We start from the raw sequence: 72,089 nt of genomic DNA, 5'->3' as shown, positions 1-72,089 counted from the left end.
TACGTGATTAGATTCCCTAAGTTTAATTTAGCAAGATTACACCTGTATCAAGGCATAAGCGCCAGGATAAACCCCAAGTGCGGTCTTGCAAAACAGTCAAGGATGATACATTTGTAAGTCAAAATGTTGAATAGGACAAGCATAAATTCTTACAACACTATAGACAAACAAAGTATACCCACAAGTAGAAATCAAGAAAATATGTCCCATGCCCCCAGTCTTCTAGTCAATGACATCCTCAAAAGACTATTAGGGAGGGAACACATGGCAAATAAATCATCATAGATAGCACACACATTAGATAAAGGTCAACATAGCTTAGTCATTTAAGTGTTAAAGTGCGTGTGTGTAATTCACTTGGTCATTTCTTCAAGACTTGATTTTGATAGTGAGAAATATCACGACATTGGAAACCATAGGTAAACTATCTGAAAAGTGTTGAGAAACACTTGATGTCAAAGTGGGTGGGGGTAGTGTTGAGAAACACTGTTTTGTGAGTTTTCAAAGAAACCCTAATGCACAAGAATACCTCAATGGGCTAAGAAATTTTTCCCCCAAGACAAGGACAAGAAACAATTCCAAGCTAAGAAATGTGTAGTGAAATGAGTGATTGAGACTGATAGACATAGGTGTGAGAGTTTCAAGTAGCACATGTTTCCAAGTTTTCACCACTTGATAGATTTTTTCAGGGCTTTTTTCAATTTTTTTGTATTTTTGAATTTTTCAAATTTTTTTTTTTGGTGATACATCAAAGTGCCTATTACTAGGTTTTCACTAAGATGATCATTTTTTCAAGGCATTTTCTAATTTTTAGGATTTTTTCAACATCATAGATATATACAAGATAGCCGAGTAGCAAGCCTCCAAGCATAGAACTTCTTCAAGTGTAGGATGTTGATAGGTTCTGCAAGCTCTTCCCCTTTAGGAGTAGACAACTGATAAGCACCAGACCCAAATGCTGCTGTGATAATCTAAGGACCCAACTAGTTAGGTTCAAATTTCCCTTTCTACTCTTGATGTTGCTGATTTTTTGGATTCTCTCTAAGCACGAGTTCACCTACTTGAAACTCACAAGGGTGAACTTTCTTGTTATACTGAGTAGACATGCGCTTCTGATAAGCCCTCATGTGATCAAAAGCAGCCTTATGATGTTCATCAAGAGTCTCTAATTCCTATACTCACATAGCTCTATGGTCTTCATCAGTTATTAACCCATGTAAGGAGATGCACAAGGAAGGTATCTTGACTTCTAATGGGAGAACAACCTTAGAGCCATAGACTAGAGAAAAGGGTGTAGCCCTTGTAGGAGTATGAATGGTGGCTCTATAGGCCCAAAGTGCCAAATTTATCTGTAAGTGTCAATCTTTCCCAGACTTGTGAAGTGTGCGGTGGAGGATTTTCAGCAATGTTTTATTAGAGGCCTTAGCTTGGCCATTCCCTTGGGGATAGTAAATAGAGGACTAGTGTTGCTTAATTCAAAACTTTTTGCACAACTACTTTCAGTCCTTATTCTTGAACTGCCCTCCATTATTCGTAACAATAGAGGATGGGATACCATATTGAAAAATGATGTGATTCAGTATAAACAAGGCAACATGTTTGCCTGTAGTAGTAGATAATGGTACAACTTCAACCCATTTAGTGAAATACTCTATTGCTGTGATGATGAATTTATGACCGCTGGATGAGCCTAGATGAATCTTTCCTACCAAGTCAAAGGCCCATTGCTGAAATGGCCAATATGTCACAAAAGGGATTAACTCTCACCCAGGAGCATGTATCAAGTTGCCATGGAGTTGACATTTCTGATAGGACTTCGCATAGCGCACATCATCAGCTTGCATGGTGGGCCAATAATAACCCATCCTAAGTAGTTTTTGACCAAGTGTAAGGCCATTAGAGTGTGCCCCACAAATGCCATCGTGGACTTTGGCAAGTGCCTTCTCGAACTCTTCTAGCTCTAAACACCTAAGCAACGTTTTGTCTAGACCCTTCCTATGCAAGTCACCAGAGACCAAAGTATAGTGTGAGGCATTATGAAGGAGTTGGAATTTTTGGTTGCATGTGAGGGTTTCGAGAATAACTTGATCATGTAGGTAGGAGAAAATAGCCGCATAGCGAGAGGAATCATGACCCACAATAGTGCCGATCACCTGGTTATCTGAGGAATCATAGGTTGGATGACGTAGTTCTTCCACCAAGAACTCAAATTGTGATTCATGTTCTTGCAATTGGAGAATAGATGTAAGGTGGCCATAGCATCATCAGCCTTGTTTTCTGCTCTAGGAATCTGTTGGAATGTTACAAAGGTAAAATAATTCCTTAGAGCGTCGATCAACTTTTAATAAGGGATCAACTTGTCATCCTTTGTTTGATATTCATTATTCACTTGGTTCACAACCAGTTGAGAATCTCCATAGATGTGTAGCTCATTTATTCACCATTCAAGGGCCATTTTGATCCGATTTGTTAATGCTTCATACTCTGCAATATTGTTTTTACATGGGAACAATAGTTTGTAGGACTTTGGGATAGTATAACCATGAAGGGAAACAAACAAAACCCCTGCTCTAGCCCCATTCTGTGTATGGGATCCATCAAAAAACACCTTCCATGTTCTCTCGGTAATGTACATGATCAGGGCATCTGGAAACTCAATTTGCATAGGTGCTACATCTTCAAGTGGGAAGTCAGCCAACTGGTCAGCTATGGCATGTCCTTTGATAACCTTATGTTCGACATACTGAATGTCAAATTCAGAAAGAACCATCATCCATTTAGTAAGATAACCAGTAAGTGGAGCTTTACTTAACACATATTTGAAAGGGTCTATCTTAGCAATCAAGTGAACTGTATGTGTCAACATATAATGTCAAAGTTTTTGGGAGGCAAAAACTATAGCAAGGCATGCCTTCTCTATACTTGTATAGTTTAGTTCATAAGCCACCAAAGTTTGACTGATATAGTATATGGCTCTTTCTTTACTTGTCTCATCACTTTGGGCTAAGAGTGCTCCTAGAGAAGAATCCATAGCTGAAATGTATAGGATCAAAGTTTTTTCCAGAATGGGTGGCATCAAAACTGGAGGTTTCACCAAGTAGCCTTTGATTTGATCTAAACTTTGTTGACAGTCATTGTTCCAAATATGGGTAGATCCTTTATGTAGATTTGTATTGAAAGGTTGAGCCTTATCAGCTAATTGAGAGATAAATCTTCTTATGGATTGTAAACGTCCTTGCAGACTTCTAAGCTAACTGATATTCTTTGGTGGAGGCATATCCATGATAGCTTAGAACTTTTGAGGGTAAACCTCAATGCCTTTTGCTGAAATGATATAACCTATCAATTTTCTAGAAGTGACACCAAAGGCACATTTTTTTGGATTCAGCCTAAGTTGGAATTGTTCCATATGGTCCAATATCAAACTAAGGTCTTTGAGATGTGTGTCTCATTTTCTTGATTTTTCCAATGTGTCATCAACATGGTCTTCCATGTTTTTATGCATCATATAATGAAAGATGGTTTTCATTGCTCTTTAATATGTAGCACCAGCATTTTTAAGCCCAAAATGCATGACATTCTAGCAAAAGGTACCCCATGCACATGTAAAAGCTATATTTTCTTGGTTTGCTAGAGCTATCTTGATTTGGTTATACCCAGAAAATCCATCCATGAGCGAGTCCATCTGATAACCCTAGTCATGTCCACTATCATATCGATGTTTGGTAGTGGAAAGTCATCCTTGGGGCATGCTTTATTGAGATCTCTGAAATTAGTACAAACTCATATGGATTTGTCATGCTTAGAGACAGGTACAATGTTGGAAATCCACTCCACATAATCAATGGCCCTAATGAAGTTTGCATTCAATAGTTTTTCCAACTCTGTCTTGACTAGTAAGGCCACATGTGGATGCATTTTTCTCAGCTTTTGTTTGACAAGCTTGACATTTGGTGAGATTGATAAGTGATGCATGATGAGATTTGTATCAAGCCCTGGCATATCAGAGTATGTCCATGCAAAATTGACCTTCTTGTCTTGAAAGAATTGAAAAAAATTGTGTCTTTTCTTCGTCTGACAAGGATTGAGCTACATGGATAATTTGAGGACATTCTTTTGTACCCAAGTTGATAGGCTATGTAGGTTCAATGAGAATTGAAGATCTATCCTAGAAATATCTTGGCAGACTACCAAGTACCTCATCCATAGGTGCCTTAGAGAGGTTTTCACCATTAGATACGCCTTTATTTTTACTTTTTGGAGGATCAGACACCATCACAATGTGGTTTTCACCATCTGAACACTTATTTTTCCCTTTAATTTTTTGACTGAGGTACTTGATATCTGATTCTGTCATGTTAACCATGGGTTCACTAGTGGAAGAAGTGATAGGTTCAATGGTGTTCAGATAACAAGTGATCTCATAGTCATTTTGGAAAGACCGTATTTTAGGTCTTTGATTTTGGAGAGACCAATCTATGAGATCTAGGTGAATTAGTGAGAGTGAGGGGGGAGTTTCAATATGATTGACATGGAAGGAGTCATCTCTGGTGACTTGTGAAGTTGAGCCTATAGAAAATGTTGCAAAGGAGTCCAACTCAAGAATAGTCCTGGAGGAACTAGCGTGATCCATTGAGACATGTTGTGAGTCAAACTCATCCCATGGTGGGTGCCAAAAATGTACACTTGAAAGTGTCCCACTCTAAACCATTCTATCCAAATGATTCCATGAGTTCAAAATGCTTGGATGCCAACTTAGAGCTCCCTATCCACGGAGTGCAAGAGAGTGTATTTCAAGTTCAAGGGCTCTCAAGTGAGCTTTAGGAATACTCTTCTTGCTAGTAAACCATGCAATGGGAGGTTCCAAAGACAAGATGCAAAAATGCAAATGTCTCAAGGAGTTCCTCAAGAATGCAATGGAATTATGGAAACTAAGCTAAGATGAGAATGTCAAATGTAGCTATGCTAAAACATGTATGAGAGTGTTACCATTTTTAGGTGATTACACTAGTAAGAAAGAAGAATGGAGAGTTACGACGATGTGTGGATTTCAGGGACTTGAATCGAGTCTTGCTGAAGGATAGACACTTGCTTCCATCCATGGAATATATTTTGCAAACTGTATCAGGGGCTAAACGATTTTCTTTATTGGATGGTTATTCAAATTATAACCAAATCTTGTTAAAGGAAGAGGACCAATTTAAAACAACATTTACAACAATGTGGGGAATAATGGCATACAAAAGAATGCCATTTGGATTGTCCAACACTGGAGCTACCTTTCAGAAAGCCATGGAAATGGCTTTCAATAATTTGATGTATAGGTTCATCGTGGTTTATTTGGATGATGTCACTATCTATTCACAAAACATAGTAGATCATATTGATCACTTATGATAGATTTTTGAGTGCTATAGAGAGTTTGGCATCTCATTAAACCCAAAAAAGAGTATATTTTCTGTGCATGAGGGGAAATTACTTGGATACATTGTATCTAAGTTGGGCATCATGGTAGACCCTAAAAGAGTTGCAACAATTCAAGAGCTTCCTTTACCACAACACAAAAAAGGCCTTCAAAGTTTCATTGGCCACATAAATTTTGTGAGAAGATTTATACCTGATATTGCAGCTCTTCTCAAGCCATTAATAGCCATACGTAAAAAGAATGTAGTTTTTGCATGGACAAAAGAGGTCAAAGAAACTTTTCAGACCATCAAAAATGCATTAGTGGTAGCACCCATCCTAATCAATCCTAATTTTGGTAAAGATTTCATTCTTTATGCATATGGTGGTTATTACATAATTTTAGCTATGCTGGTACAAAAAAATGCAGAGGGATTGGAACAACCAATCACATTCTTCAGTAAAGGACTCAAAGAGTATGAATAATGGTATAGTTTTGTTGAAAAATATGTCCTTGCTATTGTAAAAAGCCTTAGGAAATTCAAACACTTGTTGACACATAACAAGGTCATTTTTCATGTCATGCATCCAAGTGTCAAGGAGTTCCTCCTAATTAAGGATCTGAATGAGAAAAGAGTTGGCTACATAACACACGTCATGGAGTATGATGTGGATATTCAGATAACCAAGTTGGTTAGAGGGAAGGGTTTGTGCGAGAAAATAGAAAATAAGGACATTTTAGAGCTTGAAGAACAAGAAAATACAGTTTTTCTGATTGGAGCTGCTAGAAACAATGATGGAACAATAAGCTGGTTACAAGATATGATACATTTTTTGAAAACTAGTCAATGTCCAGCCACCTTGGATCGAACAAAGCGAAGATATTATCAATTGGAATTAGTCCCTTTTGTGCTAATTAATGACATTTTATACTGAAAAGACTACAATGGAGTCTTTTTAAGATGCATTGATTCAAATACAGTTGCTCAAATATTGCACAAATTTCATGATGGACATTCAGGAGGACATTTTTCTCCTAGGACAATAGCTTATAAGATTCTACAAGCTAGCTATTATTGGCCTAATTTGTTTAAGGATTGTCATGCACATGTCAGAAAATGTGCTAAATGCACTATGTTTGTAAGAAAAGAGAGGTTGCCAACTTTTCCCTTGCAACCAATTAAGACAAAATAGCCCTTTCAAAAATGGGGCGTTGATTTTATAGGGCCCATTAACCCTCCATCAAGTGCATGTCACAAGTGGATCATTATAGCTACTGATTATTTTACATGCTAGACTGAGGAAACAACGTTAAAGGATGCAAATGAAACAATAATCCTAAGTTCTTATGACAACATTGTAAACAGGTTTGGAGTGCCTGATTCCATTTTTTCAGATAATGCGCTTGCTTTCATTCGAATGAAAGTCACTAACTAGACCTTTACTCATGGGATATATCTTAGCACTAGCTCTAATTATTACCCATAGGTTAATGGATTAGCAGAGTCTTCCAACAAGAACCTCATAAGGATCATCAAGCGCAAAATATCAATATTGTGTTAGAAAGTTACAAAAGTGAAGCGAAGAGAAAAATACATGTGGGAGTATGATAGTAAACTAAAAATTGTGAATTTATCCTTACATTATTCATTGTATTTAAGATAGCCTTGGGGGTGGTTTATGATAAAATCCAAGCATACCCAAAATGAGCTCTTTTACCAGCACCAGCAGAGATAAAATGTGTTTCATGGTAGCAAAATGTAACTGGAAATCTTATACATCAATATATGGGCTAGAATATCAGAAAGGAAGCTGAAAGTAAAAGAAAAGTAACCCTCACACATATATATGCAGTAGACCCACACGTATCATGGCAATTGATATTAAAAAAGAATAAGCTCCAGCAAATCCAGAATGGAAATAAATAAATTCCAGCTTTTAAAGCTAACACACACATATGCTGGCTATTCAGACATCAAGCTATATGGGTTTGAAACAAGAAGCTTCTTACCATGAAGCTTTCAGCAAACAAAATTAAGCTCTTCGAAGAAACCCATCTGGGTATTTATAAAAGCAGTGTCTTCAACACTATAGATTCATCTTATTGTGCAAATGGAAAATACATCACATGAAAAGATTAAAATGGTTCCAACAAATAGAGAAAAAGGACTAAAATAATCTTATAATAGCACAGTGACAGAAGTAAAAAATGAGTGCATACCCATCTTAAAAGGCAAGCTCATTGCTCAAAGTTTTTGCTAGAAAAAGGAGGTGTGAACATCATTTTTGGTTCTGACAAATGCCAATAATGAACTCCAGCAAAATGAAAAGGTTATTAAATGCCCATAGCAGCGGCTTCACCATTTTCCTCATGGTGGCCAAAAGCTCCAAGAACCCTAGCCACAGCTCCAGAAGCCTCTAGAATGAAAATATACAAAATGAAAGCCTTAGGGTATTCAAACCTCCTCCATACCCTATGTTATTTTTAATACAATTTGAAGTCCCTAGCCTTAGAGAATAGGGTTTTATTTTTCCCTCATTTCTTTATAATAAGTCTGAGTTTGTATAAAGTATTTATTTATTTTGCATGTGATTTCATTTAAGATGAATATTAAAATGATTGCTCATTTTAATATTTATGTTTATTTCAAATGCAAAATAAAAGGGATGTTGTTTATTTTTTTGCATAAGCTTTTTGTAAAAAATACTATTAAAATGATAATATCAATCATTTAATATTATTTCTCATCTTAAAATGCAAAAAATAAAAAGGGGGAGTTTCATTTTCTTTATTTTCTTTTGCATTAAATTTCAAATTGTAAAAGAAAAATAATTTAATGATATGTTATAAATCATTAAATATTTTTCTATTACTAATGCAAAAGGAAGAAAATGAGTCATTTTTTTTTCCTTGTCATGGTATTAATTCAAATAATCAGTTGGGAACCTTTAGAGCAAAAATAGGCTTTATGGGTCAAATTTGGCCTTATCATGACAGTTGAGTGACATTTGTTAGCTATTAAAGCCTTTTTAGAGATATTTTAAGTGAGTCATAGGGTGCTTTATGACTGGATGGAGCTTTTTTGGCAAAAGATCATTATTTCTGAAGGTTCTAAGCCCTGATTTTGAGGCTATCATTTTGCATACGACCCAAGGAGTTGGGCATTGTATTTATTGAGTTTTGTAACTCATTTTCAAGGAGTTCTGATTTTATGATAGAATTTTTGAGACTTCTTCTCTGAGTCCTAAGCTTTGCTATAGAGTCTGTAATTCATCCATTTTGGAGACATAATACAAGTGATAGTAGTGTGATGATGCTTTGTGATGTTCATTGTTAAGCCCTTTTCCTTTCTACAAGTTCTATGTGCATCTTTTGAATGACTTGATGGGTTAACTTTAGAATGTTTCACTATTCCTTGTCTTTCTATCTCATTCCAACACCTATTTGTAGAAAAGTAAGTTTATTTGTAGGTTATGGTATGTGTTGTTAGTTTGTCCTCCTTTTGTTGTTTCAGTACTAGAACCTTATCATAAACTATTTATGCAAGTCTTTACAAGAAGTTGTGCTTTATTTTCACCTCATATAGCTATATAATCCTCTCTGTCAAGTGTTTTTACATCTTCATAATCACTTTTGGTGTATCACCTCCTCTTCTTAGTTTAATCTTTAGGTTTTAGATTTACTTTCAACAATTTCTTACCTTTTCCCCTACAAGTTTTGATTAAGTTTTAGAGATTTTCACTAAAAGATCCAATAGGAGCCGGCCTAGAACTTGGAGGTTTCATTTCATTAGTAATTCTCACATAGTGAAATGACTCCCATGTTAAGTAAGGATTACTGAATTCTTCTAGTTCAGAAAAGGGTGCAAATCCCAAAACTTAACAATACTCAAAAAACATAATTACACATCTAAAATCTATCAAAATATGCTTGACAATTTGGACCTTTTCATCAACCTTGCCTCTACATAGCAATATATAACAAAAATCTACAATCGCAATATTTTACAAATACCAACACACCAAAGGTTGAGATAATGATGCTGACATCAATGACAACCATCAACCTCACATTCTACCAAAGCTAAAACACCTCACTAATTAAACAATACACTCCAATAATTTCTTTTCTAATTCTCAGGTTGAAATGGGTAGATGAGGTACTGCATTGGATGATTTATGAACAAGCTATTAGGAAAATATCCATTAATTCTGCATTAGCTTGTATATTTTTCCTCTAGGCTATTTAGATGTTGTTCATTATTGCTCAACCACTTGTCTAGTTGTTGGGGTTATTTCACCTCGTCCAATGACCCTTGTTAAATTGGTCTCAGTGATTCTTGTCTTATCATTTTTGGTAATTAATCTTTCTTCACTGCTGCAAGTCTTTGAGGAGTTCCATATTTGCACGAAACATTTTCCAATCACGACCTTGGTTGCATTTATATGGGCCCCTATATTGCCAAGGACTTGATTTTTGAAGAAGGTAGTTGTAAGGGCCCATTGTTCTTCCTCAAAACCATGCTCTAGTTGGTTGTGTCCAAATCTTGTTGCTGATGCTTGGCATTGCAAATGTCCTTTGGACTTGTATTTCAACTTGATGGATAGATTTAAAAATAACATGGTTAAACTTTTAGGAGAACACATATGACTTTGCCTTGCATTTTATTCGAAGCAAACAAACCAAGTATTCTACTAGATTTGGCAATTATGATCAATGGGTAATATTATTTTCTCCATTTGTATCAAATTTGTGGACATCTTCTAGATAGGCATATATGGTTTATCTCACACAAACATTCATAATGTTGTGAGCTACTGAAGCAAGTTGAGTCCAAGATTAATAGAGTCTCGGACAAGTTCAACTAGAAGAGGCAAGCATTTAGAAGCCTTTGTAGGTTTCTGAATTAAGATAGCAAAACTTTGGCTACTATATCAGATCAGGTTTTTTCAAGTCTACCATAGATTTTAAAAGTGTTTCTCTAAGTTTTGGAGATAGGCAGATTGGTTTCAGACATCAGAATATTTTTTAGATTTGTAGATGGATGTAAGAATAAAATATGAAGATTAATCATTGATTTTTTAAAAAATTCATTACAAAAACTAGTGAAAGAGCCACAATCTATCATTTATTTGTATCCAAACTTTGAATAAAAAAATCTTAAGTTTATATGTTGTACTGGTGTATAGGATTTTGGATCATAGACATAATCTTAATGCTTTAATCATCTTAATATGGAATTTTACCATTAAGCCAATTTTTTCTATGTTGCCACACCCTAGAGGTCAAATTCTGATGAATGACCCACAAACCATAGGGATGTGTGCTTATTGTACACATGTTTAATCATGCTACAATTTTCATAGCTAATGCATCTATGACAATACTTATCACCCAATGTACTACCTCTTTGTAATATCCAATGGTAGGATTCTACCAACTCTTTCATGGTTTTACACAAGTATGTAGTGCAGGCTTCTATTCATCTACCAGTAAAAGCCATTTGCATTCTCCATTATCATATAGTCACAAATTTGTAAATATGATTAGCTAATAGGCTTTCCTCTATAATCTATCTTACATAAATAAGTAGTAAGCCTGACATCAATTGTCTCATGCCTACTCCCATGGCTTTTGGAATAAAGCTAGTAAATTGATAGCAAAAGGGTGCACTCAATAGGAGGCATTGATTATAATGAAACATTTTCTCTAGTATCATAGATAGATACAATTAGACTACTTTTTTCTTCAAGTGTTCATCATGGTCAAACTATTTATCAAATAGATGTTTTAAAGTATTTTTTTGTGGTTTTATAAGTTTAGTAATGAAGAGGTTTATGCCACTCAACTTCAAGGATTTGAGATACCTTCCAAAGAACATTTTGTTTATAGGTTGAAGCAAGCCTTATATGGTTTTAAGTAGGCATCAAAAGCATGGTAATCTATAATTAATTCCTTCCTACCTACAACAAACAAATTTTTTCAATATTTAATAATAGTACTCTATATATCAAGTTGATGCAGTCAAGATCGATAGATCTTATTAAACTACTCAACCTTGTAACCTTAATATCCCATCCAAAATACTATATAGAAACATAACATGAAACTTATCTTTATTTCAACCTTCATCTATACATTCGAACAATAGAATTTATCTAGAATAATAACATGTATGAAGGATTTTGACATAAAACAAATTAGAAAATTTTCAATGTTTCTCGAGCCTTCACACCTTTGTGGCTTCACTCCTCAATCGAATTCTAATTTTTTTCTTCATCCTGTAGCTCTTGTGGCTGCCTTGAATGCCACAAACACACTTGTAGATCCTTATTTCTCTTCATATATCCTTCTCCCATTGGCAAGCTAATTATCTACGCTCTTCCTTGTGCAATTCCCTAGAGAAAAGCATGCAAGTTTCTCCAACCTTGTTGTTGTTGATTGTAGCTTCTAATGCCATTGAAGGCTACATTTTGTATGATTAGAACCCTTGTGGTGCCAATCCTTCCAAATTTGGCACCCAAGTTTGCTAAAGTACATCCAATAACTTTTTATTGTTAATGGCTTTGGAAAAATGAAGATAAAAATAAACCAAGTTGTGCTCATTTACAAAATAAAATCTCTATCTATTTTCTTAAAAATCACTAGTCTTTACCTCCATTTTACACAGCTGAGATGAAAGATACATGATTGGAGTTCCAAAGGTGAGTCACCTTGTGACCACTTCCCTCGACATCCAAATTTAGCAAATTAATTCATTATGAGTTTATAATATGCGAAAGAATCCCTTCAACCCTTGAAACCTTGAAATTGTGCAATGTAATATTTTCAAAATGATAGCCTCTGATTTTTTTAAGTTAGGCATTGATAAAAAAATATTTTATCCTTCAACACTTCAAAAAGTGCTCTTGAAGCTCCAACCTACACCAAAAATAGAAAGATCAAACATAGAAACAAAATAATTTTTTTGGTGATACAAGATTGCTTGTGAACCCAGATGCTCTAACATCACAAGTTCTCAATTGAGGATAGTCTTATCCAAGTTCTATATCTGGATAATCTTATCTATATTGTAAAAAACTCATCTTTACTTGATAAATCTAGAACATCTCTTATTTCAGTTTTAAAAAAGACTAATTTAGGTGGATGCATCATTTTTTGGTCTAGAAGCCTCCATGTGCAAATGGTATATTTATGTGTCAACAAAAATATGCTTAAGATATTCCCCAAGGAATTTGTATAAAATATAGCAACCCTGTTGAGGTTATACTTAATGTGTCCACTTCAAATGAGTCTACTTTAAAGAAACCCACTCTATAGACAACCAATCAATTGATTGATTTATTTGGCTACTGCACTGACCAACTGTAAGTTATTACATATGTAACAAGTTTTATTTTTTGGTTATAGTATAAAAACTAAGAAAAAATATTGGAGTGCTACTAAAAGGATTCCAAGGTACCTTTAAAAACATAGATTATGGTCTTTATAGACTAGATAGGTTGGATATGCTGAATCAATTTAGGCAGGTTCTATTGATGATCAAAAGTCTACTTCTAGTTATACTTTTAGCCATTATTTTGCAATACTTTCTTTGAAATACAAGAAATAGTCTACCACATCCCTTTTTATTGCAAAGGCTACATAGAAAACTGCCACTTTCACCACTTCCCAAGTAGGTTGGTTGAAAAGAATCAAATAATGTATGTAGCAAATACAACATGGTCCCAACATATTGCATTTTCATAATCAGAGTTCTATTAAAATGAGTAAGAATCTAATGTTCCACAACAATACTAAGAATGTTAAAATCTAGAACCACTACATCAGAGAGTTGGTTCAACAAGGTTTCACTGAACTTTCAATATTGTCCTACTGAAGCAAGCATGCTAATATATTTATAAAATTCCTTGCCAGTAATCAATTTCAAACACTAAAATTTTCTCAATGTCTTCTAAATGTTCATTATGCAGAATCACTAACATATCAATGGACACTCTTCTTTTTGAGGCTCTTATTGTTCATGAATTCTATCAAAAAATTCACATGCCTTGTCTATGCTTCCATTTTTCAAACATGTCTACAATGGCAATTGTGACTACAACATCTGACAAAAATTATTTATGATTTAATGCATGTCCATAGCTTATTCCAAAGCTCTTGTTTTGACATAGGCATCAATAATGCTGGCAAAGGTTGTGTGATTTAGCTTTATACCTACCAACTGCATTTTCTTGAATATAAACAAATAGGTTATATATGTGTTTAAACATAAATAAACACATAGTTTTCTTAGCAAATTGAGCAGCTTTCTTTCTTAGTTTTAATGTTGTGAGCTCTTTCTTTGCCTCTTGTTCTATGGATTGTAGAACTTTGAGCTAAATGGGTAGCCCATGGCAATCCCAACCAAGCACATAGTGCACCTTATACCCTTCAAGAAACATATATCTATTGATAAAATCTTTCAGTATCTTGTTCAAGGCATGCCCAATATGAAAATCTCCCAGCATAGATCCTACTCATGATTATGAAGGCACATATCCTACACATGATGAAGGCCTTGATGTGCATCACAGTGATAGAGGTACATATTCAATTTTTATTAAAATTAATTATGTAATTATTAATAAAATTTGGCATCTTAAATTGTAATTGGTGTAACCTTTATGTGATAATTTTTGAGTATGGAGAATGTCGTGGTAATGGAGTCGAGCATGATGTTAGTGTTGAGCATGTTGAGGTTGGGGCTGAAAAAAATGTGGTAGATGATGTGGCACTATCAAGTAAAAAAAATTCCCTATTATGTTCTTTAGATTAATGAAATACTTATAACATTAAAAAAAATGTTTAGAATTAAACCCATTTATTTCTTATTACAAGGGCACATCAGCCTTATGCTCAAAAAAAGAAGAGGAAGCCTCATGTTATAAGATTAGAACCATAAGAGCCATAAGAGAATGCCGAAGATAGTCACGATGTGCTTATTAGACTTTATGCTGAAGATAGTCACGATGTGCCTATTAGCCTTCATAATCATGAGTAGGATCTATGCCAGGAGTAGAAGGATGCAGTGAAATGTCATGCACATTGTTATCATTGTTCGAAATTAACATCAAATAGATTATTTCTCATGAAGTTCTCAATTTTAGTTATTATTTGCTAGGCCTATTTACCTTTGTGTGAACCAATGCACCAAAATATTCTACATTTCTTTGGCCATTGGAATCTATGTCATGGCGGGCAATCACTACTTTATAGCCTTGCTTCAAGCCAATTTGTTTGTCCTCTTCTGTGCGTGCTAGATTAAATTTATATATTATAGAGACAACCAACAATTTATTATTCTCCTTAGCATAAATTTTTTTTTTCCTCTATATATATATATATATATAGAGAGAGAGAGAGAGAGAGAGAGAGATTTATATATGTATATATGTGTGTATATATATATATATATTTATTTATGTAGATATATATGTTTAAATGTGTATTTCCATATATGTATAAATGTATGTATGTCTATATATATGTTTATACACACAGACACAGACACACAAACTATCTCCCATAAGTATATATACCTGTATATGTATACATATGTAGATCTGAATCATTCATACGCTCTCCTCTGTATATGTATATTTCTATTTGTGACCAAAGCTAGAAGTGTAAGGTGCTAAATAGTTTTACAGATTCCTATTTTGAGAAAAAGTGACTTGTTGGATATTTGTTTTAGGGGGGTAAAACCTATTAACCCCTTGCCTCCCTTCTTTTCATTGCCATGGAATATTGTTTTTTTATTGCAAGTTATTCAAGGATTGCAACATTTACCTCCAGTGTCCACCATTTGTTTAACCAGACTAGATATCTCCTCAAAATTTTGTCACTCCAATTTTCTCCAACATTAATTTTTGTTTCCCTCTCAACTACTATTATTTGTAATCCCCAATATGTTGCGAAGGGAATTTGGCTGACACAGATTTTGATCCAACCTTGTATTTGTTTTTGGAGGTTCTTCTATCAGAAATCCTCTCCTTATATAAAATGAGGTATGCCTTCTTAAAGACCCTAATAAAGGGCATCTATAATGCATACAAGACTCTAGTCCCAGGTTATATAGGGATTTTCTTTGCCCTGTTCTTTTTCCCCCGGTACTTGCAGTTGAACAGGGAAAATTTTTTGTAAAATCTTTTGATAATATAATATAAAGTCTTGATTACTATTGCGTATTAATGAATTTTATATCATATTAATGAATGTTTTGTGATTGTATTGATTGAATGTTATAGTTCATAAATGGATGAATGAAGTGTGTAATTAGATGTTAATGGGGAATTTAGATAGATATTAGGGGGAGGGGGGTGAGGCCAGATAAGTTTCCACCTTCACATGGTTGGCCTTGTTAAGTAGAGAATATTATAGTATTCTTGAAACCAAGTGAAACTCAAACTAACATACCAAGGAATCGCAAAACCCAAATCCATCTACCTCTCATCTTCTCATCCCAAATAAGTCATCTTTTTGCCACTTTTATTTGGAAGGGTCTAAAGCCTAATCAATTCATCATCTGCATATCCTAAAATTATAATGCTCCAAAGAAAAGAATGATGTGCTTGAATAATGTACACTATTTCTTTCACCCACTTTATTTGGATGCCAATTGCTTGCATCACCAAGTTGAGGTAGTGTGACTTGTAATTTGCCCAAAATATGTGCTCATATCTTGCCTCAACTGATGTAGAGTCTACAACCTTAATCCACCAAAATCTTCTTAAGTGCCTAGTAGCACCCAACCCATTGCAAGATGCCAAGAAAGGTTACTAGCCTTTACCCAATACTGACCTCTTTCTCTCTCTCTCTCCAAGTGGACTCCACTTCTCTAAGGTCTTACCCCCATTCCAGGGCTCTTAGCAAACTTGGGTCAAATTAAGGCTTTAGGGACAATAGCCCTTAATTAGGCCAAATATGGAAAATTAGGCAAAATGCTTTCAAGGCTTCAAACAAAGACTAGTTTTGTCATTCCTAGTCCTATATACCTTAGTTTTTATTAAATACAAATACAAGAACTCCACCACTTAACCTTTGATTCAAATATGACCCCATTTTCCAACAAGATTATCTAATATGAATCCTAAAATCTCTTCCCATGATAGTGGTTGGCTTTGACATGATTTTTGCTAAGTTGATTTTTGTGTATATAGGTTGGAATGGAGTATTGGGCCCCCTAGGTTCACCAAAATTTTTGGCATGGTGCTCTCTAGAATATCCATGAGGTATGAAATTAATGCTATTGTAGTTTGAACTAAAGTGGATCCATATTTTTTTGTTATGTATGACACTGGTAAATAGAGTGGAAAGTGAATATATGAGTTTCAATTTTGAATTTTTTTAATGTAATCAGGGAAGCTAGGGTTCACAAAGAAATAGGCAAATCTATTTTTCCCACTAGATTTTGCTGATGATTTTCTAGTATCCATGTAGGTAAAATTATTTTTTAATGACCATGATGTAGGGACTATTTGAGATATTGGTCTCCTAATGCAATTCTTTGATATTAATAAATATCACACAAGTATAGTCTGATATATGTAATTACAAAGCTGGGAATTCTATTTGTTTACGATTTGGAAACAACAACAACAGTTTACAGGAATAGGATCAGTCTAGATCCAATCTTTCTAACATCTAGAAAAACCATAGTTGGTGGGTTCTTTGCTACAATCAGAGGGGGCAAGTTTTTCTTGCAACTGTCAATGAAGCTACAATTGTGCCTTTTTGTTAGCAGATATGTGGTTTTTTGATATATGGTATTTTGACTAAAGCTAGCCTTCCATTTAATGCTCTCCATATATTAACTGATGTATGTGTTGCATTTCTCTAGCTCAATAACCTTGAGCTTTCTGGGAATCTTGATAAAAGAGGAAACCTTCCAAGGGCCAAAAATCTAGTAAGTGTTGACAACAATGATGTTGCATATTTCAATTTCTTCAATTCAACTATTTTTGAATCTTTAGAGAGATAGATTATGCTCAGTTTATGTTTCAATTTTTGAAATTCCACCATTTTTGAATGTTTAGAGACCAAAGAATAAATATACTAAAGATTTTGGGTTATGATGTTTCCTATTTGTTTCTTATATGATGATATTTTTTCTTCTCTTTTGATATTTGGAACAGGTTAACACAAATGTTATTTCTCTTCAAATTGATGGAGCAGTGGTTGGAAAAAGAGAATAGTGCATGCATCATAGAATGGTGTCATAGAGGAGACATTGAAACCTATACACTTAGTTGGTGCTGATAGTAATTGTAATGGTGTACAAGGATATCTGCATGATGTTAGGATCTTGAGCCAACTAGCTATTACAAATCATTATGTCAAGGTGCATAATTGTAAATACAAAATGGAAGCCAGATGCTTGAAGAGATTATGTTCTTGTTTTGTAGATTGATATAAATATCAAGAACTTGGTATTGTAAGAAAATTCACTTATTTTCAAAATCTTTTGCTTATTTGATATTAACAAAATCCACCTCTAGAGTTGGCACTTGATGGTTCAAGTGGTGCTTCAGATGATTACAATCTTGAGGAAAGTGGTGATGGCATATGGAGTGTTGTTCTAGAGGCAAGGTCCATCTGTTTCTTTTCTCAAATTTATTTACTCCTATTCAATCTTGTTTTAAATGATTAAAAAATTTACTATCTAAAAGAAGAAGGAAATTCAGTGTGGTTGAAAATCTTTTTCTCATTTCTTGAGGGTTGCAACAAAACTTCCATGACCATAAATTTGCAAGATAGGTTAAGGGTCAAGACTCAATTTTTGGTCTACCATTCATATTAAACTCTCTTTGGAGGTTAAAAATTTAGTAAATTAATCTAAAGACATCATTAAAAAGTTTGATTTGGAGAACATCTTTTTGCTTTTAGTTTGTTTTACATCCCAAAAATTCAATTTTACAAAATAGGTATAGTTTCACCAAACAAAATTTGTGGTCTTGTATGGTGAACCCTGTCTGAAATGCTTGTTTTATGTTTCCAAGCATCATGTTGTGGGAAATTTTCACTTGATGTTGTCTTATTGGATGCACTTGGTCATTCCATTCACAAAGATATGGAGGTGTTGAATATTTTGAAGGATTTTTTTATTATGTGAATGGTTTCATTTCGTGTTTAATCTATCCTATGATTTTGACCTAGCCAATGTATGTGTACTTCAAACTATATTTTCCATCTTGTTGCATTACTTGTGTATGCAGATAGTGGAGCCCTTGTTGAGAAATCAAAAGACAATGTAGAAGTTCCTCTTCTTACCACCTTTGATGGTGTTGAGTTTCCTTCAACTGAGCATCCAATAAAACTTATTCATGGGCGTGCATCTTTTAAGATCAAAATATCCTAGGTAAATCTATTGATGCCTAGGATAAGTAATTTTTTGCTTATTTTCTTACTATAATTTTGTGTTATCTGATTCTTTAAAAGTTATAATAGGTTGACTCTAATATTAGTTAAACTTTAACTTATAATGGTCCTGGATTATGCAATTTCTTTTAATTTACAGTTGTCCTCTAAACGTGACAATAGGATGTTTCACTTGTATGTTTTGATTATTGAATATAATTGGAATATGTCTTCATGTTTGATAGTTGATATGATTGACCAAAATATTCTACAAGAATGGTGATTACTGACAAAAATTCAAGAAACATGGAAGAAGATGAAGTAGAGACTTCTACATCCATTTTTGTGAAATACAATTATTTGTTGCATGGCGAGAAAAAGACCAGGCATTTCAAAAATGAAATGCTAACTATAGAATTCTTGAAGAAATACATTCATTATGCTAATAGTAGGCATCAACCTGTGCTCATAGATGAGGTCATTTTTTTGAGGTTTCAAATTTTTTACGTTGCTTTTGTGTAAATTGTTTTATATTCTTATGTTTCTTTGTTTGCCAATCCCGCATGGAAGTAAAAAGTCATGTTCAGAGTTGTGTGCTAATGATGATAATTTATAGGCATCAGAACATATTGCAACTACATATGCTAAACTACATAATGCGGGTGTAAAAGCTAAGGTTTGCAATAAGTGTGCCTAGTCATTTTGAAATGTTTAGTTTTATTCTTGATGTTAGTGAGTACTTTTTAAAAAAATTATTCCTTTTTGTACAATCTTGATTTAATCTTTTTAATGTTTGGGTTGTAGTCTAGAGGAGGCACATTACTAGTTACTACCTGTACACTGGAGACTATAATTCATCTTTCAATTGCTCATGCAAAGATGAAGTTTAGAAATCGGGTGAGAAATCCTTTAATTATAAATCCTAGGTTTTACACTACAATAACCAAAAAAATATTTTAGCCTTTTGAGGCCTTTGAAAAGATCACTTGGATCCATGTTCATCTTCTTTATAACTTTAATCATGTGGCTATCTCTCTATATTTTTAGGATGTATCCATATAGCTTTAAGTAGTTACTCCACTTTTAAGCTACCTGTTTTTGTCATTATTTGAACCAAAGCATCTCTTGAAATAAAGTTACACTAGGATGACTTTTGTGTGCTTGCAGTCACAGAGGGTCTAAAATGTACTAGGGATATTTTTCTTTCTTTTGAGTAAAGCCTAAATAAATTTTTGCCAAATCCAATTTTAAGTGACTCTACTTATTTGGTGGAAAGTACTTTGAAGTAGAGCTACAGGGCATCTTGAAATTTGAAAAATGCTTAGAAATGACTGAATTTTTCCTTTTCGTTTATTAGGGTTCTTTATATTCTAGTTGGGAACTTGCAAGATTAAATTTGGATTGAGGCTTATGGGTCATAATATTAGTATTTCTTTTCATGTCTGCTAAAATTGACTATGTTGAGAATGCATATACTCGCATTATTTTGAAGCTTAACAAAATTTTGTGGGCATTTTAGAAGTCACATTAATGACATGGAACATTGGATAGGTTTTGATTTATTTGACAATTTGTTGCTGCTTTCCAACAATACTTTAGAAGTGATGTGCATGAGATTGAAACATGAGAAGGCTTTTCATCATTTGACAAATTTCACTATTTTCCAACATGCTTTGCTCAGGTATTAAAATTAGATGTAGAGTCCTGTTGGTGTAAATAAGTATTTGCTTATTACACTTACTTAAGTTTTACTTAGGTTAATAAATTATTTAATTATTTTGAATTATTTTATTATTATTTTAGGTGAGACACTTAGGAGTTTGTGTACTCTCATTGAATTACACAACTTTAATTATGCACATGGTGTCTACAACACAAGAGTATGCATCATTCACTGAATTTTCATGTTAACAACACAGTTATCTGCACTCCTCATTTAGCACATGTTGTCTACACCACTGATTTGCATGCTACACCATTGTAGGCTTATCCTCACATCGTCGCACTTAATCTTGTGTTCAATGGAGGATAACCCATATCTAGTGGACATGTGCCTGGTTGTATGATGTATCATGATGCTAACTTCTATGCATTCTAGAAGCTCTCATGAGGCCTTTATATTTAGACACTCCTATTGTACTCTCAACCAGTTATTGAATGAATATCATCATTCTAATCATACTCTATTTATTTTGGTCTATTGTGTGCTTGTGTTGAGTTCTTTAGTTCTTGGGTGAATTCTAGCCTAAGCCAAATTCTTACATGGTATAAGAGCTAAGGGAGATTCTCATCACGTAGCCATTTGAGAGCATTCATGCTTCAGCACTTTGACACAAATTTGGAGGATCCACAAAAATTTGGAGCATCTAGAGCCAAATCTAACCTCACCATTGCGTTTAGAGCATCGATTCGGTGAAGATCGACCATAAATTTGCCTATATTTGGTGAAAGTTGATCGTGAGGCTAATTTTTTTTGCAAATCAGAACCCAAAGGCCCTAATTTGCAATTCAGGGTTTTATATTAAATCTATGGGTTCAATATTCATATTGGTGCATTAAATTTTCTTGTACATAGCCAATTATTGACCACCATAATCTAATATATTCGATGACATCAAGCCAGAGGCTGTTCACAAATTTTCAGCCAAGACCACAAGCCCACAAGGCCCCAAAACTTGACAGACTCTTCATAATCAAGTCTGTAGGCTTTTGCATATAAAGTGCCAATTACTCCGCAATCCCACAAGTGTGGGACAAAAATTGAGAAACTTGGCATGATAGGAGGATTCTGGCATGCCAACAGTAGATTCCTGGGGACTAGTATACTCCGTCGGCTCTCATGCAGCAATCTTCGGCAGGCACTCTAAATTTTGGCATCAGCTTTCACATCATCGGTAGCAATTTAAATTCGTAGTTGCCATGCTTGTAGGTAACCCAGACACGCGACGAAACCTGACTTCACCTTGATTGGGATACATGTAAATTCCTTCCCAGCTTGCCCATTACACTCCTGACATGTGGCATATTTCCAGTCACTAGTGCAAGACATGTCTGCAAGACACACGTCAATTCCACATCCTCTTGCACTTCGTCCATGCAGATTGCCACACAGGCAGTACCACAGAACACGTTGATCCCAGTTATTGCCAGCTATCTCCACGTCAGTAGCACACTTAGTGCAGCCATACACATCGTCAACAATCCCAGTCAGCTGCCACATCCTCTACCATGTAGATATTTTTCATACAATCCATACAGTACGAAATCCACATTAGGTGCCACATCATTCGAGGGCAAATAATTTTGGCTGATGTCATCAATCCATACGCTTAAAATTGATGGCCATCTAGATGTCATTGCAAGGCAACTTTCAACTACTATGACAGCTGTATGACCATCAAATTTGACCCCATCATTTGTTGATGCAACCCCTCTCCAGATTCATTTTGGTTTTTGCAGTTCGACTCCAAGAGGTCATAACTTGCACATCCAGACTCCAAATCAAGTGCTATTTTTTTTGAAATTGGGTAAAATTTTCTAAATTTTTTAGTGGTGCAGCTATTTTTTGATTTTGGTGCATAGATTGTTCAAAATTGGCATTTTTTGGTGACTATACCTGGATAATCCTACATTTTGTAACTTCAAAAGCTCCGTACAGGCAGATCTAGAGTCAAAAATAGGTTACATTTTTTTTGAAAGTGCATTTTTTTTTGTCTACTTTCCAGATCAAGCATCAGATTGTAGTGTTCTGTGGACAAAAGTGTCAGTTTTAGCAATAGGACCTTTCTTTTCTTTGTAATGCTTCAGAATTGTAGCACATTGTAAATTTTTAGATTTGTACTCTATTAAGAGGTTGTAATAAGGAAAATCAAAAGTCCATGAAGGCCAAAATTGGCAAGTGGCCCATTGTAATGACACTACTAATAAAGTGCCCAAAGCATCTATTTTGGGGGGGGTTCTTGATTCAGTGAAAAGGGGGGGTGTTCTTGGTGTTGTGCTCTCTCTTTTCTCCACTTTTCTTTCATTTTTTGCATTATGGGAAACTTTAAGTTTCCTAAATTAACTCCTCATAACTATACTTCGTGGTCAATCAATATGTGGTATCACTTAATGCATAATGGATTTTCACAATATGTAGATGGTACTCTTTCTAAACCAACAAGTGATAATATATCAACAAGTGAAATTTTAGATTGGGTATCCATGGATAGAAAAGCCCTAGGTATAGATGTTTGGGGGTAGATGATAAGATCATGTATCAAATTAATAAATGTACTACATTCAAGGAAGCTTGGGATACCCTTGAAAGCCTTTATGGTAAAGTGTCTTAAGAGGATGTGTTCAAAATTGAAGATGAGCTTGTATCCTTAGATCCTAAGTCATATGACTCCATTCAGGATTTCATCATCAAGGTGAATGAGTTGAGGAAAAAGCTTACTAATTGTGGGAGTTCTATCAAAGATGACAGACTAATCTATCTTATTCATAACAAGCTGCCGTCGGAGTATTCCACATTTGTATCTTCTTTTAACACCTCAAAGACTACCTTAGGGTCTGCCTACAAGAAAGTCACTTTTGATGAATATGCTAAACTGGTGGATGATGAAGAAAAGAAGTTGAAATCAATGGGGATTCTCAAATCACCTCAGTCCAAAGCATTGGTGGCCAATGAGGGTTCTCAAAATTTAGTTGTACAATCTTCAAATAAAGGAAAGGGTAAGAAGAAGTGGAAGAAGGACAAATCTGAAGATGCATAAAAGACAACACCACAAACCAATCAACAAGGCAAGTCCTCAAATTCCAACAAGAAAGGGGACAATAATAAGGAGAAGAAGAAGTGTGCTTATTGCAAGAAATTGGGTTATGAAGAGCATGAGTGTTATCTTAAAAAGATTGATGAGTTGACTCACATCATGAAGAAACATAATGTTCCATTTCCTAATGCTTATAAGTACAAAGGGTCATCTTCAGATTCAAAGGGCAAAGGGCAAGCACTCATGGCTAATTCAAACTCTTCAAAGGAATGGATATTTGATTCAGGTGCCTCATATCACATGGGTTCTTCAAAGGAGGATTTTTCTTCAATGAAGCAGTCAAAGGTACTGCACATCTTCATGGGGAATGATAGCAAAATGGAATTTGAAGGGAAAAGAAACATGGAGATGGAAAATGGAGAGTTTCAAGAGGTTCTCTATGTTCAAACCTAAGTTCAAATCTCCTCTCAATCTACCAAATCACTCACCTTGGAGGTTGACATAGAGTTGGATTCCTTCCAAACTCAGTAAAAGTGCACAGTCTTAGACATGATTCCTTGGTTGCAGTGGGAAAGTGAATGATCACAAGAGGTTGTACTCTTTCTCTCATTTTGTACCCAAGTCTTGTTCAAAGGCCTTATTATCACAATCAAATTCAAACATGCAATTATGGCATGAGCGGTATGGTCATCTTGACTACCGCTACCTTTAGAAACTTTGCATTCTACCTCAAATCAACTTTTCTAAGGGTGAATGTTCAATAGATTCAATAAACATGCATCCAGAGGGGAATTTACAAAGAGGGAAGTCTTCTAGAGCAATAGGTGTTCTTCAAATGGTTCACATGGTATTAGCAAGTCCTTTTGCATTTAGCAAGGGTTGCTACATACTCACTTTTGTTGATGAATTTTCAAGGTTCACTTGGGTCTACTTTCTACATAGTAAGAATGAAGTGTTGGACACATTTCTAGACTTCAAGACTCATGTAGAATGAAAATCCAGAAAGGCCATCAAAGTACTTTGAATGGGCAATGGAAACATGGATGTGAACAGAAGACTTAAGGATTTTTTTAGACATGAGGGAATTGATCTTCAAACTCCATCAACATTCAATCTACATAAGACAGATGTTGCAGCTTTGAGGATTTGCACTCTTAAGTCTATGGCAAGTTGTATGATTCATGCAAAGTCTCTAGATCCATCATTAGAAGTCGAAGCAATCTCAAGTTCCACTCACATTCTTAATTGTTCTCCTCATCCAGCCTTAGATGGAAAAACTCCTTTTGAGGTGTGGTGCGGTAGAAAACCTATTGTGACACACTTTAAAGTCTTTGGTTGTCTTGCATGGGCAAAAAGATATTCTAGGGGATGCAAGGCACAGTCATTCAGCCTTGTGCTTTCATTGGTTATGAAGACAGTGTGAAGGCATATAGACTTCTAGATCCTAAGACACATCAAATATTTGTGGAGAAGGATATATACTTTGAGGAAAGTTCTCCAAGCTTGTCCTCTACTCCTCTTCACACATCATACAGTGTGGAAAATGATAGTGATTTCAGTGATAGCACTTCAAAAAATTCAAACATGTGGGGTTCTATTGATAGTTGCAGTGAGAGGTCACTTCATCAGTTTAGTCCACATGCATACATAGCCACGGTGATAGGTCCAGAATAGTAGGGTACTGTTAGATTGTGGTGACTGATCAGGAAAGTACTATACATACTTCATAAATAGTGGGGTTCGGGGCATCGCCCCGAAAAAAAAAAAATTTTGGAAGTAGCCGACATGGTAGCCAACATATTATGGCTGACATATGGCTGACATGTTATAACCCTAAAGCGGTTTAATACTTATATAAAAAGGGCTTAGGGTTGGGTATTTTTTATGTGTGGTGATACGAAATTGGTTCTTGCGGTGGTATTGAGTTGTAAGGGATTACGGATTGTAATCAGGTTGTAATCACTGGATTGTAATAAGATCGGACTTGTTGTTTGGTGGACGTAGCCCAGGGATTGGGTGAACCACGTTAAATCTTGGTGCCTTGTGTTCATTTTTGTGTGTTTTATTATTTTGTTATTGGTTATATTTGCATGTAGTTTTTTATTTCTGTCTGTGGTTTATCCTAACAGGTACCTCTAGTCTTCCAGATACAGGTTTAGTGACAGATTTGGGGGACAATATTAATGATCTACCTCTTCTTCTTGATGCAGAATTACCTTCTTCAGTTTTCATGAGGGTTCTAGACTCTCTTGTTCATTCTCTACATGATCAATCATCACAGGTTGAAGTGATTGTGGATACTTATGATTAGCAGTTGTAGCAGGGTTCTTCATCAGTTGTAGAAATAGACAATTCTTTGGGATAGGTTCTTCAACCAGTTGAGCAGGTTTTAGAGACATCACTCATCCATGGGATTCTTTTGACACATAGTGGAAGCATCTCATTTGTACCCTTGGCATTGTTTATTCCTAAGGGGAGGAACACCATTCTTCAGTCTTCGATCAGCTTCTTCATTGGAGCATCACTATTCAACACTCTTCTTCGGGGGGAGAGCCCATCCTATCTCTCTTCCTCTTCTCATCATTCTCTTATGTATATATTGGATGTATGTCGTAATGGGGGGGGGTCTTGATTACTCCATCCATCCATGCATCCCTATTTATCTCTCTTTTTGGGGGAGGGTTTTTCCCATGAGGTTTTCCCTCTTTCCCTGCTTTATGGGAGATTGCATATCATTATGTACATGGGTACCTAACATGGCCTAGTAGCCAGGACCCATTCTGCATTTCATCCTAGATTTTGTAAGCTTAAGGGAATTCCCATAAGTTGCACTTAAGGACGGGTGTTTGTGTAAATAAGTATTTACTTATTACACTTACTTAAGTTTTATTTAGGTAATACATTATTTAATTATTTTGCATTATTTAATTATTATTTTAGGTGAGACACTTAGGAGTTTGTGTACTCTCATTGAGTTACACAACTCTAATTATGCACATGGTGTCTATACCATAGGAGTATGCATCATTCACTGAGTTGTCATGTTGACAACATAGTTATCCACACTCCTCATTTAGCACATGTTGTCTACACCACTAATTTGCATGCTACACCATTGTCGGCTTATCCTCACATCATCGCACTTAATTTCGTGCTCAATGGAGGATAACCCATATCTGGTGGACATGTGCCTGGTTGTATGACATATCATGATGCTGACTTCTATGCATTCTAGGAGCTCTCTTGAGGCTTTTATATTCAGGCACTCCTAGTGTACTCTCAACCAATTATTGAATGAATATCATCATTCTGATCATACTCTGTTTATTTTGGTCTATTGTGTGCTTGTGTTGAGTTATTTAGTTCTTGGGTGAATTCTGCCCTAAGCCAAATTCTTACAAGTCCACTCTCAAAGTCCTCAATTTTAAAATATACCATATAGAGTTGATAGATGTGGAGTAAAGGGAGAAAGGAAGACATCGAGATATTGATAGGAAACGTCATTTAGCAGTAGTAGATTTCCACAATCCATTTCTCTCCTACACTCTCTCATCTTGATGATGGATCATGTAGTGTGATCCAAAATGTTGATGATAAATAAGGAAACGTCATGCTGATGGTGATTTTGCCAATGGGAGACATGATGATAATAATGATAATGATGATGATGGTGATCATCAAGGTGGGTCAGGAAACAGAGGAAGTTAGAATTTGTTGTCACTTTTTCTATCTTTCATTGTAAAATCTCATGAACTAGACAAATCTATGTAATGAGATTTGATGTTGAAATGAAGATCAAGAAGACAAAAGAAGGGTAGTGGACATGAAAGGAGTGGTGGAAGTGAAACACAACCAACCATCCCAAAGTAAGGCTACTTTGCAACTCTCTTGCTTGTGGATTTTTCATAAGTTAAGGACTAACATTAGTCAATTCTACTGATTTGTATGAATGAAAAGTAGAGAAGCAAGAGAAGATATGGATATTGACTCAACAAATGTGCCAACTACAATGGACATTTCATCTAAAAGGTCTCTTGTTTTCACCTATTCTACCAACATTTTTCATTTTTGTTTTCAATTTATGCAATAAGATTGTTTGCATAAAAGGGCATGCTAATTTAATCTACTCTTAGACACAACCTGACAATTCCTATTTCTAAAATAGTTTTCCTTTTATATAAGGATTTTCAGTTTTGTACACCTAAAACTAAAAGAGAACTAGTATGCATTATGCATTTTCTTGGATTTTTGAATGTGATATTGCTGCTGGTTCTTATTGGGACAATATGCATATCCTACAATATTGGCTTGCCATTAGATGACATTTCATGGAGGAAGTCAATAAAATAGTTCAAACGCCTTACCTATGATTCCACATTTTGCATGCATGTCTACCAAGGCAGTTGCAACTTAAACAAATATATTCTCTCAATATATCTATTTTTTGCATATCTAGCAACCGTGGCTTTTGATGACCACATTGCGTTTAGGCATCCTGTCAAATAGTTCACATGACTTATCTATGCTTCAATTTTCCAAGCATGTCTCCCAAGGAAAATGCTACTACTTCATTTACACCATCTGACAAAATCCTTTATGCTTTGATGGATGTCTATAGCTTATCCCAAAGCTCTCATTCAGAAGTTGTGAGATGATCAATCAAGAGGAAATAGTTGAGAGCTTAGAGTGACACAATTTTTAGATGATCATATGTGCGAGTAGAAAGAAACTAGAAAGACATTGTGTACAGATGAAGGCATGAAATGGATGGTTTTGGAGCACTCAGCACATGCACTCAACATTTAGTACATATCATCATTTGAGATCAAATGGGTGTGTGGGATTATATGCATAGTGAATAATAAAGGAGTGAATTGAACCTCGCTAAGGCTCACACTTGTTGAGGTCCACTTTAGCAATCACCCTTCATATGAAATTGTTGTCTAAAACCATTGTAATGAGATAATGTGTTATGAGCTCTTCATTAGTGGGATGGAACGTGAATCCAGGAGGCAGTTGTGCATCACCCATATCATGACTCTAACTAAAGTTAAGAGCCTCTATTATTGAATTCTCTTCCCTATCGCCCATATTCATTTCCTTTGCTATTCATAATTCACATGATGCATTTATTCTATTTATTTTGATTTTCTCAATATAGTTTATGACTATTGATTATAGTCTTAAACTATATTGAGAAAAGTTGTGCATCACCCATATCATGACTCTAACTAAAGTTAAGAGCCTCTATTATTGAATTCTCTTCCCTATCGCCCATATTCATTTCCTTTGCTATTCATAATTCACATGATGCATTTATTCTATTTATTTTGATTTTCTCAATATAGTTTATGACTATTGATTATAGTCATAAACTATATTGAGAAAATCAAAATAAATAGAATAAATGCATCATGTGAATTATGAATAGCAAAGGAAATGAATATGGGCGATAGGGAAGAGAATTCAATAATAGAGGCTCTTAACTTTAGTTACAGTCATGATATGGGTGATGCACAACTGCCTCTTGGATTCATGTTCCATCCCACTAATGAAGAGCTCATAACACATTATTTCACTAGAAAGGTTTTAGATAGCAATTTCACAGGAAGGGCCATTGCTGAGGTGTACCTTAATAAGTGTGAGCCTCAAAACAAATTTGACCAAGCATTGGTTGAAATTTTGACCAATGCTTGGTATTTTTCTACCAAGCATTGGTTGAAATTTAGACCAACGCTATGCAATTTTTCACCAAGCATTGGTCAAAATTTTGACCATTGTTGTGTAGTTTTCTACCAGCATTGGTCAAAATTTTAATTAATGCTTGGTAGAAATTGTGCCAACAATTTTGAAAATTGTCAACCATTGTATTGGTCAAAATTTTGACCAACCAGTAAGTTGGTCAAAATTTTGACCAAATAATTTTTGACCAATTGGTTGGTGCAAATTTTGACCAACTTGGGTCAAGATTTTGACCAATAATGGTCAAAAAATGGGTCCAAATGTACTAGTGTTGAAAATATTGAATCTACTTTCAAAGCTAAAGTTTTAATGAAGGAACTTGATGAGAAGAAGAAAAAGAAAAAGAAGTATGTATCCAGTGACAGTGATATAGATGAGGAGGATGTTGAACAACTTGAAGCACTACTAGCAAGAAGATTCCACAAAGGTAGAGGAAAGTTCAAAGGTAAGTTACCTATCAATTGTTTCAATTGCAATGAGGTTAGTCATATTACTACTAGATGTCCAGAGAAGAAGAACTACAGAGGTGGTGACAAATAAAAAAGTAGAAGAGACAAAGACATCAAGGATTACAAAGAAAAAGGAGAGAAGTCTTGCTACATTACTAAAGAGGAAACAAAGGAAGATTCTGATGAAAATGATGATGAAGTGGTGTATGTTGCAATGAAGGATGAATCTGATGAAGATGAGGCAACTATACTTGTGACTTGTGTGAACAAGAATGATAGATGGATCATTAACAGTGGGTGCTCACATCACATGATTGGAGACAAAAGTAAGTTCATTACCCTAAATTGTTATGATGGAAATAGTGTAAGATTTGGTAATGATGCACCATGCTTGATACAAGGAAATGGTTCTATAAAACTCACAAATAAGATTTTATCTGACAATGCTTACTATGTTGAAGGACTTAACTATAATTTGATGAGTGTGTCACAACTCAATAATTTGAGATGTAAGGTTGAGTTTGAAAACAAGATTGCTAATATATATGAAACTAATGGGAAATTGATTGGAAAGGGTGATCAAACTAGAAGTAATCTATTTTACCTCGATATAGAGGATGTTACTTGTCTTGTTGTAAAATTCGATGATGTGTGGTTGTGGCACAAGAGATTATGTCATGTTAACTTTGATAACTTGGTTAGTATCAGTAACATGAAGAAGGTTAGAGGTTTGCCTAAGTTGAAGAATCCTAATAATGTAATGTGAAAACAATGTCAATTAGGCAAAATGTCAAAATCAAGTTTTAAGAGTAAAACGTATACCTCTAAAGGAATACTAGAGATTGTTCATATTGACTTATGTGGACCAATTGATGTGCAAAGCTACAAAGAAGATAAATTAATCATGCTACTTGATGATTATTCTAGGATGATGACAGTTGTGTTTCTAAAATAGAAATCTGATGCTTTTCAAAATTTTAAGTGGTACTTAGCAAGAGTTGAGAAAGAAATAGGTAAAAGTCTAAAGTGTTTGAGATCTGACAAAAGAGGAGAATTCACATCAAATGAGTTTGAGATGTTATGTAATGATAGAGGAATCAAAAGATAGACATTTGCCCCTATAACCCCTCCACGAAATGGAATTGTTGAAAGAAGAAATAGGTCTATAATGGACTATGCTAGAACACTCATGATGGAGACGAATGTTGCTTTGAAATACTAGAGAGAAGCTATAAGTACATCCATCTATACCTTGAATCATGTGCAAATCAAGAAAGGTACTCATTCAATGCTTTTTGAACTATGGTATGGATACTCACCCAATGTGAAATATTTTAAGGTATTTGGAAGTAAGCATTACATTCTTAAAGATTTCAAGAATGGTAAACTTGATGCAAAAGTGAGGAAGGTATATTCCTAGGATATTCCACAAGAAGTAAATCTTATAAGTGTTTGAATACTAACATTAAAAAAGTTGTGGAAAGTGCAATTGTAAATTTTGATGAATATACAAAAGTGTATGAGGCTGAACCTATGAAAGAACTAGAAGAATACAAATCATTTATATAATTTTATGAAGGTATGCCTACTGATGAAGATTCTGCAAATCAAGCTACAAACCAACAACAAGTTTCAGTGACTGCCGAGTCATAACCCATGAATGTCGAGTTGCATTCAAGAATCGAGCCACATTTAGATGATGAGTTGCAAAATAAAGACAATGCACATTTTGATTCTAATATTAGTGCACATGAAAGAGATGGTGAAATAATTGACAAAGATGCACATAGTTATTGTGATGCTGAAAGACAAAATGAAGAAACCAAAGTTGAGCCAAGATTGTCTAAATATGTCAAAAGACATTATCCTACAGGTCAAATCATTGGAGATAAAGATGCTAGACCAATGAAAATAAATAGATTAAGAAGTGATAAATATTTTCTAAGCATGAAGGAACCTATACTAGTGAGAGATGCATTAGAAGATGTGGACTAGAGTAAAGCCATGAAAGAAGAGATTTTACAAATTGAGAAGAACAAATATAGATGAAAATGATGAAATTAAAAGGAACAAAAGAAGATTAGTTTGCAAGGGATATGCACAAGAAGAAGGAATTGACTATGGAGATACATTTTCCTGTGTTGCTAGATTGGAAGGAGTAAGAACTATACTTGCTTATTCCACATACAAAGGATTCAAATTCCATCAAATGGATGTTAAATCTACATTTCTGAATGGCATATTAGAGGAAGAATTTTACATAAAACATCTAGAAGATTTTGTTGATATTAACAATAACAATGGGGTATGTAGACTATTTGAGTCTCTATACGGTTTGAAACAAGCACCAAGAGCATGGTATGAGACACTTCATAACTATCTTGTGAAGATTGGATTTAAAAGGACTAATGATAACAACAATCTGTACATGAAGACAAAGAAAGGAAAAGGTATTTTGTTATCTAAAATATTTGTTGATGATATCATATTTGGAGGTCAAGATGCTTTATGTAAGGATTTTGTAAATAAGATAAAGCTAGAATTTGAAATGTCTATATTTGGAGAGATCAAGTTCTTTGTGGTTTGCAAGTATATCAGATGAAATATGGTATATACATCATTCGGTCAAAGTATGTCAAGGAAATATTGAAATTTTTTGGATTAGAGGATTCCAAACCAGTAAGTACACCTATGGTGACATGACACAAGCTCTCAAAGAATGATGATTTAGCCAAGGTGAATCAAACATTATATAGGTCTATGCTTGACAAGTTGCAATATGTAGTACATAGCAGACTTGATATTGCATTATATGTAGGCATAGTTGCAATATTCTCTAAAAATCCCTAGGAGAATCATTTAATGGTTGTAAAGAGAATAATGAAATATCTGAAAGGGATAAAAGAGTTTGGTCTATACTATAAGAAGAATGAGAAATTTGAATTGAGAGCCTACACTAATGTTGATTGGGCTAGAAACATTGATGACAGAAAAAGAACCAATAGAGGAATAGTTTTCTTAGGAAAGAGGCTAGTTATATGGACTAGCAAGAAACAAAATTGTACCTCATAATCTACTGCTGAAGCTGAATATGTTGCTACTGCTATAGATTGTACAAAAATTGTATGGATCAAACAACTACTCAAAGGAATGAAGGAAGAGATCACAAAACTAGTGATACTTTGTTGTGACAATACAAGTGCTATCAATATATCAAAGAATCTATTGATGCACACAAAGACTAAGCACATTGCAATCAAGTATCATTACTTGAGAGAGTTAGTTCAAGATAAGAGGTGAAGATGGAATATGTAAACACAAAAGAACAAATTTCTTATATATTCACAAAAGAATTATCTAGGGATTCTCATGAGAATGTAAGAGGTAAACTTGGGGTGATACCCCTATCAAAGGCTATCTAAGTAACAAGAGAAGTGCCTTGCATCAAACAAACTAAATTTCATATGTTACAAATTGGTGCAGTGGATCTTACTTTAGGAGCTGCCTAAAGTAATCCAAGAGCTAAAACTTTAAATTAGTCACAAGCAAGGTGATAGAGGGAGAAACTAAAGAAATTGAAAAGTGTATATCTACCATGAAAAGATGACAAGTCTTTGGCATTTTTGTCAAAGAGGGAGATATTCTCTTGATCAAGCTAGTATGTAAAATTATTGATGGAGAGATCGATTGATCAAGGAGATATCAAGAGATTATTGTCAAAGAGATGGAGTGTGTTACTGATCTTAGAGGGAGATAATTGTTGATATTACTGATCTAAGGAGAAGACAAGTATGATGAGGGAAATAGAGATGAATATAAGAAAGAGGGAGAAATCCTAATCTACCTAGTAAGAGGGAAAAGCTCGGGGGGTGTTATAAGAAATAGTTTTGTAACCTTTTCAGAAGGTGGAAGTTACTAATAGAGGGAGAGATTACAATACAAGGAATTATTTTCTTTTTGGTATTGTCTTACTATTTTAATCGAGTCAGTTTGGTTGAATAAGGTGTTTACCATTTAGGTGACTTGGTTGACCAATTTGGTTTGCCATCAATGCCAAAGAGGGAGATTGTTAATAATTGATTGAAAAGAGATGTTGTAGAAGGAAATTGTTAAAAAGGTAGACTATATTTTTAATCATTATTTTTCACTGATGTCAAACTTGCTATTTTCTGGTGAGATAACTATTTATAAGATTTAAGTACTATCACTTATTTGATTGATGAAGAGGATTTGATCAAAAGATGTAACAATAGCACCTAAAGGAAAGGTTGAGTTATGATTATGTAATGAAGTACAAGGATAAGTTAAAATGATGATGGCATGATGCATTGATAATCTACTTAAGGTTGCAAAGGCTAGTTATACTAAGAAAGTTTAGAAGAACAATTTACACAAAGTTTGTCTGCCAAGCTTGACTAAGTGGATAGTAGGTGCCGAGAAAAGTCAGTGCAAGCTGAGTAGAAAATTAGCTGGAGCCAATTAAAAGTTTGTTCTAGTGTATGCTAAGTAGAACAATGGATGCCGAGTAAAGTTTAATTGATTTCAAGCACCAATAAACTTTAGTTCATGTCAAGTAATTTCATTGTGGATGCTGAGCAATAGGGTATGTACCGAGCATCAGAAGCTAGATAATGCCGAGCTGCTACATTATTTAAAAGATCATGAATTTGATGAATTTGAGCCAACAAGTTTGTTTTCTTAGAATTTGTGCACCAAGTGGAAGATAAGGTTGATGAGCTAGTGGCATAGAATTCAAGGTGAACCATTTTTAGGAAAATTCAAAGTGGATTCTAGAAGAGATTTCTAGAAGAGATATGGAATGTGGGGTAAATACATTGTATCCTACATAATCCATTCTAATCCTAATTTGGATGATGGAGAATAAGCAGTAAAATATCTTAATTTCTTATTTATAGGAATAGCTAGCCATGAAACAAAGAGAGTTATGTGTGAGAACCTAAAGAGGACAAGGAATCAAGGATTTTTCTTCATTGAGTGACTTAAGAGAAGAGTTTACAATGGCATGTTAAGAAAGAAGGCTTAAGGATATGAATGCTTGAAGGGTGGACAAGTTATCAGATCTATAATGTATGAAGGCCAAGTAGAATGGAGGACTAAATAGTGATCTATAATTTGTAAATGAAGTTGCAAGTTGTATCAAATAAAGTCGTATTGTTACTCTCTAAAAATTGTATCAGTCTAGGGTAAATCCTTTGGATTAAGTTGACCTAATAGTCATTTGTAAATCCTTTAACTGGGTGGCATTCCAAGTGAATGGTCTAAAAGTCCTCTAACAAGGCTCACTTCTAACAGGGTGATTGAAATCCTTTAACAGGGTCACATTTAACAGTGTGTATTGTAACATTTAATAAGGTTGGCCTTTCATAGGGCATCACTTCAAAAGAGTGAAAAGAGTAGCAAGTTACTAGTGGTTTTTCCAAAATTGGGTTTCCATGTAAATCATTGTGTCAAGCATGTTGATGAATTTGTTATGTTTCATGCTTTACATTTTGCAAGTTGATTTGACAATAACATACAAGTTTTAATTGATTGCATAATATTATGGATGCATGCATGAGTATAAATGTTTTATAGGTTCACTAAGCTGAGAAAAGTTTTATTTATACATCTAGACCTTGCATAACTGATTCACCCACCCAGTTATTCTAAAGTATTGCAATAGATATTTGAAGAAATGGGGGAATAAATATGGAGATATCGAGATATTGAAATGAAAGGGAGATTTAGAAAGATATAGGAAGATAAGTGATGAGAGAGGTAAATGTACAAAAATAGAGAGAGAGAGAGAGAGAGAGAGAGAGAGAGAGAGAGAGAGAGAGAGAGAGAGAGAGAGAGAGAGAGAGAGAGAGAGAGAGAGAGAGATTATTTGTAATTAAATAATAAATAACTATACATATGAAATGTTTGATATTAAACTTATTCTTTATCATAGATTAACTATTAATAATATTGGAAGAAAATTACTCTATTTTTTTCTTAGACAAAATGTGATCTACTTGATATATGGTGCAGGAGCACCTTAAGGAAAGGAAATCCCTAATATTGATTTTGGCTTGTAGATTGTCTAGCCAACCATTGATCCAATAAGGAATAATCATAAAGTCTTAAGGTGTGTTTTAATGTGTGTAAATAGGTTTGAGTTCAATTATTGTTCATGGTTAAGTTGTTAGGTCCTAATTATTGTTCTAATGTCCTAATAGAGTCAAACTTGGCCAAAGTTGAAAAATATCTTTAAAATGAGGGATAAGTGGTAAAATGTGGTCCATAGGTGTTTTTGGATCAAACTGAGTGGGTATGAATCAAACTAGATAAATTTGGAGTGATACAAGGTTATTTTTGCAAAAGTCATCAAAGTTGCTCATGACAACTTTGCAACTTTGCAAAGTTGCCATGGCAACATTTCCTCAAATGTTGGAGGGAGCACTTGTTAGGTCTAAAGATTGATGTTAGGGTTCAGATATGTAGGGTTAGAGTATTTAGACTATACAAACCCTAATCATAGGTGGTGGACATTGTGTATGGATTAAACCAAAGGAATTGAATTAACTACTCTGATAGTTTTGTGATTTTGGATTTCATCTATACTTCAATGGATTGAAAGACTGACTCTTTATATTGAATAAGTTAGAGTTTACCATGTAAATAATTTTCACATTATTTTTTTGGAGGTTTGGAACAATTTAGTGCCAATTTGTAAATATTCTTGTTTCCTTAGTTTCATTGTCTTGTACATTATCGTTTGTATGAAAATGCCTACAACTTGAGTTCCAAAAGTGAGATCTTGATGGCCTTCTACAATAAATAATTAGATATTTTATTTTATATAAATATGGAAGGATGATTTCATTAGGGTTATCTTTCTTTTTTTGCAAGCAAGCTCAAGGCAAGCCTGGAGTAGTTTGGATAGGAAATTGAATGCTTGCAAGATAGTTTTATGGAATTTGTGTGATTAGTTTGAGCCAATATTTCTTGGAGAAGTGATGGTGATGGAGTAAAGTATCGAGATGCTAGAGGAGAAGATGTAAGGAGAAGATCCAAGTACATTGTGAAGTCAAACAAGTAAATTTGGTGTCATTTCCCTAAAAACCCTTAAAAAGTAGGGTTTTCTAGTAAAATATAGTACATACATTTTGGAGGGTTTAAACATAGATAATACTTGAGTCTAGGTTGATATGGAGAAAATTATAGAAGAGATCAAAGTGGCTTGTTAAGGGATTTTTGGATTTATCCCAATTTCCTTATTTGTAAGAGGCCTAATTGGGGCTCATTGGACTACAAGGCCTAAAGTGCAAAGTTTAGATTGTGAAGTCTAAAAAATTGAAAGATGGTGCAAAAAGGTTGGTAAATGATCAAGAACCTTGTGAGGGTGGTCATAACACCTAATTTCCTTGCTAGGGATCAAATGAGAGCTTCTGTTCTTGTTTATGCCTAAAGTGCATAATTAAGGTTTGAAGGCTTAAGTGAGTATTTTTTTAGTGATTGGGTGAGTTTCTAGATTGGATAGGACCGGGAAGAGATCCTTTACAATAGTGTATAGAGAAAAGACCCTAGGAAGGCTAAGAGAAAGCCTTGGATAGAGAAAGAAGGATCTAGGTGTGAGGAACTCCCCATCAAAGTGGTATCAAAGCCATTAAAAGGCTTGGGAAGTGAGCAGTGGATGTTAGTAGAAGGAGAATCAATAGGGGAAGGTACTACAATGATCAATATAGAATTGGCAATGGATTTGTGAAAGTAGAAAGAGAAGAGTAGAGTTCTTGAGGAAGCTATTGGAGAGATGAAGCAAAAGTTGAAACAAGTTCTAGAGTCTACAAGCAAGATGAAGGAGTAGTTAGAAGGAGAGAGAGAGAGAGAGAGAGAGAGAGAGGAAATGAAAAAGAAGAAGAAGAAGATATAGAACCAATACTAGATCCTCCATTAGTAGAGGAATCTTTCCTAAAAGCCTTAAAGGTACTAAGTGGAAAAGCATTAGAAGGCATACCTCTTTTTAGTGAATAAATGGATGTAAAAGTAGTTATGAAATGGATTGAAGCCATTAAAAATCACTTTGAATGTGATGACATTTTAGAGGCCCAAAGGGTAAAGATAGGAAAATCAAGATTGAGAGGACATGCGTTAACTTGTGGAAGTTCTTGTAGGAAGAGAGAGAAAAAGAAAACAAGAAGGCCATAACAAGTTGGAAGGCTATGGTAGCCAAGATAAGGGGGAATTACCTATTAGAAGGTTATGATATTCAATTACATAAGAAAAGACAAAACTTGAGACAAAAAGACCTAGATGTATCTACCTATACAGAGGAGTTTCAAAAATTAAGCCTTAGGTCTAGAGTGAAAGAAGCTGAGAGAATTAAGGTGGCTAAGTATCTAAATGGCCTTAGATGGAACATATAGGAGGAATTAAGTCTCTTTTCCCTTAAAACACTACATATTTGTTACCAAATGGCTCTTAAAGTGGCTACAAAATTGAAGGAAAAAAAGAGTCAAGCAACAAGGGTAGAGGAAGACGTAGAGATTCCAAAGGTGAACATAGAGGAGGTTCTAGTGGAAGAGGCAATGAGAATAGAGGCCAAGGGGACTCTAATTCATGTGAAAAAACTCATGACTCCAGTAATAGAGGAGGCTATGGTAGAGGAAGAGGTTTTTCTAGTGGTAGAAGAGGAAGATCATGTGGATTTGGGAGAAACTCACATTTTACTTCCATGAAGTGTTATAACTGTGGGGAATTAGGTCACCTGGCCTAAAGGTATCCTGAAAAAATCATCATCTTTAAAAGGAGAGAACAAGATAATATATGTGCAAGAGGATGACTGTAAACATTTTGAGGTAAGCTTGGACTTAGAGAAAGGTGAAAATATAATGTTCAAAAGAGTGTTGATAAAAAAATTCGTTAAGGATAAGCATAAGAAAAGGAGGGCTCTTTTTTAGGGTCAAAAGTAAGATATTGGCAAGGTATATAGATTCATTATTGACTTAGGATCCATTGATAATGTTATCTTAGAAGAGACGGTTCAAAAGTTGAAACTTCCCAAAGTACCTCATGTGTGTCCCTATAAGGTCACTTGGTTGAACAAGGGGAAAAACATATTGGTTAATAAAAAAGTATGGGTTGAGTTTTCCATAGGAAATTATCAAGACAAGATACTTTGTGATGTTTTACCAATGGATGCATGCCATTTTTTACTTGGAAGACCATTGCAGTATGATAGGGAAGCAATCCATCATGGCAAGGATAACAAGTATTCATTCAAGAAGAATGAAGTCACTTATAAAATATACTAATTACTAGAAGAGAAAATTGTGGAAAAGATAGAAGCCAATACACTCTTGATGAGTGGGAAAAATTTCTTGAAGGATCTAAAATAGGGAGAAGGAATTGGTTATGCCTTATTGGTGAAGCCAAAGGAGGAGGAGTCACCAAGAAAAATATCTATACTTGTAGAAGTAAAAAAATTGTTAGATTATTTTAAGGACATAATATGTGATGGAGAACCACCTACCTTACCCTAAAAGAGAGTAATAATTCATCATATTGAGTTTATACTAGGTGCATCTTTTCTAAACAAAGCTGTATACAAGATGACACTTGAGCCAAAGAAGGAGTTTGCAAGGCAAGTCCAAGATTTTGTTGACCAAGGGTTGATCAAAAAAAGCATAAGCCCATGTGATGTCCCAGTTGTCTTGGGCCCTAAAAAGGGAGGTAAAGTGGAGAATGTGTAGAGATTCTAGGGAAACAAATAGGATAACAATAAGATATAGATGTCCTATTCCTAGGATAGAAGACTTAATGGATTTTCTTGTTGGGGCTAGATATTTTTCAAAAATTGATCTTAAGAGTCGATATTATCAAATAAGGATGAAAGAGGGTGATGACTGGAAGTTTTCTTTTAAAACCACTAAAGGACTCTATAAGTGGTTGGTAATGTCATTTGGACTTACCAATGTACTAGGTACATTTATGAGGGTAATAAATGAAGTATATTTATGGTAGTATATTTGGATAACATCCTAATATTTAGCAAAACAAAGGGAGAGCATATGAAACACTTGAAAATTTTGTTGAGGAGACTCCAAGAGGAGAAGTTGACAATCAATCTTGAGAAGAGTGAGTTCATGAAGGAGGAACTTGTTTACTTGGGTTTTGTATCTTCCCAAGGTAACTTGAAGATGGCCAAGAGTAAGGTGGAGGAAATATCAAGCTGGCCTACTTCTAGGTCTTCCATTGAAGTGAGGAGTTTCCATTGGTCAACCCAATTTTACAAAAAATTTGTGAGGAGATTCAGTGAGATTTGTGCTCCTATAAATGACACAATAAAAGGAGGCATGAAGGAAAAATTTGTATGGACAAAGGTAGTAGGTGAGAGTTTTGAAAGACTAAAGAAGGAAGTAGCAACTTAACCAATATCAGTTTTTCTATGTTTTGAAAAAAAATTCATTGTAGAATGTGATGTAAGAAAAATTGCAGTTGGAGTAGTGTTAAGCCAAGAGGGGAGGCCTGTGACTTTTTTTAGTGAGAGGCTCAATGAGGCAAAGTCAAGGTATTCTTCCTATGACTTGAAACTATATGCATTGGTTCAAGCCCTCAAGAAATGGAGTCACTATTCATTACCAAAATAGTTTGTTGCGTATAATTATAATTAGGCACTTAGTTTCATAAATACACAAAAAAAACTCAGCCTTCGGCACATCAAGCGGATGGAATTCTTGCAATCCTACATGTTTACAATAAAGCATGAGAAAGGGTTCAACAACAAGTTGGTTGATTCCTTGAGTAGGAGGCTATTAACTATTCAAGAGGTCAAATTGCATAGTGTAGTGATTGAGGAGTTCAAAGATCTGTATGGAAGAGACACTAATTTTGCAGAGGCATATAAGGTATGTAACAATTTTGAAAACAACTTTCATAGCCAATTTTATGAATTTACTTTCCAAAATGGTTTGTTTCTTAAAGGGCAACAACTATGTGTGCCAAGAGGGTCTATGAGGGAAAACCTCATTCAGAAAAAATATAATGGGAATCTGAGTCATCATTTTGGCCTAAATAAGACCTTAGATCTAGTAGAAATGTTCTACTATTGGCCCAAGATGTAGAGGGATGTAAAGTAATATGTAGAACTGTGTGGGATATACCAAAAAGATAAAGGCACTTCATCTAATGCAAGACTCTATGAGCCATTTCCAATTCAAAATAGGCCTCGAGAGTGCATTAATATGTATTTCATAGTTGGCCTACCTAGAACAAAGACAAGGTTGGATAGTGTATTTGTGGTGGTTGATAGATTTAGTAAGATGAGCCATTTTATACCCTGCAAAACCACACATGATGATAGTCACATAGCCCACCTTTTCTTCAAGGTAATAGATAGAATACATGGATTGCCAATGAATATTGTTGGAGACAAAGACATTAAGCTCATGGGGCATTTCTGGAAGACACTTTGGAAGAGGTTAGGCAATAATTTGGCTCCCAATTCTACCTATCATCCCGAAACAGATGGGCAGATAGAAGTGATTAGTAAGGTTTTTGGCAATCTACTGAGATGTTTGACAAAGGAGTATGGAAAAGGTTGGGAACAAGTTATTCCCCAAGTAGAATTTTCCCATAGTGACAGTAAAAATAGAACCACAGGACTGAGCCCTTTCCAAATTTTATATGGTTCACATCCAAGGGGTATTATCGAGCCTAGAGAGTTACCAAGACATTACAAGATTAGTGGTCATGCAAATTATTTCTCCAATCAATGAAAGAGATTCATGAACAAGTGAAGTAGACATTAATGGAGGCCTTTCAAAAGTTGAAAGGAAAGAAAGATGCGAGAAGGAGAGATCTATATTTTCAAATTGGAGACTTGGTAATAGTTCTTTTAAATAACTCTAGGTTGCAAAAGGGCATCCCAAGTAAACATCAAATGAAGAGGATTGGACTATGTAGGGTGTTGGATAAGTATGGTTCAAATGCATATAAAATTGACCTACCTAAAGAATGTTAATCTCCCTCAACTTCAATTTTCAAGATTTAATACTATATAAAGGTCAAGATATTGATGAGTAACAATATTAGACAGAATTATATGAGGATTTTTCAAAGCTACAAGTACCTAAGAAGTAATAGCCTCAAGATGAAAAGATACTAGACTCTAGAGTTAAGAAGAGTACTAGAAACAAGGTCTATAAAGAGAATCTAATAAAATGGAAGGACACCCCTAAAGATAAAGCAACATGGATTATAGAGAGTGACTTCAAGAAACATGGGATTAGTGTGGAGTTCTTCTCACCATAGGTAACCTAATTTCCTTCTTGCAGGGGGAGTATAGTGCAAGATCATCTTAGGGAAAGGCAATCCCTAATATTGATTTTGGCTTGTAGATTTTCTAGTCAACCATTAATTTTATAAGGACTAATCATAAAGTCCCAAGGTGTACTTTAACATGTTTAAATATTTTTCAGTTCAATTCTTGTTCATGGTTAAGTTGTTAGGTCCTAATTGTTGTCCTAAGGTCCTGATAGAGTCAAACTTGGTAAAAGTTGAAAAATACCTCAAAATGAGGGATAAGTTGTAAAATGTGGTCCATAAATGTTTTTGGATCAAACTGAGTGGATATGAATCAAATTAGACAATTATGGAGTGATACAAGGTCATTTTTGCAAAAGTTGTCAAAGTTGCTCATGACAACTTTGCAACTTTGCAAAGGGGCCATGACAAAATTTCCTAAAATACTAGAGGGAGACCTTATTAGGTGTGAATCTTTAGCTTAGGGTTCAGATAGGTAGGGTTGGAGTATTTAATCTTATCCAAACCCTATCATAGGTGTTGGAAATTTTGTATAGACTAAACCAAAGGAATTGAATTGACTATTGTTTTGGATTAATTTGTGCACTTTTGTTTTGGAGATTTGGAACAATTTACTTCCATTTTGTAAATATTATTATTTCCCTAGTTTCATTGTCCTATACATAACTGTTTGTGTGAAAATGCCTAAAACTTGAGTTCTAGTTGTGAGATATTTATGGCCTTATGGAATCAAGAAGTAGAAATTGTATATTATGTAAATATGGAAGGAGGAGTTGATTTGGTTCAGAGTGCTATTTTTGCAAGAAGGCCCTAGGAAAGGCTTGAGTAGCTTGGCTAGGAAATAAAACACTTAATTTTATGGGGATAGGTGGTTGGTATGAGCCAATATTTCTTGGGGAAATGGTATTGATGGAGTCAAGTGTTCATATGCTAGAGGAGAATATCCAAGTACATTGTGAAGAAAAACAAGTAAAGTTGTTGTCATTGCCCTAGAAACCCTTAAAAGTAGGGTTTTCTAGAAAAGTACATAACACACTTTTTTGAAGGGTTAAAACCTATAAAATCCTTGAGTCTAGGTTGATATGAAGAAAATCCTAGAAGACATCTATGGGTTTTGTTAAGGAAAGTTTGGAGTTATTCCAATTACCTTGTTTGTTGGATGTCTAATTGGGGCTCATAGGGCTACAAGGCCTAATAGTGCAAAGTTTAGATTATGAAGTCTAAAGGTTTGAAAGATGGTGTAGAAAGTTTTGTAAATGATCAAGAACCTTGTGAGGGTGGTCAAAATACCTATTTTCCTTACTCAGGATCAAAGGAGAGCCTATGTGTTTGTTTATTCCTAAAGTGCATAATTGAGGTTTGAAGGTTTAAGGGATTATTTTGAATTGATTGGGTGAGTTTTTAGATTGCAGAGGCTAGGAAGAGATCCTCTAGGATAGGGTATAGAGAAAAGACCCTAGGAAGGCCAAGAGAGAGCCTTGGATAGAGTAAGAAAGTGCTAGGTTAGAGGAACTCCCCATCAATATATATAAAAAGTAATCATAGATTGCAATCAAATGTAATGAACAGTGGGCATAGTGTAATTTATTGGCAAGACAAATACACAATCGAATCCAAAAAAATGTTATGATAATAATAAAGGTTTTCTAACATGAAACATGGTCAAATATAAACTACCATTAGCACACATTCTTTAAATTTTCTAAAATTGATTGTAAACAAATGTAAGCTATAATTAACACATGACAAGTCATTTCATATGCATGCTTAAAAACTATAATTGTGAATAATATTCAAATTTAATGCATAACAAGCATATTAAAAATTTGTTGACATATTTAAAGGTTTGTAAGATGGAACATGGTCAAATATAATCCATCATCAATTGTGTATATCTTTTCTCATGGTAGTTATAGAGAGAGAGGATATGGAAAATATTAATATTTAAAGAAGAGGGAATGAAACAATGATGAAGAATCAATCAGTAATATCCATCTCTTGCATGATTTAGAGGGGGTTGAACCAAAGAATGAGGAAGAATGGCTCACTAATCAGTTAGATTTATCTTCCTATGAGCTTAATGTAATTTGTGCCTTCTTAAGCTACGTTATTACTAGAATGGTCTCCCCACACTCCCTATACAATGTGTTAGCTATTCTAAAGTTATTATTAGGCTTAAAACTTTCCATTGAAGAATTTAATCTCCCATAATCCTACTAACAATCAAAACTCTCTCTCTCTCTAGAGATTATTTGGGCTTCCACTAGATTATGTTTTTATTTAGTGCATTCCTTATTATTTTACTGGACTATACATGTTATAGCTAGCATTACTATTCACCATGTTTTGAAACAAAGGATCTCTATAATTCTATCATTAGATTTTATATATAGATGAAGAAGTTCCATGAAATATCTGCAGAGAATGATGAAGTAATTCCCTACTCATGGAATGATTTTGAAGATGAGTTGTTCACATTGTGGATTGTTTCTCATGTTTGATAGCTAGATTATGTGATTAGTCTTGAGCTCAACAATATGGCTTTTAGTCATATATATGTGGGTAAATGTAGTATATCAAGATATATGGCTCCATGACATAGTGCTTCCTCAACTTGTCAACTTCTTTCCCAATTTTGAGAAGCCATTTTGGAAAATAAGTGCAGTATCCTTGACCCTTATTATAATCAAAATTCATAAGCCAGTGAAATTAGATCATGTGACCAATGCTTTTAAACCTTTCAATCAAGATCAATATTTTCTCTCCTTTGTAGATGGTTTTGAAAAAGATGTTTACAAATTAAATATTTCTTTTAACAAATAATTCTCTAGGGTTGGGAAACTATATAAAGGTATTCCTATTTTCTCACAACAATCTTCTCATGAGGAAGTAACAACAAAAATGGTGAAGGACTTGTACAAAAATGAAATAAAAAGTGTTCAAGAGGAACTACAAGCATCACATATGGATATATGATGAAATTTATAAAACAATGGTAGAAAGAAAAGAAAAACAAAGTTAACAAAGAGAAAAGTATAATGAAAGAAAAAACTAATCTACAAAGTAGCAGACCAAGAATACACAGAAAACAAATACATGCACTAAAATATTACAACTTTATTAATAGACATTGAATATTTATTAGACCAAATATTCAAGAGAGAGCCTTTTTTATAAGCCCTATAGAGCCCTCTGGAAATTTCTATAGAAGCTTACATTGAAAGCAAAACAAAACTTCTCAAGTCTTCCTGGCAACACTTTTAAGAGAATTCTAGAATTTTTCATTAATTGTGGACCTACCATGTACTGTTGGTTTTGATCAAATAAACATTATTATAACACCCCTTCAATTTTTATTTGGAGAGGATATGAACTTCCTTAAATTGTAATAGATCTCTAAACTTGGAAAATTTAATAGTAGATAATGCTTTTATAAATATATCAGCAACTTGATCTCTTGTTCCACAAAATTGCAGCTCCACCTCTTGTCTTTCAATCAAATCTTGAAAAAAATCATGATGCACTTATATATGCTTAAACATGGCATGATATACTTGATTTTTTATGAGCTTAATAGTGCCTCGATTATAAAAAAATATTATAGTGGGAGAGTCTTGTGGATGGTGTAATTCTTCAAGTAATTGTCTAAGCTACAATGCTTCTTAAGATGCCTTTGATGAGACAATATATTCATCTTCTGTAGATAAAAGTGACACCATTGATTTCTTCTTGCTTCTCTATATGAAATTGGTCCTGATCTAGGATTAAAGATGTACCCATAAGTTAATTTTTTATCATCAATGTTACCTTTATAATCAAAATCTACGTATCCAACTAGAGTAGGCTCTCCTCCATATGTGTATTAAATGCCAAGATGGTAAGTACCCTTAATGCACCTTAATATTATCTTGGCTTCTTCCCAATATTCAATGTGTGGATCTACACTATATCTGGATACAATACCAACTGTGTATGTAACATCTGGTCTAGTTATAGTAAGATACAAAATATTTCCAACAAGATGCCTATATAATTTTCCATTGACCTTATTTTGATTAGAGATAGTACTCAACTTCAATCCTACTTCACATGGTACTTAATACCAATGATAAGGATCTCTGATAGATAAACTATTACAATCAAAATATATGTAGAAAGTACCTTACTTGAATGATGTAGAATATCTTTGAGTTCTTTTGATAGCAACCTTTGTGATATTTGAATGTATATCTTCTTCAACAAAAATAGTAATATCAAAGTTTTATGTAATAGTAATTACTAACTTGCAGATGATAATATGGAGCAATGTATTTAATAGACAACAACTGTAGGTACTCAAATGTATGTATTTGTGATGTTTTCCCTACAGTGGTGACTCAATTTATATAGGGTGAGAAAGGGACATGACTCTGAAGAGTCATGTCTCTATGTGGCCAAAGGCCACGTATAGACATGCCTCTTCGGAGGCATGTTTGTTAATACAAACAAATAACCAATGCACAATAATAACTATCGGTGCTGAGAATATAATTAGGGCACAATAACAATAGTCGATGCCAATAGTATAATCAAGGTACTAACATCAGTATCAAATCATATTAAATTTGAGATGCCAAAAATATAGTTGGTGATGCTAATAATAGGCATAATTTGAGATAGCATTAATAACTTATTCACTGTTGATATAGTGATCAATTATATCACAATGATTACTAAGATATCAATATCAGGTATACAGATACAAGGGTGTATGCACACATATGTGTGTATGTAGATTGATAATATATACACATATATGTGTGCATAGACCTCTGTATTGTACACACACATAACAATGCTATAATAGTACCGTCAGTATAATATATTTGTCTTCTTTCGATGCTAAAAACATTAACACTCCCTCTTTAGCTAGGAAGAAGAAAAGAAAATCAATAGCTTAGAATCATCATAGTATAAAAGAATCTCTACTTGCACTTAAGCAATGTCTAGAGATGCACACTTAACCTCTACTTGCACTTAAGAAATGTCTAGAGATGTACAGATAATCTCTACTTGCACTTAAGCAATGTCTAGAGATGCACAAATAATCTCTACTTGCACTTAAGCAATGTCTAGAGATGAACAAATAATCTCTACTTGCACTTAAGCAATGCTTAGAGATGCACAAATAATCTCTACTTGCACTTAAGCAATGTCTAGAGATGCAGACACAAAGGCTCATTATTTACAAGATCGTCACCTTATAAATAATTTCCCTTAAATGAAAGATCATCACTTTTCATTACCTATTAAATGCTACTAAATAATTAATAGAAGGATAAACTCAAATGAAATATCTATTATTTCAAAAAATTATAATTACAATTAATCATACAAAGTTTCTCTCTGATGTGTTTCAATTTTACTTTAGCAAGAGGCTTGGTGAGGATATTAGTGGTTTGTTCCACTATACATATGTATTATAGATGAATAACTCCTTGATTCATCATATCTCTGATGTAATGGAATGGAATCTCAATATGTTTAGAGAAATTATGAAAGACTGGATTAGAAGAAAGCTTAATATAGCTTTGATTATCACAATAAATCACAATGGGCTTCAAATGTTCTTTGAAGAGATCTAATAGAAATTTTTGTAGCCATACTACTTCTCTAGTGCACAAAGAAGATGTAATGTATTCTACTTTGGTAGAACTCAGAGCTACTAAAGTTTGCTTTCGACTAGACCAAGAAAGCATGCCAGATCCAAGACTGAAATAATATCCCAAAGTGCTCTTGCGCTCAATAGAACTTCTAGCCCAATTAGATTTATAGTATCTAGTTAGCTCAAGATTAACTTTCTCATATTTGATTCCCATTCAAATAGTGCCCTTTAGGTACCTCATTATGTATTTAGCTGCCTAAAAATGTATCTTCTTGGGTGCACACACAAACTGACTCAAGGTATGAGTTGCATAACATATGTCAGGATGGGTATTTACCAGGTACATCAAAGATCTAATAATTTGTCTATAATAGGTAGGATTCAATCTTCAAATTCATTCATATCATCCTTTAGTTTGTGAAGGTTTATTTCCATTGGTGTAGTGGCCGATTTACATTCCAAACTTGGTTAATATATCAACTGCATATTTTCCTTGATTAAGTATAATACAATTATCTTGTTGCCAGATTTCTAACCCTAAGAAATAGTGAAGTAACCCTAGATCCTTCATTTCAAATTCAGCAGAGAGATCTCATTTACATTTCTCTATAAGATGTTCATCACTAGTGATTAGCAAATCATTAAAATATAAAGCAAAGATAACCATATCATTACCTTTAGTTTTGAAGTATAGATTTGGATCAACTTCATTTTTGGCATATCCTAGTTTTAGTAGATAATTATCTATTCTTTTATACTAGGCCTTGGGAGCCTATTTAAGATCGTAGAGTGCTTTCTTCAATTTACAAACATGTGTCTTGCAATAAAAAATACTAAACCCTTTTGGTTGTTCAACATAAACTTCTTCTTCAATCTTCCCATTGAGAAATGTTGGTTTGACATCCATTTGATGTACTTTCCATCCTTTAGATGCAATAATAGCTAGGATTGTTCTAATTGAAGTATACCTAGCAACAAGGGCAAAAGTCTCATCATAATCAATGCCTTCCTTTTGAGAGAAACCTCGGGCTAAAAACCTTGCCTTGTATTTTTGGGTCTTGGTACAATGTCCCATACATCATTCTTCAATATAGAGTTATATTCTTCAATCATGGCTTCCTTCCAAGATTGTTGTGAAAGTGCTTCGTTAACAATGGTGGGTTCAGATTTTATGAGTTTAGATAGTAGTGCAACATAATAGGATTGATTTCTAGTTCTTTTGCTTTCCTAAATTACATCATCTAGTTCAACTTGATTTTTGGTTAACATTTTCTTGGCCCAAAGAGGTCTCTTCTTATTGGTAAGGTTGATGTTTTCAGATTTTGCATGGTTAGGCATGGAAGATATGTCTGAATTATCCTCCCTCTCAATTTCAAAAGCTTGATCTTCTTTTGAAATGGATTCATCACTATTAGTGGAGATTTTGAAGGTAGTGTCTTCTTCAAATATGACATCTTTGCTGATCTCAATTGTTCATTGTCCAAGAATGTAGATCTTGTACCCTTTTGAAGTTTCACTATAACCAATGAATATTCCCTTTTTCCCGAAAGGTTCTAATTTGGTTCTCTTTTCTTTTGGTATGTGAATATAAATAGGGCATCCAAATATCCTTAGGTGACTTATATTTGGTCTAATAATGGTAAATGCTTATTTTGGAGTGATGTTTTCCAATATGGAGTGAGGACAATGATTTTGAATGTAGACAACAATATTGGATGCTTCAACCCAAAAGGAGTAATGAAGATTTTGACCATGTAGCATAGCCCTAGTTGACTCAACAATAGATTTATTTTTCCTTTTAGCTATTCCATTTTATTGAGGATTATAAGGTATAGAACACTCCCTCTTAATCCTAAAAAAAATATAGAAGTTCTTAAAAATATCAGATGTAAACTCACCACCATTGTCAAACCTAAGTGTTTTGATCTTATGTCCTAATTGATTTTTCACTAAGGCTTTAAATTATTTAAAATTGGATAAGACCTCAGATGAATCCTTATGTTTTATAAAATAGATCCATGTTCTTCTAGAGTAGTCATCAATGAAAATTGCATAGAATTGACATCCACTAAGGGAGGGGACAGACATGGGACCACAAAGATCTGTATGGACTAATTCAAGTATGTTTTTAGATTTATGAACACTATTAGGAAATGAGTGTTTAGTATTCTTTCCTAAGGCACACCCTTTACAAATATTTGAATGATCTAATTTTAGGTTTAGAAGCCCTTTTACAATTTTACTTATACAAGATAAGGTTTGAAAGTTAGGGTGACCTAGTCTTCTATGCCAGATTTTAATGGAATTTACTCTATCACTTCTAAGAGTTAAGTTTAATTTTAGATTTTGATAATTACAAAGCTTATAAAAACTTCCATCCCTAACTCCAATGGTTATGGCCTTCTTGATGGATGAGTTCTTAGTCCAAGATAGAAATCTATCTCCTTGAAATGCAATTTTGTACCCTTGATGAGCAAGCCCAAAGATGAAAATACAATTTCTTTTAATCCCTGGCACATATAGAACATTCTTAAGTTAAAGAGTGATATCAGAATTCAATTGAATAGAACAAGTACCAATTCCTTTAATTGGCTTAGAGGAATTGTCTCCAATAGTTACTTCTTCTGATTCATGATTTGAGAGAGTTTTAAACTTATCCTTAAATCCAAAGATATGATGAGAAGCTCCGCTATCTATGATCTAGGTGTTGACATTAGAGCTGAACTCACTTGAGAGAGCTACTATAAATGCATAATTTTCTTTACCTATTTTCTCATTATTTTCTTCTTTGACTTCTACTAATGCTACTTGCATTTTCTATTTTTCAAGGCACATAGTATAGGAATGACCAAGCTTATCATATTTGAAACATCTTACTTTGGAGTAGTCACAATGTTTATGAGATTTGTAATTTTTGTTGTCCTTCTTGTTATGATTGAACTTTCTTTTCTTATTTGATTTGGAATACAGTGTTTGGATATCACTATCTTGATTTGAAATTAAACCTCTAGAAGCTAATCTAGACTCCTCTTGAGTGCATTTATTCTTTAGCTAATCAAATTTTGGAAGTTTAGGATGAGAGCTTAAACCTCTTATGAAAGTTTTCCATGATAGTGGGAGTCCTCTAAGAGAAATCATACTTAATTCCTTATCATCCATTTAACTTTGCATAGTAGCAAGTTGATCCTTTAATTCAATAATTCTAAGAAAGTAAGAGGTAATGGATTCTCCATTTTTTATTGTTATGTAAAGTAGATCTTGTTTTAGAGTTAGCAATCTACTTGTATTATTAATTTCAAAAGTATTTTGAATAGTGGAGAATATATCAAATGCAGTTTTGGGATTGACAATAGAGGGAAGTATATGATCTTTTACTGAATCTATGATTATTTGCATTGCCTTATTATTATGTCTTTTCCATGTTGCTTTCTCAGATTCATTTTCAAGCATAGGTAAATTTGATTCAATATGATTTTCTTATTCCATCTCTCTTAGAATTATTAACAACCTTGTCTTCCAAGATGAAAAGTTAGATGCTCCATCTAGTCTATCCTTAATTCTTATGTGGTTCACCATTTTAATGCTTTAAATTTTTATTTTCATTTTTCCTTCTCTTTTAACTTTGTCTCGGATTTAGAATTAATTTTTTGCAATAGTTTTCTTATTAGTTAAGCTCTAATACCACGTTAATGATAAGGATCTCTGATAGATAAACTATTAAAATCAAAATATATGTAGAAAGTACCTTACTTGAATGATGTAGAATATCTTTGAGTTCTTTTGCTAGCAACCTTTGTGATATCTGAATGTATATCTTCTTCAGTAGAAACAGTAATATCAAAGTTTTATGTAATACTAATTACTAACTTGTAAATGATAATATGGAGCAATGTATTTGATAGACACCGACTGTAGGTACTTAGATGTATGTATTTGTGATGCTTTCCCTATAGTGGTGACTCTATTTATATAGGGTGAGAAAGGGACATGACTCCGAAGATTCATGTCTCTATGTGGCCAAAGGCCACATATAGACATGCCTCTTCGGAGGCATGTTTGTTAATACAAACAAATAACCAAGGCACGATAATAACTATCGGTGCCGATAATATAATCAGGGCACAATAACAAAAGTTGGTACCAATAGTATAATCAAGGTACTAACATCAGTATCAAATCATATTAAATCTAAGATACCAACAATATAGTTGGTGATGCCGATAATATGCAGAATTTGAGATAGCATTAATAACTTATTCACTATTGATACAATGAGTAATTATAACACAGTGATTACTGAGATATTGATAGCAAGTATATAGATACAAGGGTGTATGCACACATATGTGTGTATGTAGATTGAGAATATATACACATATATGTGTGCATAGACCTTTGTATTATACACACATAATAGTGTTATAATAGTGCCATTAGTATAATATATTTGTCTTCTTGTAATGCTAAAAATATTAACACTTAAGTGGTTTAGAATCATTCATATTAAATTTCTTTAATACAAAAAGAGCATATTTAATTTGAGAAAGCATGATCCTTCCTTCTTCTTGTATGCCCAACAAGTAGTGCATTATCCCTAAATTAGCTATTTCAAAAACTTGTTTGAGTTGATATTTAGTTATCTCAATATCATGTGTGTGATCTCCTATAAGATTCAATTCATCCACATAAAATACAATGATAACAACTTTATCATCACTATATTTTACATAAACATTAATACCAACTTTACTTATTTTAAATCCAACATCTAGAAAGTACTTATTTATTTTGGAGTATCATGCCTTTGATGCTTTCTTAAGACCATAGAGTGATTTTCTTAATCTACAAACCAAATTTTCTTCACCATATAATAAATCCTGGAGGTTGTTGAATGTAAATTTCTTCTTTTAAGTCACCATGTAAAAATTGCATCTTTACATCCATTTGAAAAAAATTCCAACCAAACTTTGTAGTTAAAGCAACTATTGTAAGACTTTTGGCAACTAGACCAAAGGTTTTGATATAATCTATACCTTCTTTTTACAAGAAACCTTTAGCCACTAACATTGCTTTGTATTTTTCGGTATCTCCATATGATGTAATTTTTTTTCTATAGGTCCACTTGTAACCAACTAGATTTTTTCCTTCTAGAAGTGTTGTTAATTCCCAAATTATGTTCTTTACCAAAGAGTTTCATTTTTCTTGCATAACTTCTTACCATTCATCTTTCCTTTTGCTTCTTCATATATTCTTGGAGTGTCAACCTACAACTTTTCAGTCATAAGAGCATATTTAGCAGATATATTTCTAGGGTCTTCTTGATAGATTTCTTGGATGCTTCTAAATTTTGTTGGATTTTCATTATCACTTTCACTTGATTCTTCAACTTGTGTCTCTTCTCCTATAGAAAATTACACACCTTGAATTTGACCATTGATAGAAGTAGACTTTTCTTCTTCAATAAAAAATAGAAGGAAAGATAGTGTTGGAGAGTTATCATTCTTAACATCTTCATCAAACCATGAATTTATTTTAATATTAACTTCATTTGTTTTAGTATTCTATAACCTATATCCTTTTTATTCCTCACTATATCCAACCATTATGCACTTCTCACTTTTCCTTTCAAGTTTTCTTGTTTTCTCATTAGGAATGTGAGAATATGCATTACAACCAAAAATTCTAAAATGAGATACTATAGGCTTTCTTCTTCTCCATCCCTCTTTTGGTGGTATGTTCAAAACAACCTTAGTAGGTGTTATATTCAAGATATATATGGGAGTATGAAGCGATTTAGCCAAAAATTTGGCTTCTAGATTTCTAGAGTAAAATATAGACCAAGCCATTTCTATTATAGTTATATTTTTCTTTCAGCAACCCCATTTTGTTGGTGTGAATAAGAGATAGTTTATTCTTTCTTTATGCCATGTTCTTTACAAAAATATGAAAAGACCTTATTCATGTATTTAGTCCCTCTATCATTTCTTATTACCTTTAAACACTTTCCACTTTGTTTTTCAATCAAAGCTTTAAATTTCTTAAATTTTTGAAACACTTCATCCTACTTTTGTTAAAAATGATAATCATCTATAAAGGTGAGGGAATACCTTGAGCCTCCAATTGAAGGTGTTTCAAAAGGACCCATTACATCACTATGAACTAGATGTAGAGAAGTTTTTTCTCTTCATGATTTATCTTGTGGGAAAATTTACCCATGTTTTCCCATCACACATGCTTCACATACCTTTTGATTTGATGATATATTTGGAAGCCCATGCACTATTTTTAAGCTCTCAATAAGATTGAAACTTTGAAAAATGACATGCCCCAAATGCTCATGCCATATCCTACTGATATCATCATATTGGACAATACAACACATATGTTTATTGTTAGAAATGTTTACAATAAATAAGAGTGGGGGGGGGGGGGGGGGGGGAGGGGGGGTGGGGGGGTGGGGAGGGGAAGGGTGGTGAATCATTTACTCAAGGTCTATATGTGCCACTTGAACAGTTAAACATTAAGCATTAAACAATTCATTGTTCTTATTCTGATGTTGCTCAGCCTCTACTATAAAACTGTCATAAACTTAAGTTGCATTACATTATGAAAACATTATCACATGTAAATATTCATAAGATATCCATCATAGTTTGACACAATGATTTTACATGGAAACCTAATTTGGGAAAAACCACTAGAAACATGTCACTATTTTCACTATTTTGAAGTGAGATCTGTTAGGAGACAACCTTGTTAAAGGTTACAATACACATTGTTAATGTGACATAGTTAGTGGATCTAATCACCTTGTTAGGAGTGGCCTTGTAAGAGGACTTTGATCATTCCATTTAGAATGTCACCTAGTTAAAGGATTTACATAGATTTTTAAGTGTTCAAATGACTGTTAGGTCAACCTTTGTATTAAAAGGATTTCAATACAAACTATTTACAATGATAAGAAAGAAAACAATAGGTTTCGATCTGTGTGATTACAACTCACTTTTGCTGGTTTAGATCGATGTTCAGTCCTTATCCCAGTTCACTAATAAGTCTTTTATTGTCATCTCCGATCTTGATCTTCTTGATCACCCTTCAAGCAATCAATCCACTCTGCTCATCAACACTTAATCCTTCTACTCAAATTTATTCATCAACAACATCATCATATCTGCAAGCTTTCTCCTTTAGCTTCACATACACTCACTTGTGTGGTTTTGATAACCCTTTCTCTATATGACTTCCTTCATATACAAATTCACACACATACTAGTTGGGGCTAGGTTGGGCACAAATTTTTTTTTCTGTGTATCTCTTTAAATAGAAAATATGCGCTTCATCATTTTTTTACATCCACCTTAGATATTAGGATTTATGACTAGATTCATATCAATTCAATGTATCTATCTATCTTCTTGATCATTCTCTAGAAACTTCTCTAGAATCCTTCTATTAGGTTTCTACCTAGTAATCACCTTGGATTTAATGATCCAACTTATCAATCTTATCTTCAACACATTTTAAATCTCCCAAGAAATCAACTGAGTTGTCTTGATCTTCTTTGAATTTGTTCTTTTACTATCACTTGACAATAACTAAATCTTGATAATCGGTCAACACTGAAATACTTGGTTAGTGTTAAAGCTTTCTGGCTTAGCATCAACTAACTTTCTTAAGTGATGCTAATGCTCAGTCAACATTGGATTTTCTTGGGACTAATTGCGTCTTAGTTGACACTAGCATTACTTGGCACTCCTTAGCATGTTACTCTTTTTCTTGGCCCTACTTAGCTTTCTTGACATAAAAAATTACTTTACTTCATCAAAGTCTATCTAATCAAATTTCCATTATAACTTCTTTTTCATAACTTCAACCTTACCTCTAGGTGCTATATTTATGAGTAACTTCTCAAATTTCCTTCATCAATCAAATAGTTATGACATTTAGACTAGGTAGCAATATGTCTCATCCATAGATTTGACATTAATGACAAAACAACAATTGTTGCAATTGTAAGTTTCCAATAATCTCCCTCCTTGGCGTTAATTGCAACATCCCAAATATTTGAAATACTGATAATAACGTAGTCACCATACAATCCAAAAGATTTCACTTTCGCGAGTGACCAAAATTCTTAGTTTCATTTTGATTCTCATCCATTCAAACTCCCTCTATTAGTTTTCTTTCTTTCATGATTCTCTCCCTTTGAGATTTATCTTCCTCTCTTTTCTAAATATTCTCTCCTTTGACAATAATGCCAAAGACGTGAAGCTATTTCAGCTTCAAAATCTTGTTACATCTAAACTATGTAGATTTTTCATGTCTGGCTGATACTTTTCATCTATCTATGACTGATCTATTTATGCTATACTAAAGTATTCTACCTTAGGCTTGTCCCAAAGTAGAGTTGTATTGAACCATTGTGTAGAATGTTCTTATTATCACATGTGATGCAATGCACCTTGTCTTCTTTAAGTATCCTTAGTTAGGGGAATCACCCCTAATTTACCTCTAAGATATTCATGAGAATCTTTGGGTAGTGGTTTTGTGAATATGTCAGCAATCTACTCCTTTGTATTCACATATTCTAGCTTCACTTCTTTATCTTGAACTAATTCTGTCAAGTAGTGATGCTTGATAGAAATGTGTTTTGTCATATTGTGCATCACTAGATTCTTTGAAATATTGATAACACTTGTGTTATCACAATAGATAACTACTAGATCTGTAATTTTTCTTGCACGCCTTTCAAAAATTGCTTAATCCATATTATCTTTGAATAGTTCACTATAGTTACCACATACTCAGCTTCAACTATTGATTGGAAAATACAATTGTGCTTCTTTCTTGTCCATGACACTAGTCCCTTTCTTAGAAAGAATGCACCTCCACTAGTGCTTTTCCTCTCATCAATATTTCCTACCCAATTTGAGTCAGTGAAAACCTTTAGTTCAAACCTATCACTTCTTTTTTAGTATAATCCATAGTCTTCTTCACCTTTCATATATCTCAATATCCTTTTTACAGCCATCATGTGATTATCTTTAGGATTTTCTAAAAATCTAGCAACTATCCCAACTACTAAAGAATATCTAGCCTGCTATAAACAACAAATTACAATTTTCCTATCATGGATCTATATAGGGTATGGTTCACATCTATATAATCATCATCCTTAGATAGCTTATGTCCTATAGACATAGGTGTACTCATTGATGTTGAATCTTCCATTCCAAAAGTCTTTAATATTTCCTTGATGTATTTGGTTTGTGAAATGAAAATACCAAACTTCATTTGTCATACTTGTAATCCAACAAAGAATTTGATTTCACCAAACATAGACATTTCAAATTCCTTTTTAATTTCATCATAAAATGATTTACATAATACTTCTCTTCCTCCAAAAATGATTTCATCAATAAATATCTTAAATAATAATACTTCATTTTTTTTGACATGCTTCAAATATAGATTGTTGTTATCATTTGTCCTTTCAAAACCAATTTTCACTAAATAGTTATGTCGTCTTTCATACCATGTTCTTGGTGCGTGCTTCAATCCATAAGATATTTTTTTAGTTTACATACCATGTTCTTCTTGTCTGAATCTACAAATCCTTTATGATGATCAATGCATACTTCTTCCTCCAGTATACCATTTAAAAATGTAGATTTGACATCCATTTGATATACTTTGAAAATCTTGTAAGTTAAGTATGCAAGTAGAGTTTTAACTCCTTTAAGTCTGGCCATAGGAGAAAAATTAAAGTTTCTCCATAGTAAATTCCTTGTACATAACCCTTGCATACCAATATTGCCTTGTTTCTTATTACTTCACCATCTTCATTGAGCCTGTTCCTAAAAAGCCACTTTGTCCCAATTACATTTTTATCTTTAGGTCTTAGTACTAGGGTCCAAGTATGCTTTTTCTCAAGCTGGTCAATTTATTCATCCATAGCTTGTATCCAATCTTCATTGTCTAAAGAATATTTTATTTTCTTGGGCTCAAAATCATATAATAAGCATGTGTCATCTTTGAGTTTTCTTCTTGTCATAACACTTGATTCAACATCTCCAATGATTTGACCAGGTTTATGATGTCTTCTCCCATATTTTTCTAACACAAGTAGCTTCCTTCTTGGCTCTTCTTCAAGTTCATCTGGAAAAAGAATCTGAGGATCATTTCCTCTTCCTTGTTCAGGTTTTGGTTCAAGTTCTTAATTCTTTGCACTCACTATTTGATGGTCAACATTGCATGTCTATGGATCATAATATTCAGTCTATTACTTGGCACCCATATTGCTCAACAATTTATATTTGTACTCCATCATTTTTTGTGTTATGGGAACTTGCAGCTTGGCTTGTCTATTCACATTGAGTGTCAGGAGCATCGTCATCCACATAGATGAATGCACTATAGTCTTCATATTCTTCCTTACATGAAGAATCACCTTTTTTTGCAAACTTGTGAACTCTAACATTTGCACTTCCCACAACTTTGTTACTATTATAATTTAAACACTTATAAAAATTTATTTTTGTGGAATAACCTAGGAATATGACTTCATCAATTTTTCCATCAAGCTTTCCATTCCTATTATCTTTTAGCACATAGCATCTACTACCAAATATTTTGAAATATTTAACATAAGGAGCATAACTATACCATAGTTCAAAAGGTGTAGCATTTGTACCTTTTTTGACTTAAACTCTATTCAGAGTATAGGTAGAAGTACTAACCCCTTCTCTCCAATATTTCTTTGATACTCCTTTCTCCATCATTAGTGTTCTTGCATAGTCTATTATTGATCTATTTCTCCTTTCAACTATTCCATTTTGAGTAGGGGTCCTAGGTGCTGACATCTATCTTTTTATTCCTCTACCATTGCATAATGTATTGAACTCATGCAAAATTAATTCACCACCTCTATTAGATCTCAAACAATTCAGACTCTTCCTTGTTTCTTTTTCAACTTTGGCTAAATACCACTTAAATAACTAAAAAGCATCAGTTTAAACTTTAAGAAATATCACAGTCATCATTCTAGAGTTTTCATTCACAAATAGAATGAAATATTAATTTCCATAGTAACTTTTAACACCAACATGTCCACATAGATTAGTATGAACCAATTCCAAAATATCACTAGCAGTATATGTTTTTCTCTTAAAACTAGACTTGGTCATCTTTCCTAATTGACATTGTTTACAATTAGCATTGTTAGGTTTCTTCAATTTAGGCAACCCTCCTACTTTCTGTTAGAAGATTGGTTGGAAACATGAATTCTGATGATATTCCTATGGGGGAGTATTGTAGATATGTTACTATGATGATATGTTACGTTCATGACTAAGTTTTTCATTAATGTCAACATAGTAGTTTTCTGTGGTATATGACAGAAGAACAACATAAAGATCAAGTTGGTATGGATGACTAGTTGATTATTCTAACTATCCAAGGTTATGGGAGATACTGTTGAGTATTTGGTATATGTATTTAATGTTAGAAGAAGAAAGGATAAGTCTGGAGGAAGTTATGTAAGTTTTTGTGATGTCTGTTCTAAGATAGAGTTTACAGAAACATGTTCTAGTTAACTTGTTATATTTCTCAACTATTGGAAATGATTGAAAAGATCATGAATGAAGAATAATGGAACTGGTAAAGAATTTTTTCAATCATTTTTTTGTCATTGATGTCAAACTTGCTACTTGTAGGAATGACAATTGCTTAAGTGATCCAAATACTATCAATTGGTTGATTGACAACGAGGAGGCAATCAACAAGATGTAACTAGAACACCGAGAGAAAGGTTAAAGTTATGATGTTGTAATGAAGTATAAGGATTAGCTAAGCCATTGATGAAATAGTGTATTGTTGACATACTCTAAGACACAAGGAATGGACACACTAAGACACATCAAAGATGCAAGGTTTAACTAAGTCATTTGTAAAGCATGACTAAGTTCATTTGTGAGAGCCGAGCAAGCTAGTTAGTGCCGAGAAAATTCTCAGTTGAAGCCAAGCAAGTTCAACTTCAGTGTGTGCCGAGCAAGATCATTCAAGTGTTGAGTAACACAGTAATCCTATAGGAGCCAAGTAATCAAGAAACATAGTGGATGCCGAGCAATCTAGAATTAGATAGTGCCAAGCATCAATAAATGTAGTAGAAGTCAAGTAACCTAGTTAATGTCAAGCATCAGTAAACCAATGATGCCGAGTTTTTGCATTATTTATTAAGTCAAAAGATTCACTAGATTAGTAATGATAAGTTTTTTACATTGAATTTTGTGAATTAGTTGGATGATAAGGATGATGAGTAGATGTCATAGAATTTTATGTAAACCATGCAAATCAATTCAGGGAGAATACTGATGAAGTTTCTAGAAGAAAAAATTAGGAGGGAAAACAATATCATTTTCTTGGATCAATTCAAATTGATGAGTGGGAAGACTTGAGCAGAAAATGAAGAAACAAAACTTCTTTATAAGGAGTCACAGGTCAAAGATCAAAGTGGGGGAGACAAAGTGAGTTGGTCATAATTGTGGTCATGTGAAGAGGCCAAGAGAGGGCTAGTGTGAAGTGTCAAGAAGAGGACATAGTGAGGAGTAAGCAGAGAGCATCAAGACTCTGAGTTGATCAAGTGACCATAGAGTGCATTAGCATAACGAGTGGAAGAACTCAAGGAGACAGATCTTGAAGGGTGGACAAGCTGTCAGCACTGCAAGGAAAAAAAGACAAGCAAAGAAAAGAACTAAAGAGATATATGAAATCTGCAAGGTTAGAGTTGCAATATTTATTAGGTCAAACCCTTTCGAATACTTTCTTACCATTGTATTAGACATTGAAATCCTACATTGCTAGGTTAGCTTAACAGCTAGGTGGATAAGCCTTAGGAAAAGGATAGAAGATCCCTAGGAGAAGGATAAGAGATCCTTAGGAGAAGGATAGGAGATCCTTAGAGTGGGATAAAAGATTCTTTTGAGAAGTTGACTGTAAATCCCATGGACTTGGGTGGGCCTAACAACTCTATGTAAATCTTTTAACAGGGTGACATTCTAAGTTGAATGTTCTTAAGTCCTCTAACAGGGCACACTCCTAACAGGGTGTAGAAATCCTTTAACAAGGTCACATCTAATAGTATGTAAAGCCTTTAATAGGGAAAACCATTAGAATTGGTTGAAATTAATTGTCCAGTTATTTTGTGGGTGTCATCCCCACCCTAGTTTTACCTTCTTATTCCTAGAGGGTTTCTGGGTGACCCAAATCCTTTATGTTATGGTGTGATGCATGTTTACTTTTCATGATTGTTTAATGTTTAATTGCATGCATGATAATTTAAATTATATGCCATTAAAGATTTGACAAAAAAAATTGTATTGGACATTATTGGACCTTGAATAACTAATTCACCTCCCCTCTTAGTTATTCTAAAAGAATTCTAACATCAACATAGTTGATATTCTAAAAAGCAAGGTTGAGGACATCAAGAAGACATGTTGGTGATGATGTGGCTAAGATCATGAATCATAATATTGAATGTACAAAAATTTATTCAAGTTGCAAGGCAAAAGATTTATGTTATCGCTAAATGTAACATGTTCTTAACGTGGTTCTATAATAATTAATTGAGAAGGTCTAACAACCAACTCAGGAAATTGTTTTATGGATTCAATATAAAGGAAGGACATTTTCCTTTATCATGAGGTGTGAGGTGTATGGGTTGTGAATGTTTAATAAGGAAACAAAGAGTGTGGAATGTGATGTTGAATAGAGTAGTGCGAAAGTGAAGGAAACTTCATTGCCGAGGTTTTGTTGAGTGATCTGAGGTTTAATAATCAGATCCAAGGTTTGTGACCTAGTCTACAATGTCTAACTATGATTGATTTAGTTGACAGGATAGAGGAAGGAGGAACATAATAGTAAATTACTTGTTTTGGTAGTGAGCTCTTCTTGTAACTAAAATTGCATGTTTGGGTAGTGGGCTCATCTTGCATACATTGTATCACAACTCCTAATAGGGTTGGAATCTCCTAATAGGGATTCATAGTCTCCTAATAGGGACTCTATGTACTAAATGTTGTAATAGACTTCTAACAAGGTCCATGCTCTAACAAGGAATATTTATATTACTACAGATGTCATCTTGTGGGCATCATTCCCACTAGGGTTTTCCCTCTAATCAAGGGTTTTCTTAGTCAACATATCTGGTGTAATTGTCTATGCACATCTTATTATGGTTGTTGTTTACTTTGATTGAATGGTTAAGTTTGGTTAATGAAGATATATTTTTTAATTATTGGATAATTGATTCACCTCCTTCTCAATTATCTTGGTGGACTATTGTTTCTAACAATTGGTATCAAAGCTTGAGGTCCTTGAAGATAAAGTTTAACAACTTTGGGAGATCCATGGCAAACATGTTTAGGAAATATAGTCTAAATTTTGATGGAACAAATTATGATAGCTAGAAAAAAAATATGAACAAACATCTATTGTGTATGGGTTTGGGATATTGGATCTTGACAAAATAACAGAAGACAATCATTACTAAAATGGATTTGGAAACTTGCACTGAGGCAAATAGAGACCTTTTCCGATGTGACATGAGAGCTAGATAAGCACTATTGATTGCACTTCCTAAAATTTAGTACAATAAGGTAAAATCACTTGCTACTTCACATTTGATTTGGAAAGCTTTGGAAAATAATTTTGAAGGTGATGCACATTCTAAGAAGTTGAGGCTAAAAAAATAGATTTGTACATTTCAAGAGAAATCTAAGGCATTTGATAAGTTCAAGATATTCAAGAATAGGGTTGAGAATAATCTGGTATGAATATTAAATGTTTAAGATTAGATAGAGGAGGATAGTTTACTTCAAATGAGTTTAACAAGTTTTGTGAAGGAAATCAAATTAAAAGATAGTTATCAGCTCTGAGAACCCTTGAACAAAATGAAATTGCAGAAAGAAGGAACATTTCAGCCATAGAAGCAGCTAAAGGTATGTTAGCAAAGAATGATGTATCCAAGACATTTTGGAGAGAAGCTATGAATACAACAGTCTACACTATGAACAGATTGCAAGTCAAGAAGGACACAAACAAGACCCCTTATGAACTATGGTTTGGTCACTCACCTACAGTTAAGTATTTTAGAATTTTTGGTAGTAAGTGCTCTATGAAAAGAGATGATGATATTGGTAAGTTTGATGCTAGAAGTGATGAAGGTATGTTTCTTGGTTATTCATTAAAAAGCTAGGCTTATAGTTATAATCAGAGAACTAAGACTATTATGGAAAGTGTAAATGTGAGAATTGATGAGAAATTTAGAATACAAGAGAGAATAGTTGATTATGATTCAGATAATGATGTTATTACTAAGCCAATTTTCAAAATTAAGGAGAGCCAAGGCATGAATAATGCTCATAACCTTCAGCAGATCCAATAGTTGAGATAGCAATTCCTACTTGAGGAAAAAATATGATAAAAAATCACCCATCTGAGCAGATCATCGAAAGAAAAGACAAAGTTGTGATGAAAAGAAGAAGAGTAAATGAAGAACTATGCTTGATATCTCAAGTTGATAACTCTTGTTGGATGTTGTTTTGAACAATGTCTTTTGACACTCAAGCTAAGTAAGATTAAGTTGTTGTAGAGTTTGATGCAATAAAGATTGGTGGCTGAAACTTTTGACATTGATGTCAATGGGGAAGAAGTTTAGCATGCAAAACATGTTGGGGAGCATTATGAGAAGATCATGAGGAAGAACATCATGGGGGAGAAGCAAGAAAGAACAAGTACATCTCATTCAAGAAAAGAAAATAGTTGGGAAGAATGATTGATGAAGAGGATCTTAAAAGAAAGTTGAACAATATTTTATTAGCATTCACGGAACTAGATGTCTATGTTACCATCAATTCCAAAGGGGGAGATTATCAAAAGATTGGTTGGAAGCATGAATGATGATGGTATTCCAATGGGGGAGTAATGTAAATATGTTACTATGATGATATATTACATTCATGACTGAGTTTGTCATTGATGTCAACATAGTAATTTTCTATGGTATTGATAGAAGAACAATAGAAAAATAAAGTTGGTACGGATGGCTAGTTGAGTATTCTAATTATCTGAGGTTATGGAAGATACTTCTAAGTATTTGGTATATTTAGTTAATGTTGGAAGAAGAAATGATAAGTTTGGAGGAAGTTATGTAAGTTTTGGTGATGTCTATTATGAGATAGAGTTTATAGAAACATGTCCTGGTAAACTTGTTATATCTCTCAGTAGAATTGATATTTTAAGAAGAGAGGTTAAGGACATGGATAAGCTCATGTGTCATAATATTGTGTGTATGGAAAGTTATTCAAGTTGCAAGGCGAAAGATCTATGTTATCACTAAATGTAACATGTTCTTAATGTGGTCGTATAATAATTAATTGAGAAGGGCTAACAACCAACTCAAGAAATTGTTTTATGGATTTGGCATAAAGGAAGGATTTTTTCCTTTATCAAGAGGTGTGCGATGTATGTGTCATGAATGTTCAAAAAGGAACTAGACAGTGCAGAATGTGAAGTTGAGTAGAACAGTATGGAAGTGAAGGAAACTTCATTATTGAGGTTTTGATGAGTGATCTAAGGTTTGATAATTGGATCCAAGGTTCGTGACTTGGTCTATAAGGTTTGATAGTGGTCAGTCTAGATGACACGATAGAGGAAGGAGGAACATAATAGTAAATTACTTGTTTAGGCAGTTAGCTCTTCTTCTAGTTGAAATTACATGTTTGGGTAGTGGGCTCATCTTGTATACATTGTATCACAACTCCTAATAGGGTTGGAATCTCCTAACATGGATTCAAAGTCTCCTATCAGGGACTCCATGTACTAAATATTGTAATAGACTCCTAATAGGGTCCATCCTCTAACAAGGAATATTTATATTAGTACATCATCATGTGGGCATCATTCCCATCGAGGTTTTTCCTCTAATCAAGGTTTTCCCTAGTCAACATATTCGGTGTAATTGTTTATGTGCATCTTATTATGGTTATTGTTTACTTTGGTTGAATGGTTAAGTTTGGTTAATGAAGATATATGTTTTAATTATTGGATAACTAATTAGATAACTAATTCCCCCCCCTACTTGTGTTATTTTGGTGGACTATTGTTTCTAATAGTTTATTTATTTTTCTTATATTCACCAAATTGTCAAAATTCACATGACATAATCTTTTGTGCCATAACCAAACATCTTCTTGTGCAAGCATACATGTCTCTCATGATAGCTCTAGATATAATAGGTTACCTCTCTTCTTCTCACTAGTTCCAATTAGCTTGCCATCACCATCATGTATCTTGGCTTTCTGTTGTGAAATTCAACTCTGTAACCTGATTTCTTTAGCCGTGAAACACTTAAAAAATTGTAGTTAAGTCCTTCAACCTAGTAAATGTTGTCACGTGTTATCTTGTCAATTAGTTGAATAGTCCATTTACCTTTTATAGATACATAGAATATCATTACCAAATTTAATACATTGACCATTGTAAGGAGCAATATCTTCAAATTGTCTTTATCACCGTTCATAAGATTGAAACATTCACTATCAATTATCCATCTATCACTTTTGTTGACATAAGAAATTAATGCAGTTTTCTCATCTTCATCAGAATCTTATTTTATAGAGACATAGAAAAATTCATCCTCATTACTCTCACAGTCATTATCAATCCTTTCTTTAGAAATATAACTAGATTTCTTACCTTTTTCATCCTTTCTTCCTCTGTAGTCTTTGTCATCTCTTCTGCCTTTGTACTTGCTCTCCTTCCTTTCATCCTTATCTTCTTTGTTGGGACATCTAGCATCAATATGACCAAATTTGTTGCATGAAAAAAAATGATATGTAATTTACCTTTTTATTTACCACTCCCTCTTCCAAACCTTTTTTCAATGAGGGCTTCAAGTTCATTCATCTCATCATTAGAACTATCACTTTCACTCTTCATACGGTTTCCTTTCTTCTTGTTGAGAACCAATTGTGACATGAAAGCAGATTCAATGGTAGTAGGTGTGTGGTTATCAAAGTTAGACATCTCAAAAGTAGTAAGTCTACCAATTACACCTTGTAAGGTCAATTTGTTACCTGGTGTGCATCTCAGTTTCTAAATTATAGAGACTAATAGCATAGATAAGGAGTAGAATTCTTATTACCTTGCTTGTCCCTGTATCATCTTTAATTTCTCCATTTGTACCTCGAATAGAATTTTCTCACCTTCCATTGTCTCATGTCATCAAATTTACCTCTCAGGATTTCTACTTTAGCTCTTAGTACATTGTCATTGCCTCCATATATGGTTTTTAGTCTATCCCACATCTTCTTTGCAATATCACATTCTTTTAGGTCATCAAATTCAACATATCTAAGGGCCGAGGCAATCTCCAACATTGCTTGATTGTGAGCTAACTTCTATTTCATTTGTTTAGTAGTCAGAGGAGAATTTGTTACTTCTACATATTCATTGCTCAAAAAATTGACAAAGACATTACTAATATTGGATATGTGCAGCTTCATTAGCCATGAAGGGAAATTCTCCTTATTTATCTTGGGCACATCCCTCTTATTCTTCATGATCTTTAGCTTTAAGTACCTTCAAATGTTTCTCTTTAAGAACTCTCCTTTGATACCAATTATTATAAATGTTTAAAATAACTAAGAGGGGTGGGGGATCAGTTACTCAAGGTCGATATGTACCACTTGAACAACTAAACATTAAAAACTTCATTGTTCTGATGTTTCTTGGTCTCTACTATAAAATTTTCATAAACTTAACTTGCATTGCATAATGAAAAAATTATCACAGGTAAATTTTCATAAGACATTCATCATAGTTTGACACTGGGATTTTATGTGGAAACCCATTTTGGGAAAAACCATTAGCAACATGTCACTCATTTTCATTCTTTCAAAGTGAGCTCAGTTAGGAGCCAACCCTATTAAAGGTTATAGTACACACTATTAAGTGTGACTTGGTTAGAGGATTTAATCACCCTATTAGGAGTGGCCTTGTGCAAAGACTTTGATCATTCCATTTAGAGTTTCACTAGTTACAGAATTTACACTGAATGTTAAGTCTTCAAATGACTATTAGGTCAACCTTTGTTAAAAGGATTTCAATACAAACTATTTACAATGATAAGAAAGAAAATAATAGGTTTGGATCTATGTGATTACAACTCACTTTTTCTGGTTCAAAGCTTTGTTGAGTCCTTATGATGGTTCACTAATAAGTCTTCCATTATCATCTCTGATCTTGATCTTCTTGGGCACCCTTCAAGCAATCAGTCCACTCTTCTCATCAATACTTAAGCCTTCTACTCAAATTCACTTATCAACAACATCATCATATCTGTAAGCTTTCTGCTTTAGCCTCACATACACTCACTTTAATCAACCTTGTTCTGTATGACTTCCTTCACATATAAGCTTGCACACATATTGGTTGGGGCCAGACTAGGCAACAAAAGTTCAACCTTGTATCTCTTTAAATAGGCAATTTTTGCTTTACCATTTTCTACATCCACTGTAGATCTTGGGGTTTATGATTAAATTCAATTGGATTCAATGTATCTATCCATCTTCTTGGTCATTCTCTAGAAGCTTCTCTAGAATCCTTCTATTAGGTTTCTTCCTAATCATCACCCTAGATTTAATGATCCAAATCTTTAATTTACCTTCAAAACTTTTTACATATCCCAATAAATTAATTGAGTCAGCTTGATCTTGCAGTTTCTTTGAATTTTTTCTTTTACTGTCACTCGACAACAACTAAATTCTCACACTTGGTCAACACTGAAATACTTGGTCACTATTAAAGCTTTCTATCTTGGCATCAACTAACTTTCTTATGTGATGCTAATGCTTAGTCAACACTAGATTTTCTTGGCACTAACTATGGCTTGGTTGACACTGGCATTACTCGACACTCATTAGAATTTTACCCTTTTTCTTGGCTTGGCTTAGCTTTCTTGACATAAACAATTACTTTCTTCATCAAAGTATATCTAATCAAATAGCCATTGTAACTTACTTTTCATAATTTGGACCTTTCCTCTAGGTGCTATATAGTTATGAGTAACTTCTAAAATCATCTTCATCAATTTCAAATACATATGAAATTTAGACTAGGTAGACATATGTCTCAGCCATAGATTTGACATCAATAAAAAATCAACAATTGTTCCAATTGTAAGTTTTAAATAGTTTATCTCCATATTTAGTGGTAAATTCTTTAAACTTATATAATTTCCATTGACATGTTTGATTAAGAACTTATCATTATAGAATTCTATTTTATATCCTTGATGACAATAAATTTGGCTTTAATTTAGGGACTAACTTCACATTTTTGAACAAACCATTATCAACCTTGACATTACCGGTCGCTTTAAGTTCTAAAGAGCTATTATCTCTCAAATATATTTTCTCTCTAGTACTTGCACTTATTGATTCAAATTGTTTCTCATTATGAGACATGTGTTGTGCAAGACTAGAATCAATAATTGAATCATCTTTGAAAATATTTTTTTCTTTAAGGACAACATAAAATGCATTTATTTTACAATCACAAAATTTTGGAGAATTATTGATCTTCTTCTTTGTGTCTCATTTCTTCTTGAAACATTCATTTACCTAATGACCCATTTTGCCACAATAATTACATTTCCATTTACTTCTATTGTGATCTATAGATGAAGCACTTTTATTTTCATACTTCCAATTTCTTTCTTTAGATTGATTATCTTGTGACTTCCTATAATATTTATTTCCTTTCATTACAACTCCTTGAGATTCACCATCAAATGATTCTCTTTCTTTAACTTGTATTTTCTCTTCTTGGACTAACTTAGCACATAATTCTTTAGATTTAATACTTCTTAACTTATGTGTTGTGTCTAATCCTCTTAGAAATTATTGATATGATCTTGAAAGACTTTGTAATATAATTTTCACAAAATCTCTATCATCTATATCTTTTCCAAGAGAAGCAAGCTCATTTTTCTTTTCCTTTAGTTTTCTTAAATGTGGGACTATCTCTGGCGAGCTTGATATTTTCTTATTATATAATTCAGTAGTTAGAAATATAATCCATACATCGCCTGAGTTTTGATATTAGATCCTTCAAAATTTCCCATACTTTGACTCCATTTCTTTCATTACAAAATTATGGAAAAACCTCCTCTGAAATTGTAAGCTTGATTAGCTCTATTGCCTTCTTTCCCTTCTATCCCAATTATCTTGATCCTTTCCTAAATTTACAAGCCTTTTTTTGCCACCACTGAAAATTTCATAACAATTTTGAAGAGTTAGAGTGATTTCAATATGATATAAGAAATCATAATATTTATTCCCATTTAACTTAACTCTGGGAAAAGTAACATCAAGCGGTTTCATTGTACAATTATCTCCTTTTCAGGTTAGAATTAAAGAGATTTCAAAAGAAATTTACTACCCAAATTGAGATTAAAATTTTCTCACCAAATTGTTAAAACAACTCTCTTTCCCTAGCTGGAGTATTCTTTTTGGCCCAAAAGAAATGTTGGTGCCACTCACTCCTAAGATACACCCTGCAAGTATAAACATCCATACCCAAAACAACATATTTATGCAACCCTAAAAACTGAACATGCTCTGATACCATGATGAACTTTATATAACAACAGTACAAAGAAAAGAAAAACAAAGTTAACATAGAGCAGAGTATAATGAAAGAAATGACTGATCTACAGAGAAATAGAACAAGATTACACAAAAAATAAATACACAGTAAAAAATCATCACTTTATTAATAGACCACTAATAATTTGTTACACCAAAAATCAAGAGAGAACCTTATTTATAAGCTCTATAGAGTCCTCTAGAAATTTCAATAGAAGCTTGCAATGGAAATAAAAGAAAACTTCTGGAATCTTCCTGGTAACATTGTTAAAAGAATTCTGGAATTGTTCATTATAATGTGCACCTACCATGTACTATTGGTTTTGATTAAATAAATATTATTCTAACACCATAACTAGAAGTTATGCACATAATTATAAGTTCTACAAATTCTACAAAATAATGGAGAATGAATTAGAGATAGGGAAAATGAAGGATTTGGAGGAACAATCAGAGACAAACATAGCGAAGGATTTGATTTCCTAGACAAAAAGTTCACTAAGAAATGCAATTATTGCAGGCGTGTGCATATACCAAAGCATTGTTGGAAATGTGCCCAAGGATTTGAAGAAGACAAGATACCAGAAGCTATTATTTAGCAAGGAAGGCTCGAAGATTGATGGAGTCATGGGACTTGAATTGAAGTGGAGCTTTAACTAATTGAAACTCAAAACTTAATAAATGTTACCAAAAAATGATTTGAGATTGCAAATTAATACTTCTTAATTTTTAAACTTGTCTTGTGATGTGCTAGTGTAAGGTACATTTGTAGGAACTGTTATTATTTTCCAAATGTTTCATCCTACCATTAACTTTTATTCTATAAAATAAAGGAGGCGTGAAAATTTATTCAAGCTGAAAGAGAAATAAATACAAACAAAGAAAGGGCATCAAACAACCCTGTCAAGATCAACCAAGAGATCAAGGTGATGGGACAAGCCCATCGGAAGTTGAGTCTTATCAACAATGTTCCAATTACACATATGATCAGAAGCCCACTTTGCCAAACAATCAGCAACACTATTCCATTCCCTGGGAATATGAGTAAAACTAACAGACTCTAAAGAAGTAGACAAATGATGAATCTGGTCGACAATCAAAGCTAACTTCCAACTAACAACTTCAAAATGTTGCTGATTCAATAGACATATCACCACTTGGGAATCAGATTCAGAAATAAGCCTTCTCCAACCAAGGTCACAAGCATACAAAATAGCTATGGCCTCCATTAGGTTGCTAGTCTAAAGACCTTTATATATAGAAAACACAAATTGGATATCCCCCTTACTATCTCTACCAACACCACCAATACCAGTAGGGCTTGGATATCCTTTGGAAGTCCCATCTGTGTTGATTTTAAGAATACCCTATGGGGAGGCACTCCACTTCCCCACTCTATTTATCTTTCGCAAGGGATGTCTATACATCTTTCTTAGCAAATATCCATGTGAGGGGGGTATATTCAAACGAGCTTTGAAAATATCCTCCCCTAGTTTCAAAGCCTCAAAAGTGTCACATTTTGCAAAAACTGTTTCCTGCAAAGAATGGAGAATTTTCCACCATAAGTGAAAAACCTCTAAAAACTCACCCTTAAAGATACAACGATTCCTTTCCAACCATATATGCCAAAAAATAAAGGAGGGTCCAAGAGTCTAGGCAACTTGAAGAAAGGAAGTCTTGACAGGAGTCTTACCCCAACGAGAAAAGAATTCTACCAGTAAGGAAACATGCCAACAGGATTGGTTCCACACATTCCACCAAAAGTGCCAAATATGTCTAGTGAAAGAGTAGTGGAAAAAGAGATGAGAGATATTTTCTTCACTATTCTAGCATAGAACACACGTGGAGGGACCTTGGAAGCCATGCTTGCATAAATTAGCCCATGTAAGACATTGGCTATGAACCACCAACCACATAAAAAAATTACATTTGGGCAAAGAAAACTTGTTCCAAACTTGCTTCCACCAAGGCATCTGAATGTCCCCTAATGTCTGCTGAACAAGCTCAACATATCCTAAAGACATTGAAAATTTTCCAAACAAATCGTCATTGTCCCAAGCAAGAACGTCATTACCAACCAAAGTAGTACACTCATGAGATTGCAAAATTTGAAACAACTCATTCCTATCCTCCTAGAGGCCATTCAGAAGGGTGTTTCCAATGAAACGAAGGAGCCAAACCTTGAACATACCCTATCTTATAAAAATTAAATGTGTCCCAACTAGTAGCACTAAAATGTTGATCGAGGGAATGTAGCTAAGGGTGAGTCGTAAGAATAGGAGGGTGCCCATCCCAAGAGTCAAGCCAAAATAAAGCTTGGGATTCGGAATCAAAAATCCAAAAGAGACCATCCTTAACCAACTGAGCTCAAAATTTTAGTGTATTCCAAATCATGGATCCTCTCCTTTCTAGAGGAAAGCGATGAACTTCAACCACAACAATATCAGGAAAATACTTATGGGTGAGAATACGAGCCCAAAGTTGATGTTGGTTAGTACACCAACACCAATAAAGTTTTGCAGAAAGAACTCGTCCATTTAAAACAGCTAATTGTAAGCCAAGACCACCCTCCTTCTGAGGTCTACACATCATTGCCCATTTAACAAAACTCCATTTTGAAGTTGAAAAGTTCCCACTCCAAAGGAATTGACGGGATAGAGCATCAAATTCATAAAGAAAATA

This window comes from Cupressus sempervirens, chromosome 3, assembly GCF_028749045.1.
Source record: "Cupressus sempervirens isolate cs-2001-9-10 chromosome 3, ASM2874904v1, whole genome shotgun sequence".
Lineage (NCBI taxonomy): Eukaryota > Viridiplantae > Streptophyta > Pinopsida > Cupressales > Cupressaceae > Cupressus > Cupressus sempervirens.
This window is presented reverse-complemented; position numbering follows the sequence as displayed.